Source organism: Triticum urartu, chromosome 2A (assembly GCF_056163025.1).
Source record: "Triticum urartu cultivar PI428250 chromosome 2A, HENAU_Tu73, whole genome shotgun sequence".
Classification (NCBI taxonomy): Eukaryota; Viridiplantae; Streptophyta; class Magnoliopsida; order Poales; family Poaceae; genus Triticum; species Triticum urartu.
The window spans coordinates 35,180,656-35,252,744 of record NC_141874.1 but is presented as its reverse complement, the minus strand read 5'-3'; the positions used below and the strand labels follow the sequence as shown (position 1 = coordinate 35,252,744).

The 72,089-nt window shown below is 45.4% G+C and overlaps 1 protein-coding gene and 2 pseudogenes across 1 annotated transcript; 1 reads left to right on the top strand and 2 right to left on the bottom strand.

The window, feature by feature from the left end:
* Positions 1-32,756: 32,756 nt before the first annotated feature.
* Positions 32,757-33,862, bottom strand: LOC147983305 (senescence-specific cysteine protease SAG39-like). The gene is made up of 2 exons (XM_087539480.1): positions 33,427-33,862; positions 32,757-33,343 (listed from the first exon to the last, which is right to left on the bottom strand). Exons 1-2 carry the CDS (start codon positions 33,860-33,862, stop codon positions 32,757-32,759), a joined length of 1,023 nt encoding a protein of 340 aa, XP_087395606.1.
* A 9,962-nt stretch (positions 33,863-43,824) lies between these two features.
* LOC147983304 (uncharacterized) lies at positions 43,825-44,423 on the bottom strand (annotated as a pseudogene).
* Positions 44,424-48,550: 4,127 nt separating this feature from the next.
* On the top strand, positions 48,551-51,371 carry LOC125534814 (uncharacterized; annotated as a pseudogene).
* Positions 51,372-72,089: the final 20,718 nt, after the last annotated feature.

Genomic DNA, 72,089 nt, shown 5'->3' with positions numbered 1-72,089 from the left:
GAGGAATGCACATAGCTTCACAATGGCTAATCGGACGTTTTCCGATAGAAGCCCCCTCAATGCAACCGGAAGCAGTTGCGTCATAATCACGTGGCAGTCATGAGACTTTAGGTTCTGAAACTTTTTCTCTGGCATATTTATTATTTCCTTTATATTCGACGAGAAGTCAGTCATGACCTTCATACTGAGCAGGCATTTTAAAGAAGATTTCTTTCTCTTCTTTCGTAAGAGCGTAGCTGGCAGGACCTTTATACTGCTTCGGAGGCATGCCGTCTTTTTCGTGCAAACATTGCGGGTCCTCCCGTGCCTCAGGTGTATCTTTTGTCTTCCCATACACGCCCAAGAAGCCTAGCAGGTTCACGCAAAGGTTCTTCGTCACGTGCATCACGTGGATTGAGGAGCGGACCTCTAGGTCTTTCCAGTAGGGTAGGTCCCAAAATATAGATTTCTTCTTCCGCATGGGTGCGTGTCCCTCAGCGTCATTCGGAACAGCTAGTCCACCGGGACCCATTCCAAATATTATGTAGTGTAAATCATTGACCATAGCAAGCACGTGATCACCGGTGCGCATGGCGGGCTTCTTCCGGTGATCTGCCTCGCCTTTGAAATGCTTGCCTTTCTTTCGACATTGATGGTTGGTCGGAAAAAATCGACGATGGCCCAGGTACACATTCTTCCTGCATTTGTCCAGGTATATACTTTCAATGTCATCTAAACAGTGCGTGCATGCGTGGTATCCTTTGTTTGTCTGTCCTGAAAGGTTACTGAGAGCGGGCCAATCGTTGATGGTCACGAACAGCAACGCCTTAAGGTTAAATTCCTCCTTTCTGTGCTCATCCCACGTACGTACACCGTTTCCATTCCACAGCTGTAAAAGTTCTTCAACTAATGGCCTTAGGTACACATCAATTTCGTTGCCGGGTTGCTTAGGGCCTTGGATGAGAACTGGCATCATAATGAACTTCCGCTTCATGCACATCCAAGGAGGAAGGTTATACATACATAGAGTCACGGGCCAGGTGCTGTGATTGCTGCTCTGCTCCCCGAAAGGATTAATTCCATCCGCGCTTAAAGCAAACCATACATTCCTTGGGTCCTTTGCAAACTCATCCCAGTACTTTCTCTCGATTTTTCTCCACTGCGACCCGTCAGCGGGTGCTCTCAACTTCCCATCTTTCTTTCGGTTCTCACTGTGCCATCGCATCAACTTGGCATGCTCTTCGTTTCTGAACAGACATTTCAACCATGGTATTATAGGAGCATATCACATCACCTTCGCAGGAACCCTCTTCCTGAGGGGCTCGCCGTCAACATCACCAGGGTCATCTCGTCTGATCTTATACCGCAACGCACCGCATACCGGGCATGCGTTCAGATCCTTGTATGCACCGCGGTCGAGGATGCAGTCATTAGGGCATGCATGTATCTTCTCCACCTCCAATCCTAGAGGGCATACGACCTTCTTTGCTGCATATGTACTGTCGGGCAATTCGTTATCCTTTGGAAGCTTCTTCTTCAATATTTTCAGTAGCTTCTCAAATCCTTTGTCAGCCACAGCATTCTCTGCCTTCCACTGCAGCAATTCCAATACGGTACCGAGCTTTGTGTTGCCATCTACGCAATTGGGGTATAACCCTTTTTTGTGATCCTCTAACATGCGATCGAACTTCAGCTTCTCCTTTTGACTAATGCATTGCGTCCTTGCATCGACAATGACCCGGCGGAGATCATCATCATTGGGCACATCGTCTGGTTCCTCTTGATCTTCAGCAGCTTCACCCGTGGCAGCATCATTGGGCACATTGTCTGGTTCCTCTTGATCTTCACCAGCTCCCCCCGTTGCAGCATCACCGTATTCAGGGGGCACATAGTTGTCATCGTACTCTTCTTCTTCGCCGTCTTCCATCATAACCCCTATTTCTCCGTGCCTCGTCCAAACATTATAGTGTGGCATGAAACCCTTGTAAAGCAGGTGGGAGTGAAGGATTTTCAGGTTAGAGTAAGACCTCGTATTCCCACATTCAGTGCATGGACAACACATAAAACCATTCTGCTTGTTTGCCTCAGCCGCATCGAGAAACTCATGCACGCCCTTAATGTACTCGCGGGTGTGTCTGTCACCGTACATCCATTGCCGGTTCATCTGCGTGCATTATATATAATTAAGTGTCCAAATTAATAGAAGTTCATCATCACATTAAAACCAAAGTGCATACATAGTTCTCATCTAACAACATATAGCTCTCCAGAGCATCTAATTAATTAAACCATACATTGAAACTATGTAAAACATTTCAATGCGAAAACAAATGCGATCATAATCGCAACCAAGGTAACAATTGATCCAACGGCATAATGATACCAAGCCTCGGTATGAATGGCATATTTTCTAATCTTTCTAATCTTCAAGCGCATTGCATCCATCTTGATCTTGTGATCATCGACGACATCCGCAACATGCAACTCCAATATCATCTTCTCCTCCTCAATTTTTTTTTATTTTTTCCTTCAACAAATTGTTTTCTTCTTCAACTAAATTTAACCTCTCGACAATAGGGTCGGTTGGCATTTCCGATTCACATACATCCTAGATAAATAAAATCTATGTCACGTTGGTCGGCATAATTTTCATAAACAATAAATGAACCAATAGTTATAAAGATAATATACATACCAAATCCGAATCATAGACAGGACGAGGGCCGACGGGGGCGGATACCAAAACCATCGCACTATATAAGATGCAATAATAAATATAAGAAAATGATACAAGTATCTATCTAAACATACAAGTAAGAATATTTTTCCTTTCAGAAAGAAGATAAGAACAAGAGGCTCACCACGGTGGTGTCGGTGATGAGATCGGCGCGGGTGATCGACGGTGGTGAAGACGGGGACGGGGCGTGACGGACCGCTAAATCTAGACAAATCTCGAGGAAAATGGAGCTTGGATGTTGAGCTTCGAGAGGAGAAACCTTAAGTAGTGTGGCTCGGGCATTCCATCGAACACCTCATGTGCATAGGAGGTGAGCTAGAGGACCACAAAGCCCTCTCCCCCTCGGCCAGAAAAAACAGAGCACTGTGCTCTGCTCTTGCGCGAGGGGGTATATATAGGCACCTCATTGGTCCCGGTTGGTGGCATGAACCGGGACTAAAGGGGAGCCTTTGGTCCCGGTTCAAGCCACCAACCGGGACCAATGGTGGTGGCCAGGAGCGAGGCCCATTGGTCCCGGTTCGTCCCACCAATCGGGACCAAAAGATCCAGACGAATCGGGACCAATGGCCCACGTGGCCCGGCCGGCCCCCTGGGCTCACGAACCGGGACCAATGCCCACATTGGTCCCGGTTCTACACTGAACCGGGACTTATGGGCTGAGCCGGCCTGGACCATAGCCCTGTTTTCTACTAGTGGCCGATGGCTGCAGATACAGACCCCGCATAACGGACCCATAAAAAAGAATATTCGCGTATATTCTTTCCCGTGTCTTCTTCTTCCTCTCGCCTGTATTCATAGTCAGCTCCCGTCGTCCATGGCAGTCCCCGAATCGATCCAAGAGGCAGCTCCTCTGTTGCCGGATGGATCCAGGAGCTAGCTAGCTATTCCATGGCTGGCTGGATCGAGGAGTTTGCTAGCTACTCCCTCAAACGTTCGTGGCCGGATGGATCGAGGACCTTGCTAGCTAGGTAGGTAGCTAGCTAGCTCGTTCGTGGCCGGATGGATCGAGGACGTTGCTAGCTAGCTTGCTAACTTGCTCGTTCGTGGCCGGATGGATCAGGAGCTTGCTAGCTAGCTCGTTCGTGGCTGGGTAGCTGCTCAAGTCTTCAGCCATTGCTCCTGCGATCTACTCCGCAAGCCGACACTGCGGCAGTGGTAAACGGCGAGTTTTCGGCGAGATTCCGGCGAGTTCCGTGACGGAAGGTCACCGGAGCACGTGTGCGTACCATGACCGGTTTGCAGTGCCCCTTATATTTTGCCTTCAAATCTACAAAATTAAGGGTCGTGGGGATGGATTTCCAGGAGCCTGCAAATTTTTTACGGGTTTGACCGCTTTTGCGAGTTCTATTCGAAACGTTTTTTGACACCACGAAACTGCAAACGCGGATTTTTGCGGGTTTAACCGCTTTTGCAGAGTCTGGAGATGCTCTAAGTTTAGGAAGGTTGGTTGCTCAGCCTTGAAATTCCCTATGTCACACCCCAGCTTGCATTTTTCTCGTAGTGTAGCAGGAAAGAAGGAAAAATAATTTTACATATAGAAGTATAAGGCACTGGAGAAATGGACTTTTATGCAGCTGGTAACAGATGAAATTTAAAGACAATCACGTTTTGTTCGGCAATGTTACTAACACAATTTTCTTAACCTGGAATACTTGTATACACCGTAAGGTCTGCTCGTCTCATCATAAAAGGAGTAACCCATATGATAAACACTGTGCTTGGTTAATTAATTGGCAATGCCAAACTTGAGCCGTTGTGAAATGAAACAAAGCATGTAGTTTTATTGACTCTCAACCCTCATCACCTTTGTATATTGCCTTGGATGTGTGTTGTGTCTGTCGGTGGCATGTTGTATCCGCATTTGTATCTCTGGTCGTTGCTTTATATATAAAACAATGCAAAAGCCTTTTTCGGTATCAACTCTCAACTGACATTGCATAACTACAGCGTGTGCAGGCATTGATTCAAGGGTGATGCTACAAATCAGCCGGATGATTTCTTAGAGATATCATTCGCCTGTTCAGCCATCGGATCAGCATGCTGGGACTCGTTGGATGACAATAGGCAGGAGCGAGAGCGACAGCTTCAACGCAACGCCATTGCAGCCCCGCACGAAGCTCCAATGTAGCACCGATGTCCTTCGGTGAGCTCCATTGCAACCCGACGGAGCTCCAGCACAGCAACGAGCCTCCGGCGAACTCCATTGCAACTCCGGCCGAGCTCCATCCCAGCCCCGATAAAGCTCCAATGGCTCCGACGAAGCTTCCTTGCAACTTCGGCCGAGCTCCAACGCAGCACTGACGCTCCGTCGAAGCTTGATTGCAGCTCCAACCGAGCACCATGGATGCTTCTTTGAAGCTTTCGTCACCAGCGAGCAGCACCATGGATGCTGCATTGAAGCACTATCACTGCTGCGTTGCAGCTCTGCCGTCGGCGAGCAGCGCTATGGATGCTGTGTTGAAGCACCATCGCTGCTGCGTTGCAGCTTTGTCGCCGGTGAGCAGCGCCATGGATGCTGCGTTGAGGCTTTGTCGCTGGCGAGCAGCACCACGGATGCTGCGTTGAAGCACTGCAGCTTCGGCAGCCGGCGCAAGCGCTGCAACGCAACACTAGGAGCCACCGGCGAGAGCTCCCTTGCAGCCAAGCAGTACGGCCGCCGGCGAGCTTCACGGGGTCAGGGCGCCGCTCTGTATTGTAGCTCCGCCGTCGTGGCGAGTTCCACGAGGATGAGACTTCCTCCGACGATGGATGGCACCCGCCTCTGGCCTTCCCGTTTTGCGCTGCAGCACCGGCGACCAGCGGCACCAGGATCCGGCATCCTCCTTCGTGCTGCAGCGCCATGCCTCTTTCTCCCGTGCGTGACAACAAGGGATGGGAAGGAGTGGGGCGAACGTGTGGTCACGGAGAAGATAAGGCTGGGGCGGTTGCGAGCAACGTGTGGGGCTGGACACGTGTCGTGCGCTCCAGGCGGTTTACGCGGCGTGAAAATCAATCAGCTTAATTTAAATATTTTCTTTGATTCAAACCACAGTCGCTGCTGCCACTTCCGCTTCGGTAGAAGCCTCCTAAACACATGAACGAAGAAGATCTCTCCATATCCCTTCATAATAAAGGGTAGGATCGTCTTTTCTGAAAATACGTCGCCCGCATTGAGCGTGGCTTCAGGCCCGGCCCATTTACCCTTTTTCTTTTCGGTTCTCATTTACTCTATTTCTTTTCTGTAAAAAAATAGAAAAAAAGTACAGAGGCTAGATTCGAACTCGTGACCACGAAGTTAACAGGAATCGTATCAACCAATTGGAATAACTACCTCAACGTGCCTCTATAGTTCTTTTTCCTTTTAACAACCAACGGTAAAAAAGGGGACCTCGCCCCGCTCCGCTCCCCACCGCGCCCTTTTGGGCTGGCCCATGTGTGGCGCGCTCGTTTTTTTTTTTCGGCTTTCCTTTTTAGTTTTTATTTTCATTTTTATAATCTTTTTTTCAGCCTAAAAATATGTTTTTTTATATTACAGAATACGGAATTTCAAACCGTTCCAAAATTTCAAGACATTGTACATTCTGAAAAAAATGTTCAAGAAATCAAAAATATTGTGATTAAAAAAAATGTTCACATTTCAGAATAGGTTGGTGTATTCGAAAGAAAAAAAAGGAAAGAATACAAGCAAGAAAAATGCGGAAAAACCAAAGGAAAAATGAAAAAAATCGATGGGGAAGGAGTCTGAAACAGTTCAGCCCAAAATAAAATCGATCGCTTTAGGATACGCGCTAGGTCACTAACGAGCGACATACATGCCTAATAGCAGACGCCCTAAAAACACATAGCGGCTTTCTTGTTTGTTTTTTCTTTTGTTTTAGGCGGTATTTTCTTTGGTTTTTTACTTCTCGTTCTCTTTCTTTTTTAACTTCTTTTCTGCTTCATTATAAAATCATGATTTTTTGTTACATTCATGAACCTTTCAAAGTCGTGAACATTTTCCTAAATTTGTGAGCTTCTTTAAAAATCCATGAATTTTTTTCCGAATGCGTGAACCTTTTTGCAAATGCATGAATTTTTTCAATCCTCGAACTCTTTTCAAATTTTACTGTTTTTTATCGAAACCCATGAACTTTTTTCAAATTCAGGATCTTATTTCAAATTCTGCAAAATTTTCAAAATTTGTGAACTTTATTTTTCAAAATCAATAAAATGTCCTAACCATGATTTATTTTTGGACATGCGTGAAATGGCCCCAACTATTGCCAACAGGTAGGCATGCCCATAGTAGGCATCCATGTCAGATTTGAACTAATTCTGACACCGTATGCAAGTTGCTTCACTCCAACAGTTCATTGGTCATTTTTCACCTAAAAAACTTTATAAAAGATGCAAGATTTGTCGAAAAACAAAAATAACTTGGCACCGTGCCTTTAATTGGTCATATAATCTCATGAGAAAATATTGGATTATCTAAAGGATGTCAAAAAAAAGCGCTCTCAAACGGACCCTTCATGCCTAACTGAACACCCCTCCATAGAACATGGTCTATTTTTAGACATGCAAGAAATAACCCCAACTCTTTCGAGTAAGCGGGCATGCCCATGGGAGGCATCCATGTCAGGTTTGAATAAATTTTGATACATTATGCAACTTGTGTCACGTCCGACCATTTATCAGGCTTTTTTTCACTGAGAAAACTCTAGAAAATGCAAAGCTAGTCAAACACCCAAACAACTTGGGATGATGCCTTGAATTTGTAACATAAGGCTATGAAAAAAAATGGAGCCAATTCAAGGATGTCGAGAAACAACGTGCTCTCAAACGAAGCCTTCTGGCCTACCCGAACACCCTCCGTTGAACATAGTCTCGTTTGGACACTCTTAAAATGACACACACTTTTGCAACGGGTGGGCGTGCCCATGGTGCATCCGTGCTAGGATTGAACGATTCCCGACAGTGTAGGCAAGTTGCGACATGTCCGACCATTTATTGACCCTTTTTGACCGAGAAAACTCTAGAAAATGCAAAATTTGTCGAAAACCAAAATAACCCGGCATGCTGCCTTGAATTGGTCATACAAGACAAGGAAAAGAATGGAGTCATTTGACAGCTGTCGAGAAACAATGTGCTGTCAATCAGGGCTTTCTGGCCTACCTGGACACCCTACGATGAACATGGTGTTTTCGGGACATTCTTGAAATTATTAGAATTTTTGCCAGAAGTTGGGCAAGCCCATGGTAGGCATCCCATGCCAAGTTTGAAGAAAAAGTATTTAAATTATAATTTAAACAGGAACTTAAAACTGTTATTTAAACTTTTTAACATAACTACTATATACAAAGGGATAAAATGGAAAAGGATAATAATTTAAAGCATTAAATAAATGTGTGAAAAAAAAGAATTTAAAATCATAATTTAAAACATTTCCTTAAAACTAACAATATTTCAAAATTTTGAACAGCTTTCAAAAAGAATAATAAAATAGAAAGGAGAAAAATGAAGTAACGATAAAAGGCAAGATAATGAAAAAAAAATAGAAAAACAAAACACTTAGGCCTTGACCCAGTTAGGCGACAGTAACGCTCCCGTCGGGCGCCTGGTTTCTAAACTTATTTGCATTTCAAAAAATTGTTCATGTTTTCCGAAAAATGCTTGGAAAGATAAAAAATCATGTTATATTCATAAATTATTTTCTATTTATTAAAAATATTCGGCATGTGCAAATTCTTCACGTTTTTTTTTAAGAAAAGTTTCGATTTTTTTCAGAAATTGTTTTACATATGAACGCTGTAGTGTGGTCCTTATATAATTCGTGCTGATCGAAATCACAAGCTTTGACTTGTTCGAGTGGCAAGCAGCCTGCGCCGATAGCCTGAGATCTCAAGTTCGATTTCTTGATGCACTCCTTTTTCCAAAAAAATTCTATCAAAAACTGACAGACGAGATTTAATGGGCCAGCCTAAGTGCGTGAGAATTGACGTACGGCCCAAGAGCGCGAGAACAGACACCAAAAAGCCTCATACAGGGAGTCTCCGTACAGCGTACACATACAAAAATAGGTATATTGTGTGAAAGGTCTGTATTACTCTTTATACATTTTGTGAGGAGGTTGTACCGAAGCGAGACTCCGCTGCTGCACCTTCCCTGTAAGCGCGAAACCAGCACAATGGCCGAATGGCGTTCCCTCTAGCCAGCGAGCTCAGCAGCTTGGGTACACGAGGTTCATCTTGCACAGTGGTGGCAGCCTAACAGCTTAATGGTGCTTCTCGACCTTGAGGTACTATGTACATGCAACCTGCGGTAAGACTGCCGATGGCTGCCAAAAGTACATTGCTTGTTTGATTATTGAACTGACACCGAATCTTTTTTCACTTCTGTATATCCTGGTGACTCCTTTCACCGTAAACTCAATGTATTATGCGCTCACACATTCTGAGATGCCGGTGAGCAACAATAAGAAAATTTGGAGGTCGAAGATACCACTATAAGTTAAAGTCTTCATGTGGTATCTTCATAGGGGGGTTGTGCTAACCAAAGACAACCTCGCATGGCGCAATTGGCAAGGGAGTAAAAAGTGTTGTTTTTGTACTCATGATGAGACAATCAGACACCTCTTTTTCCAATGCAAGTTTGCACATTCTACCTGGTCAGTCATCCAAATAGCGTCAAGTTTATATTCGCCCACAAGTGCTGCCAATATTTTTGGTCATTGGTTGGACGGTATTTCAAATAGATTCAAAACGCTATTGAGGGTGGGAGCGTATGCCTTATTATGGTCGCTTTGACTATGTAGAAATGATTTTGTTTTTAATGACAAAAATGTTTCTCCTTTGCAGGATATTTTTCGTTGTACGCACTCGCTTCGTATATGGTCTATGATACAACGAGCGGAGATCCAACCGCTATTCAAGGTGGTGTGTACGCGGTTGGAGCAGGTGGCTACGGAAGTTTTTACCGAAGATGGGTGGCAGCATAACCTCCGCATCAATCCATCTCACTTTTTGACATAGGCACAATGTCAGTCTATAGGACTCTACTATTGCCGATTTGTCGGTTGTTGTTTTCTTCTGGTTGTCAGACTTTTGGTGTTCGGCTGTGTGCATTCTACTTATGCAGAGGCCGGGTGTTGCTCATAATAATTTTGTATCCACTTGATGCTACATTTTAAGTTAATAAAATTGCCCTTTATCGAAAAATATCCTGGTGTCTCCTAATCCTACGTCAACGCAGCACATTTCTCATGCGTGATTATATAAATTGCTTCGATTTAACCTTGCAGTAAACGCAGGTAAGTACATATGTAGAGCTCGGCAGATATGTGATATCAAGAAGCACTCAAATTTATAAAGAGGGCAACAATGATTTGGTAGCCTGCACTAGCCATTCACCAACCAAAAATACTGTAACAGAACTACTCAGATCATGTACAAGGACAACTAATGCTCATATGCTTAGAGCATCTACAGCCGGGCGTCTCAAATCCACCTCGGCGTCTCAAATCCGCCTCAAACGCTCAGGCGAACAGCCTGATCACTGACCGGTCAAAAAAATGTGACCCTGACGGGCTCCTTAAACGGGCCCTAAACATCCTGACCCCTACTTGACTATGCAGACCCCGAACATGAATAACTAATCCTCACATCCTTACTCTTTCAATATTTTATGATCTTGCACTAGTAGAAAACAGGGCTTTGGACCAGGCCGGGTCAGCCCATTAGTCCCGGTTCAGTCCAGAACCGGAACCAATGTAGGCATTGGTCCCGGTTCGTGAGCCCAGGGGGCCGGCCGGGCCACGTGGGCCATTGGTCCCGGTTCATCTGGACCTTTTGGTCCCGGTTGGTGGGATGAACCGGGACCAATGGGCCTCGCTCCTGGCCCACCACCATTGGTCCCGGTTGGTGGCTTGAACCGGAACCAAAGGCTCCCCTTTAGTCCCGACTCATGTCACCAACCGGGACCAATGAGGAGCCTATATATACCCCTCGCTCGCGAGCAGAGCACCCCAGTGCTCTGTTTTTCTCTGGCCGAGGGGGAGAGGGCTTTGTGGTGCTCTACCTCACCTCCTATGCACATGAGGTGTTCGATGGAATGCCCGAGCCACACTACTTAAGCTTTCTCCTCTCGAAGCTCGACCTTCAAGCTCCATTTTCCTCGAGATTTGTCTAGATTTAGCGGTCCATCACGCCCCGTCCCTGTCTTCACCTCCGTCGATCACCCGCGCCGATCTCATCACCGACACCACCGTGGTGAGCCTCTTGTTCTTATCTTCTTTCTGAAAGGAAAAATATTCTTACTTGTATGTTTAGATAGATACTTGTATCATTTTATTACATTTATTATTGCATCTTATGTAGTGCAATGGTTTTGGTATCCGCCCCCGTCGGCCCTCGTCCTGTCTATGATTCGGATGTGGTATGTATATTATCTTTATAACTATTGGTTCATTTATTGTTTATGAAAATTATGCCGACCAACGTGACATAGATTTTATTTATCTAGGATGTATGTGAATCGGAAATGCCAACCGACCCTATTGTCGAGAGGTTAAATTTAGTTGAAGAAGAAAACAATTTGTTGAAGGAAAAAACAAAAAAAATTGAGGAGGAGAAGATGATATTGGAGTTGCATGTTGCGGATGTCGTCGATGATCACAAGATCAAGATGGATGCAATGCACTTGAAGATTAGAAAGATTAGAAAATATGCCATTCATACCGAGGCTTGGTATCATTATGACGTTCGATCAATTGTTACCTTGGTTGCGATTATGATCGCATTTGTTTTCGCATTGAAATGTTTTACATAGTTTCAATGTATGGTTTAATTAATTAGATGCTCTGGAGAGCTATATGTTGTTAGATGAGAACTATGTATGCACTTTGGTTTTAATGTGATGATGAACTTCTATTAATTTGGACACTTAATTATATATAATGCACGCAGATGAACCGGCAATAGATGTACGGTGACAGACACACCCGCGAGTACATTAAGGGCGTGCATGAGTTTCTCGATGCGGCTGAGGCAAACAAGCAGAATGGTTTTATGTGTTGTCCATGCACTGAATGTGGGAATACGAGGTCTTACTCTAACCTGAAAATCCTTCACTCCCACCTGCTTTACAGGGGTTTCATGCCACACTATAATGTTTGGACGAGGCACGGAGAAATAGGGTTTATGATGGAAGACGGCGAAGAAGAAGACTACAATGACAACTATGTGCCCCCTGAATACGGTGATGCTGCAACGGGGGGAGCTGGTGAAGATCAAGAGGAACCAGACGATGTGCCCAATGATGCTGCAGCGGGTGAAGCTGCTGAAGATCAAGAGGAACCAGACGATGTGCCCGATGATGATGATCTCCACCGGGTCATTGTCGATGCAAGGACGCAATGCATTAGTCAAAAGGAGAAGCTGAAGTTCGATCGCATGTTAGAGGATCACAAAAAAGGGTTATACCCCAATTGCGAAGATGGCAACACAAATCTCGGTACCGTACTGGAATTGCTGCAGTGGAAGGCAGAGAATGCTGTGGCTGACAAAGGATTTGAGAAGCTACTGAAAATATTGAAGAAGAAGCTTCCAAAGGATAACGAATTGCCCGACAGTACATACGCAGGAAAGAAGGTCGTATGCCCTCTAGGATTGGAGGTGGAGAAGATACATGCATGCCCTAAGGACTGCATCCTCTACCGCGGTGCATACAAGGATCTGAACGCATGCCCGGTATGCGGTGCATTGTGGTATAAGATCAGACGAGATGACCCTGGTGATGTTGACGGCGAGCCCCTCAAGAAGAGGGTTCCTGCGAAGGTGATGTGGTATGCTCCTATAATACCACGGTTGAAACGTCTGTTCAAAAATGAAGAGCATGCCAAGTTGATGCGATGGCACAGTGAGAACAGAAAAAAAGATGGGAAGTTGAGAGCACCCGCTGACGGGTCGCAGTGGAGAAAAATCGAGAGAAAGTACTGGGATGAGTTTGCAAAGGACCCAAGGAATGTATGGTTTGCTTTAAGCGCGGATGGCATTAATCCTTTCGGGGAGCAGAGCAGCAATCAAAGCACCTGGCCCGTGACTCTATGTATGTATAACCTTCCTCCTTGGATGTGCATGAAGCGGAAGTTCATTATGATGCCAGTTCTCATCCAAGGCCCTAAGCAACCCTGCAACGAAATTGATGTGTACCTAAGGCCATTAGTTGAAGAACTTTTACAGCTGTGGAATGAAAACGGTGTACGTACATGGGATGAGCACAGACAGGAGGAATTTAACCTTAAGGCGTTGCTGTTCGTGACCATCAACGATTGGCCCGCTCTCAGTAACCTTTCAGGACAGACAAACAAAGGATACCACGCATGCACGCAGTGTTTAGATGACACTGAAAGTATATACCTGGACAAATGCAGGAAGAATGTGTACCTGGGCCATCATCGATTTCTTCCGACCAACCATCAATGTTGAAAGAAAGGCAAGCATTTCAAAGGCGAGGCAGATCACCGGAAGAAGCCCGCCATGCGCACCGGTGATCACGTGCTTGCTATGGTCAATGATTTACACTACGTAATATTTGGAAAGGGTCCCGGTGGACTAGCTGTTCCGAATGACGCTGAGGGACACGCACCCATGTGGAAGAAGAAATCTATATTTTGGGACCTACCCTACTGGAAAGACCTAGAGGTCCGCTCCTCAATCAACGTGATGCACGTGACGAAGAACCTTTGCGTGAACCTGCTAGGCTTCTTTGGCGTGTATGGAAAGACAAAAGATACACCTGAGGCACGGGAGGACCTGCAACGTTTGCACGAAAAAGATGGCATGCATCCGAAGCAGTATAAAGGTCCTGCCAGCTACGCTCTTACGAAAGAAGAGAAACAAATCTTCTTTGAATGCCTGCTCAGTATGAAGGTCACGACTGGCTTCTCGTCGAATATAAAGGGAATAATAAATATGCCAGAGAAAAAGTTTCAGAACCTAAAGTCTCATGACTGCCACGTGATTATGACGCAACTGCTTCCGGTTGCATTGAGGGGGCTTCTACCGGAAAACGTCCGATTAGCCATTGTGAAGCTATGTGCATTCCTCAATGCAATCTCTCAGAAGGTGATCGATCCAGAAATCGTACCAAGGCTAAGGAGTGATGTGGCGCAATGTCTTGTCAGTTTCGAGCTGGGGTTCCCACCATCCTTCTTCAATATCATGACGCACGTCCTAGTTCATCTAGTCGACGAGATTGTCATCCTGGGCCCGTATTTCTACACAATATGTTCCCCTTTGAGAGGTTCATGGGAGTCCTAAAGAAATATGTCCGTAATCGCGCTAGGCCAGAAGGAAGCATCTCCATGGGCCATCAAACAAAGGATGTTATCGGGTTTTGTGTTGACTTCATTCCTGGCCTTAACAAGATAGGTCTCCCTAAATCGCGGTATGAGGGGAGACTGACTGGAAAAGGCACTCTTGGAAGAGACTCAATAATATGCAGGGACGGATATTCTTGGTCTCAAGAACACTACACAGTTCAACAGAACTCTACCTTGGTGACCCCGTATGTCGATGAACACAAGAATAGACTGCGCTCCAAACACCCGGAGCAGTGTGACGACTGGATTACATGTGAACACATCAGGACTTTCAGCAGTTGGTTGGAAACACGTCTCAGAGGTGACAACACTGTTTGTGATGAGTTGTACTTGTTGTCCAGGGGACCATCTTTGACTGTATTGACTTACAAAGGATACGAGATAAATGGGAATACATTTTACACGATCGCCCAAGATCAAAAGTGCACCAAGCAAAACAGCGGTGTCCGCTTTGATGCAGCAACCGAGAGCGGAAAGGATACATATTATAGTTACATAGTGGACATATGGGAACTTGACTACGGACCTTATTTTAAGGTCCCTTTGTTTAAGTGCAAATGGGTCAATCTGTTAGGCGGCGGGGTACAGGTAGACCCACAGTACGGAATGACAACAGTGGATCTGAAAAATCTTGGGTACACTGACGAACCGTTCGTCCTAGCCAATGATGTGGCACAGGTTATCTATGTGAAGGACATGTCTACCAAACCGAGAAAAAGAAAAGATAAGGAAGCGAATACATCATATGATGAGCCAAAGCGCCACATAGTTTTTCAGGAAAAAGGGACATCCTGGGAGTGGACGGCAAGACAGACATGTATGAAGATTATGAAAAGTTTCATGAAATTCCTCCCTTCAATGTCAAGGCTGACCCAAGCATCCTGATAAACAATGAAGATTATCCATGGTTACGGCGCAATAAGCAAATGACACAAGCGAAGAAAAAGTGAAGACTTTCTCCCGTAACTTTGTAACACACGAACATGCTACCATTGTCCATTTTGTACATGCACATGCTATGTGGGTGAAATTATGATACCATCCCCACTTTCAACTTTTTCAGAGTTCATTTGAAATGCTTTCATGTCTTATGGTTCGGCCCTCGTAATACTAATGGCACTAACAGAAAGTTTATATTTTTTCTAAAACTAATGGCACTAACAGAAAGTTTATATTTTGCTAACCTAAAAGAAAACAGAATTAAAAATTAAAGCAAAAAACAAAAGAAAATAAATAATGCAAAAAACAAATCAAAAAAACAGGAACAAACTATTTTTATAGTAAAGTTAATCACAAAATAAAATAAATAAAGCAACAAAGAAAACAAAAAAACTAAAAAAGTGTTTTCAAATTTGAAAACAAATGGCACTAACATAAAGTTTACAATTTTGCTAACCTAAAAGCAAACAGAATTAAAAATTAAAGCAAAAAACAAAATAAAATAAATAATGCAAAAAACAAATCAAAAAAAAGGAAATAACTATTTTTATAGTAAAGTTAATCACAAAATAAAATAAATAAAGCAACAAAGAAAACAAAAAAACTAAAAAAGTGTTTGCAAATTTGAAAACTAATGGCACTAACAGAAAGTTTATAATTTTTTCTAAAACTAATGGCACTAACAGAAAGTTTATAATTTTGCTAACCTAAAAGCAAACAGAATTAAAAATTAAAGAAAAAAACAAAAGAAAATAAATAATGCAAAAAACAAATCAAAAAACAGGAAAAAACTATTTTTATAGTAAACTTAATCACAAAATAAAATAAATAAAGCAACAAAGAAAACAAAAAAACTAAAAAAGTGTTTTCAAATTTGAAAACTAATGGCACTAACAGAAAGTTGATAATTTTTCTAAAACTAATGGCACTAACAGAAAGTTTATAATTTTGCTAACCTAAAAGCAAACAGAATTAAAAATTAAAGCAAAAAACAAAAGAAAATAAATAATTCAAAAAACAAATAAAAAAACAGGCAAAAACTATTTTTATAGTAAAGTTAATCACAAAATAAAATAAATAAAGCAACAAAGAAAACAAAAAAACTAAAAAAGTGTTTTCAAATTTGAAAACTAATGGCACTAACAGAAAGTTTATAATTTTTCTAAAACTAATGGCACTAACAGAAAGTTTATAATTTTGCTAACCTAAAAGCAAACAGAATTAAAAATTAAAGCAAAAAACAAAAGAAAATAAATAATGCAAAAAACTAATAAAAAAACAGGAAAAAACTATTTTTATAGTAAAGTTAATCACAAAATAAAATAAAGAAAGCAACAAAGAAAACAAAAAAATGCCACCTACTGGGCCACCACGGCCTGAATACGACTAGAAACCCTACCATGGGCCAGGATTCAGGCCCGCAGCAGGCCGAGTAGGCCCATAGACATTGCAGTGACAGATTAGGCCCGAAAGCCTGCAGTTGAGAGGAGCTCGGGAGGGTGGGCGCATCAGCGCTTATAAAGCACTCCTGAGCCCTCTCAACTAGCGAGGTGGGACTAAACTTTTGGGCGCGGGGCAGCACAACGCCATTGGTCCCGGTTGGTGGCACCAACCGGGACTAAAGGGGGCATTGGTCACGGTTCGTGTCACCAACCGTGACCAATGCCCCCCTTTAGTCCCGGTTGGTGCCACCAATCGGGACCATAGGCCTCTGCTTCCCGCCCTTTCGGCTGCTGAAAAGAGACCTATGGTCCCGGTTGGTGCCACCAACCGAGACCAATGCCCCCCTTAGTCCCGGTTTGTGCCACGAACCGAGACCAAAGGCCTGGGTATATAAGTAGCACTTGGGAAAATTTGACGAACTCATCGCCAGTTGCCCCCAGCCCGCACGACGACGCCGAGCTCATCGACGCCGCCAGGCTGCCCAGATCGACGCCGATCCGCTGCCCCGACACCGCCCACCGCCCAGACGCCGTCTGCGCGCCCCCGTCGTCGCCCCTGCCCCGTCGCCGCCAGGCTGCCCCGAAGCCGCCCGCCGCCCCCGCCGACACCGTCATCGTCGCCCGCACCGATTCCGGCCGGCGACCTCGACCCCTCCCCGCGCTGTGAGCCCCTGCCTCCTCTTTTCCTTCTCATTGCTGTCCCCGCACGTCATCCGTAAGCGCGCGCCACCGCCAACCATCATCGCCGTCGCCGTATAATGCTCATGTATATGCTCACTATATGTATGTATGTATGTATGTATGTGTTGGGTTTCGTAGTAATTTCAAAAATTTCCTACGCTCACGCAAGATCATGGTGATGCATAGCAACGAGAGGGGAGAGTGTGATCTACGTACCCTTGTAGATCGACAACGGAAGCGTTTGGTTGATGTAGTCGTATGTCTCCACGGCCGGACCGATCAAGCACCGAAACTACGGCACCTCCGAGTTCTAGCACACGTTCAGCTCGATGACGATCCCCGGACTCCGATCCAGCAAAGTGTCGGGGAAGAGTTCTGTCAGCACGATGGCGTGGTGACGATCTTGATGTACTACCGTCGCAGGGCTTCGCCGAAGCACCGCTACAATATTATCGAGGACTATGGTGGAAGGGGGCACCGCACACGTCTAAGAGTATGATCACGTGGATCAACTTGTGTTGTTCTGGGGTGCCCCTGTCTTCGTATATAAAGGCTCAAGGGGGGGTGCGGCCGGCCTAGGAGAGGCGCGCCAGGAGGAGTCCTACTCCCTTTGGGAGTAGGATTCCCCCCCAATCCTAGTTGGAATAGGATTCGCGGAGGGGGGAAAAGAGAGAGGGGGGCCGGCCCCCTCTCCTTGTCCTATTCGGACCAAGGGAGGGGAGGGGCGCGCGGCCCATCTTGGGCTGCTCCTTCTCTTTTCCACTAAGGCCCACTTAGGCCCATATAGCTCCCGGGGGGTTCCGGTAACCTCCCGGTACTCCGGTAAAATCCCGATTTCACCCGGAACACTTCCGTTATCCAAACATAGGCTTCCAATGTATCAATATTTATGTCTCGACCATTTCGAGACTCCTCGTCATGTCCGTGATCACATCCGGGACTCCGAACAACCTTCGGTACATCAAAATGCATAAACTCATAATATAACTGTCATCGTAACCTTAAGCGTGCGGACCCTACGGGTTCGAGAACAATGTAGACATGACGGAGACACGTCTCCGGTCAATAACCAATAGCCGAACCTGGATGCTCATATTGGCTCCTACATATTCTACGAAGATCTTTTATCGGTTAGACCGCATAACAACATACGTTGTTCCCTTTGTCATCGGTATGTTACTTGCTCGAGATTCGATCGTTGATATCCTATACCTAGTTCAATCTCGTTACCGGCAAGTCTCTTTACTCGTTCTGTAATACATCATCCCGCAACTAACTCATTAGTTGCAATGCTTGCAAGGCTTAAGTGATGTGCATTACCGAGAGGGCCCAGAGATACCTCTTCGACAATCGGAGTGACAAATCCTAATCTCAAAATACGCCAACCCAACATGTACCTTTGGAGACACCTGTAGAGCTCCTTTATAATCACCCAGTTATGTTGTGACGTTTGGTAGCACACAAAGTGTTCCTCTGGCAAACGGGAGTTGCATAATCTCATAGTCATAGGAACATGTATAAGTCATGAAGAAAGCAATAGCAACATACTAAACGATCGGGTGCTAAGCTAATGGAATGGGTCATGTCAATCAGATCATTCAACTAATGATGTGATCCTGTTAATCAAATAACAACTCTTTGTCCATGGTTAGGAAACATAACCATCTTTGATTAACGAGCTAGTCAAGTAGAGGCATACTAGTGACACTCTGTTTGTCTATGTATTCACACATGTATTATGTTTCCGGTTAATACAATTCTAGCATGAATAATAAACATTTATCATGATATAAGGAAATAAATAATATCTTTATTATTGCCTCTAGGGCATATTTCCTTCAGTCTCCCACTTGCACTAGAGTCAATAATCTAGATCACATCGCCATGTGATTTAACATCAATAGTTCACATCTTTATGTGATTGGTTCACATCTCCATGTGACTAACACCCAAAGGGTTTACTAGATTCAATAATCTAGTTCACATCGCTATGTGATTAAGACCCAAAAAGTGATCATGTTTTGCTTGTGAGAGAAGTTTAGTCAACGGGTCTGCCACATTCAGATCCGCATGTATTTTGCAAATTTCTATGTCAACAATGCTCTGCATGGAGCTACTCTAGCTAATTGCTCCCACTTTCAATATGCATCCAGATTGAGACTTAGAGTCATCTGGATCAGTGTCAAAACTTGCATCGACGTAACCCTTTACGATGAACCTTTTGTCACCTCTGTAATCGAGAAACATATCCTTATTCCAGTAAAGATAATTTTGACCGCTGTCCATTGATCTACTCCTAGATCACTATTGTACTCCCTCTCTTAACACAGTGTATGGTATACAATAGATCTGGTACACAGCATGGCATACTTTATAGAACCTATGACTGAGGCATAGGGAATGACTTTCATTCTCTTTCTATCTTCTGCCGTGGTCGGGCTTTGAGTCCTACTCAACTTCACACCTTGTAACACAGGCAAGAACTCTTTCTTTGACTGTTCCATTTTGAACTACTTCAAAATCTTGTCAAGGTATGTACTCATTGAAAAAAAACTTATCAAGCGTCTTGATCTATATCTATAGATCTTGATGCTCAATATGTAAGCAGCTTCACCGAGGTCTTTCTTTGAATAATTCCTTTCAAACACTCCTTTATGCTTTGCAGAATAATTCTACATTATTTCCGATCAACAATATGTCATTCACATATACTTATCAGAAATGCTGTAGTGCTCCCACTCACTTTCTTGTAAATACAGGCTTCATCGTAAGTCTGTATAAAACTATATGCTTTGATCATCTTATCAAAGCATATATTCCAACTCCGAGATGCTTGCACCAGTCCATAGATGGATCGCTGGAGCTTGCTTATTTTGTTAGCTCCCTTTGGATCGACAAAACCTTCCGGTTGTATCATATACAACTCTTCTTCCAGAAATCCATTCAGGAATGCAGTTTTGACATCCATCTGCCAAATTTCATAATCATAAAATGCGGCAATTGCTAACATGATTCGGACAGACTTAAGCATCGCTACGGGTGAGAAGGTCTCATCGTAGTCAATCCCTTGAACTTGCCGAAACCCTTTTGTGACAAGTCGAGCTTTGTAGACAGTAATATTACCGTCGGCGTCAGTCTTCTTCTTGAAGATCCATTTATTCTCAATTGCTTGCCGATCATTGCGCAAGTCAACCAAAGTCCATACTTTGTTCTCATACATGGATCCCATCTCAGATTTCATGGCTTCAAGCCATTTTGCGGAATCTGGGCTCACCATCGCTTCTTCATAGTTCGTAGGTTCATCATGATCTAGTAGCATGTCTTCCAGAACAGGATTACCGTACCACTCTGGTGCGGATCTCACTCTGGTTGATCTACGAGGTTCAGTAGTATCTTGTTCTGAAGTTTCATGATCATTATCATTAGCTTCCTCACTAATTGGTGTAGGTGTCACAGAAACAGTTTTCTGTGATGCACTACTTTCCAATAAGGGAGCAGGTACAGTTACCTCGTCAAGTTCTACTTTCCTCCCACTCACTTCTTTCGAGAGAAACTCCTTCTCTGGAAAGGATCCATTCTTAGCAACGAATGTCTTGCCTTCGGATCTGTGATAGAAGGTGTACCCAATAGTCTCCTTTGGGTATCCTATGAAGACATATTTCTCCGATTTGGGTTTGAGCTTATCAGGATGAAACTTTTTCATATAAGCATCACAATCCCAAACTTTAAGAAACGACAACTTTGGTTTCTTGCCAAACCACAGTTCAGATTGTGTCGTCTCAACGGACTTAGATGGTGCCCTTTTAAACGTGAATGCAGCTGTCTTTAATGCATAACCCCAAAACGATAGTGGTAGATCGGTAAGAGACATCATAGATCACACCATATCTAATAAAGTACGGTTATGATGTTCGGACACACCATTATGCTGTGGTGTTCCAGGTGGCGTGAGTAGTGAAACTATTTCACATTGTTTTAACTGAAGACCAAACTCGTAACTCAAATATTTGTCTCCGCGATCAGATCGTAGAAACTTTATTTTCTTGTCATGATGATTTTCCACTTCACTCTGAAATTCTTTTCAAATGTTTCAGACTTATGTTTCATCAAGTAGATATACCCATATCTGCTCAAATCATCTGTGAAGTTCAAAAAATAACGATACTTGCCGTGAGCCTTAACACTCATCGGACCGCATACATCAGTATGTATTATTTCCAATAAGTCAGTTGCTCGCTCCGGAGAACGGAGTCTTAGTCATCTTGCCCATGAGGCATGGTTCGCAAGCATCAAGTGATTCATAATCAAGTGATTCCAAAATCCCATCAGCATGGAGTTTCTTCATGCGCTTTACACCAATATGACCTAAACGGCAGTGCTACAAATAAGTTGCACTATCATTATTAACTTTGCATCTTTTGGTTTCAATATTATGATTATGTGTATCACTACGATCGAGATCCAACGAATTATTTTCATTGGGTGTGTAACTATATAAGGTTTTATTCATGTAAACAGAACAACAATTTATTCTCTTACTTAAATGAATAACCGTATTATAATAAACATGATCAAATCATATTCATGCTTAACGCAAATACCAAATAACACTTATTCAGGTTCAACACTAATCCCGAAAGTATAGGGAGTGTGCGATGATGATCATATCAATCTTGGAATCACTTCCAACACACATCGTCACTTCACCCTTAACTAGTCTCTGTTTATTCTGCAACTCCCGTTTCGAGTTACTAATCTTAGTAACTGAACTAGTATCAAATACTGAGGGGTTGCTATAAACACTAGTAAAGTACACATCAATAACATGTATATCAAATATACTTATGTTCACTTTGCCATCCTTCTTATCTGCCAATCACTTGGGGTAGTTCTGCTTCCAGTGACCAGTCCCTTTGCAGTAGAAACACTTAGTCTCAGGCTTAGGAACAGACTTGGACTTCTTCACTTGAGCAGCAACTTGCTTGCTGTTTTTCTTGAAGTTCCCCTTCTTCCCTCTGCCCTTTTCTTGAAACCAGTGGTCTTGTCTACCATCAACACTTGATGTTTTTCTCGATTTCTACCTTCGTCAATTTCCGCATTACGAAGAGCTTGGGAATCGTTTCCGTTATCCCTTGCATATCATAGTTCATCACGAAGTTCTACTAACTTGGTGATGGTGACTAGAGAATTCTGTCAATCACTATCTTATCTGGAAGATTAACTCCCACTTGATTCAAGCGATTGTAGTACTCAGACAATCTGGGCACATGCTCACTAGTTGAGCAATTCTCCTCCATCTTTTAGCTATAGAACTTGTTGGAGACTTCATATCTCTCAACTCGGGTATTTGCTTGAAATATCAACTTCAACTCCTGGAACATCTCATATGCTCCATGACGTTCAAAACGTCTTTGAAGTCCCGATTCTAAGCCATTAAGCATGGTGCACTAAACTATCAAGTAATCATCATATTGAGCTAGCCAAACGTTCATAACGTCTGCATCTGCTCCTGCAATAGGTCAGTCACCTAGCGGTGCATCAAGGACATAATTCTTCTGTGCAGCAATGAGGATAAACCTCAGATCACGGATCCAATCCGCATCATTGCTACTAACATCTTTCAACACAATTTTCTATAGGAACATATCAAAATAAACACAGGGAAGCAACAACGCGAGCTATTGATCTACAACATAATTTGCAAAATACTACCAGGACTAAGTTCATGATAAATTTAAGTTCAATTAATCATATTACTTAAGAACTCCCACTTAGATAGACATCCCTCTAATCCTCTAAGTGATTACGTGATCCAAATCAACTAAACCATGTCCGATCATCACGTGAGATGGAGTAGTTTCATTGGTGAACATCACTATGTTGATCATATCTACTATATGATTCACGCTCGACCTTTCGGTCTCCGTGTTCCGAGGCCATATCTGTATATGCTTGGCTCGTCAAGTATAACCTAAGTATTCCGCGTGTGCAACTGTTTTGCACCCGTTGTATTTGAACGTAGAGCCTATCACACCCGATCATCACGTGGTGTCTCAGCACGAAGAACTTTCGCAACGGTGCATACTTAGGGAGAACACTTCTTGATAATTTAGTGAGAGATCATCTTATAATGCTACCGTCAATCAAAGCAAGATAAGATGCATAAAAGATAAACATCACATGCAATCAATATAAGTGATATGATATGGCCATCATCATCTTGTGCTTGTGATCTCCATCTCCGAAGCACCGTCATGATCACCATCGTCACCGGCGCGACACCTTGATCTCCATCGTAGCATCGTTGTCGTCTCGCCAATCTTATGCTTCCACGACTATCGCTACCGCTTAGTGATAAAGTAAAGCATTACAGCGCGATTGCATTGCATACAATAAAGCGACAACCATATGGCTCCTGCCAGTTGCCGATAACTCGGTTACAAAACATGATCATCTCATACAATAAAATTTAGCATCATGTCTTGACCATATCACATCACAACATGCCCTGCAAAAACAAGTTAGACGTCCTCTACTTTGTTGTTGCATGTTTTACGTGGCTGCTACGGGCTTAAGCAAGAACCAATCTTACCTACGCATCAAAACCACAACGATAGTTTGTCAAGTTGGTGCTGTTTTAACCTTCGCAAGGACCGGGCGTAGCCACACTTGGTTCAACTAAAGTTGGAGAAACTGTCACCCGCAAGCCACCTATGTGCAGAGCACGTCGGGAGAACCGGTCTCGCGTAAGCGTACGCGTAATGTCGGACCGGGCCACTTCGTCCAACAATACCGCCGAACCAAAGTATGACATGCTGGTAAGCAGTATGACTTATATCACCCACAACTCACTTGTGTTCTACTTGTGCATATAACATCAACATATAAAACCTAGGCTCGGATGCCACTGTTGGGTTTCGTAGTAATTTCAAAAATTTCCTACGCTCACGCAAGATCATGGTGATGCATAGCAACGAGAGGGGAGAGTGTGATCTACGTACCCTTGTAGATCGACAACGGAAGCGTTTGGTTGATGTAGTCGTACGTCTCCACGGCCCGACCGATCAAGCACCGAAACTACGACACCTCCGAGTTCTAGCACACGTTCAGCTCGATGACAATCCCCGGACTCCGATCCAGCAAAGTGTCGGGGAAGAGTTCCGTCAGCACGACGGCGTGGTGACGATCTTGATGTACTACCGTCGCAGGGCTTCGCCTAAGCACCGCTACAATATTATCGAGGACTATGGTGGAAGGGGGCACCGCACACGGCTAAGAGTATGATCACGTGGATCAACTTGTGTTGTACTGGGGTGCCCCTGTCTCCGTATATAAAGGCTCAAGGGGGGGGGGTGCGGCCGGCCTAGGAGAGGCGCGCCAGGAGGAGTCCTACTCCCTCTGGGAGTAGGATTCCCCCCCCCCCCCAATCCTAGTTGGAATAGGATTCGCGGAGGGGGGAAAAGAGAGAGGGGGGCCGGCCCCCTCTCCTTGTCCTATTCGGACCAAGGGAGGGGAGGGGCGCGCAGCCCATCTTGGGCTGCTCCTTCTCTTTTCCACTAAGGCCCACTTAGGCCCATATAGCTCCCGGGGGGTTCCGGTAACCTCCCGGTACTCCGGTAAAATCCCGATTTCACCCGGAACACTTCCGTTATCCAAACATAGGCTTCCAATATATCAATCTTTATGTCTCGACCATTTCGAGACTCCTCGTCATGTCCGTGATCACATCCGGGACTCCGAACAACCTTCAGTACATCAAAATGCATAAACTCATAATATAACTGTCATCGTAACCTTAAGCGTGCGGACCCTACGGGTTCGAGAACAATGTAGACATGATCGAGACACGTCTCCGGTCAATAACCAATAGCGGAACCTGGATGCTCATATTGGCTCCTACATATTCTACGAAGATCTTTTATCGGTTAGGCCGCATAACAACATACGTTGTTCCCTTTGTCATCGGTATGTTACTTGCCCGAGATTCGATCGTTGGTATCCTATACCTAGTTCAATCTCGTTACCGGCAAGTCTCTTTACTCGTTCTGTAATACATCATCCCGCAACTAACTCATTAGTTGCAATGCTTGCAAGGCTTAAGTGATGTGCATTACCGAGAGGGCCCAGAGATACCTCTCCGACAATCGGAGTGACAAATCCTAATCTCGAAATACGCCAACCCAACATGTACCTTTGGAGACACCTGTAGAGCTCCTTTATAATCACCCAGTTACGTTGTGACGTTTGGTAGCACACAAAGTGTTCCTGTGGCAAACGGGAGTTGCATAATCTCATAGTCATAGGAACATGTATAAGTCATGAAGAAAGCAATAGCAACATACTAAACGATCGGGTGCTAAGCTAATGGAATGGGTCATGTCAATCAGATCATTCAACTAATGATGTGATCCCGTTAATAAAATAACAACTCTTTGTCCATGGTTAGGAAACATAACCATCTTTGATTAACGAGCTAGTCATGTAGAGGCATACTAGTGACACTCTGTTTGTCTATGTATTCACTCATGTATTATGTTTCCGGTTAATACAATTCTAGCATGAATAATAAACATTTATCATGATATAAGGAAATAAATAATATATTTATTATTGCCTCTAGGGCATATTTCCTTCAGTATGTTCACTGTATAATGCTCTGTATATGCTGTATATATAATGCTCGTTTTTGCATTTTTTTTGTTACCAAGAAAAAGGTCTATTTTTTGTTGATATGTATGTTCATATGCTCATTAATATTTAAAAAAAATGTTCATATGCTCATTTAAGAAAATGTTCATATGTAACATTTAAGAAAAAAAGTAAATGTATGTATGTTCATATGCAAAGAATTATTTTTGGATGAAATGAGATGAGATGAGATGTGTTTTGTGTTGGAGAAGAAAATAGGAAGAAGGAAGAAGGAAGAAGAAGTAAAAGAGGGTCGAGGGGGGGGGGTCGATATACTCCCTCCCCGATAACAATTTTTTCCATGTATATATGCAAAAGTTACATTTTTAGAAAAGTTTTATATATCTAGCTAGAAAGAAGGAAGAAGAAGAAAAAGAAGGAGAGGAAAAAGGAAAATAAGAAGAGGAAGAAAGGAGAAGAAGAGGGGAGGAAGAAGGGGAAAAATAAATAAGAAAAAGACAAAAAAGAAGAGGAGAGAAGAAAGGAATAGAGGAGAAGAAGAGAAAATAGAATATATTCCCTCCCCGATAACAATTTTTTTCCATGTATATATGCAAAAGTTACATTTTTAGAAAAGTTTTATATATCTAGCTAGAAAGAAGGAAGAAGAAGAAAAAGAAGGAGAGGAAAAAGGAAAATAAGAAGAGAAAGAAAGGAGAAGAAGAGGAGAGGAAGAAGGGGGAAAATAAATAAGAAAAAGAAAAAAAAAGAAGAGGAGAAGAAGAAAGGAATAGAGGAGAAGAAGAGAAAATAGAATATATTCTATTTTCTCTTCTTCTCCTCTTTTTTTTTTCTTCTTTTTCTTCGATCTTCTGCTCTAGATATTCATTTCTTATTCTCCTCTTTTTATTTCAGGGTCGTCTAGGGGTTGAGGGTTCCAGGGTCGTTGAGGGTTCGAGGGGTCGAGGATCGCCGAGGGGTCGAGAGAGGTTTCCTAGTGTCAAAGTATTGAAGAAATCCATGGCTTCATCATTAGCCGGAAGTAACCAGGGCATGACGAAGTCCTCCAAAGTTATTTTGGAATGGTGTCCCGGATAGGATAATTTGCCTTTTCTATGAATTTCAGCAAAGGCCTTCCAAATAACGATATTTGGAAGGTTCTTGCTGAACATTGTACCAAAAGCGAATTATCCTATCTAGGACTCCGTTCCAAAATAACTTTGGAGAGCTTCGTACCATCATGCACCTATTACTTTCGCCTAATGATGAAGACATGGTTTTGTTGAATCCTTTGACACTAGGCAACCTTCCGACCCCTCGGCGATCCTCTCGAACATGAGAGGAAGAAGAGGATAAAAAAAGAAGAGGAAGAAGAAAAAAAAAGAGGAGAAGAAAGAATAGAGGAGTTCTTCTCCTCTATTCTTTCTTCTCCTCTTTTTTTTCTTCTTCTTCCTCTTTTTTTATCGGGAACGAGGGTCGTCGAGGGACATATAGATGTAGTGTCGTCGTTGTCGATATATACCCCCTCCCGATAGCTTCAACACGTGGGGGGGGGGGGTCGAGGCCAATAATTAATATATATGATTCCTTACTATGATTAGGTAGCTAGTTCTATGTTTGGCACTAATATATCCATCTATCATGTTTGAATAATAATTGCCATGTTGTAAATATTTGTAGAAACTATGGACACCGCCCTAGACGAAGCAAAAGAAGCGTTGTTGAGGGACATAATCGCAGAAGGAAGTGATGCCGTCTCGTTGTTTCTCAATGACACCAATGGTCTGGAAGGAGAGGATGAAGAAGCTGGCTACGGTGACCTAATGCCGGTGCAAGAAGAAGAACATGAGGACGGCTCCGGTGACCCAATGCCGGTGCAAGAAGGAGACCGTGATGACGGCTCCGGTGATCGAACCGAGTCCGGCCAGGTATATATATTAGTTAAGCCTGTGCTGACTAGCTGATTGATGCATTCATTGTTTTGGTATGTACACATATTAATTAAGTCTTTGTTCTTTTTTCTAGCCCTCCAGATCGAGCACAACTTTGGTAAAGAGACGAGGCCCGAAGAAAAAGTTGAGCTCGGATGAAAAGTTTGAGATCATAGCAATCGCGCCCGACGGCCAACCGATTAAACCCCTCTGGACAAAGAGCGCATTTGTTGCTCAGTGCGGGGTTCTGGTTAGGGACAAGATCCCGATAAGCATCCAGCAATGGTTTAAGCCGGCTACAGAAGACCCTGAGGTGTCTTATATCAATGATATGCAGAAAAATGATCTTTGGACTGAGCTGAAGTCAAATTTCACCCTACCGCCAGAGGATAATCCAGAGAACCCAGTTAAAGAGCAATTAATCAAGTCTTTTGCTCTTAAGAGGATGGCAGAACTATTCAGGAGGTGGAAGAAAGAGCTGAATAAGTTTGTCGAAAATAATGAGACACCAGAATTCAAGGGCAGATATGAGAAGATCAGAGATCACTGGCCCGCATTTGTGGCCCACAAGACATCGGAAAAGAGTAAGAAGATGTCGACGACAAACAAGCAAAATGCTGCGAAGAAGATGCTTCACCATCGCACGGGGTCAGGTGGCTACCTCGTAGCCCGGCCTAAGTGGGCCAAGACTAACAATGATCTAGTTGATAAAGGGATCGAACCAGAGACAATTAGCTGGCCAGACCGTTGCCGGACTTGGTTCTTCGGGGCTGGCGGAACCTTGGACTCTATAACAGGGAAGTGCATTTGGACGAACGATCAAATGGACATACCAGTCAGGAAGCTTAAGCAGTATATCGAAGCAGCGCAGCAAGGGAAGTTCTTTTCAGACAGAGAAAACGATGAGCTCACAATGGCCCTCGGGAATCCTGAGCACCCTGGACGGACACGAGGCACGCCAGGCTTCATTCCGTGGAAGGTTGGGTTTCCGAACGCAGGCGGTTACAAATCCCATGAGAGGAGGAAAAAAGTGCAGCAGACCCAAATGCAGCCGCTGCAAGCAAGGGTAGACGCGATAGAGGAACGAGCAGCAAATCGCATCAAACGTACTACCGAAGCTTCTCCCGAAGCAACCCCGCCATCTCAGCGCAGAAGCAGCGTGGCTTCCACCGAGCTGCTTCAGCCGGAGCATGCCTTGATGGCTCCTGCCAGCTATCCCGTGGATGCTATCACGGAGTCTCAAAATTGCCACCTTATGACGCAATGGATGAATTTGAAGGTCAAGGCGGCTGTTGGCTCTGTTTATCCTACTGAACCCGGCGTAACTTTTCACTGCCGGCTGATTCCAGAAGGATATGCTAGGGTGATGGTGGATGAAATAACGGAGGGATTTGAGGACCTCCAGCTTGACCACCCTACCGGTGAAGGGGAGACTCGGCTGGGGTCTGCTCTGAAGACTCCATGCCTATGGCGGAAGGAGCTCATCAACCTTCCGAACTGGACGCCTCCGCCTCCTCCTCCTCCTCCGGCGAGTCAGGGCACTCCGCCTCCTCCACCGCCTCCTCCTCCGACGAGTGACGATCAGGGCCCTCGGCCGGCTCCTTCTCCGGCGCGTGGCGGCACTCCGCCTGCGCCAGCGCGCCCGAGCAGCCAGCATCCTCCTTCTCCGCCTCGTCAGCAAGGGCGGAAGAGACCCGCCGCCGCTCCAGTCCTTCTCCTCCGCCTCGTAAGCAAGTGAAGAAGACAACCGCTTCGTCTGCTCGGCCGGCGTCTAGCAGTACAACCAGAGGCGAGAGGATATACAGATTCGGTCCTTCTCTGAAGAGTCCACAGAAGTTACCATACGAGAGGACCCCGGAGGAGAACGCGAAGATCGCGCGAACCGAAGTGGATGACTGGTTTCAAGGGTTGAGAGCAAAGAGACATCCACCTCCGGAGGAGAAGGTAGATCCGGTGAAAGTGAAGCGCACTCTGGCTGCCCTGGCAAAACCACCCAAGTCTCCGCCGAAAGGCAACTATGAGCGCATTATTGCAAAGACATGGGCCGAAGCGGAGCGGTCGGGAGGTACAGTCAGTGATCAAAGGCTGAAAGAACGATGAGCAGCTGGGAAAAAAATTGCCCAGCTCGGCGAACAAGCGAAGCAATCGTGCCCCCCCCTCAAGGTGCCTAGCGACATCGTCGATCCGAGGATGGTGCCTGGTTATGGCAATGTTGATGATTACCTGCCCGACGATGTACATTATGATCCCATGGAGGTGCAGATACACAGATACGAGTACGGGAAGCCTCTCGTCAAAGATGAAAAATCTTTAACAACAATGATGCAAAGATTACATGATTGGTACTTGAAAATCTGCAGAGAGTCTGGGGGGAGGAGTACTTTGTATGCGAGAGTTAAACTGGAGCATGACCTCGTTGGAATTGAACTGTTGCCTATTCCATTTGAGGAGTTCTGTCAGTTTTTCAATCAATTGGCCCTCGATAAAACAACGATCACCTGCTACTGTCCGTAAGTACTACTACTTCTGTCATTAAGTCTCTCTATATAGCTCATCTCTTTCATTGCATGTATTTATAATTATCCTCACTATATTATGCAGAATGAAGATCGCCGAATTGAAGAAAAGACAAATCGGTGATATTGGGTTCGTTAACACATATCTCATAGATGCAACTGAGGTTGAACATCGTCCCGGAGATACCGAGGCCAACTTGCTACGATCATTCAAAAAAATGAAAACAAAGATATAATACTCTTTTCTTACAACTTCAAGTGAGTGTTACTGTCTTGTGCATATTCGGTTTCCCTTATATATTAGTCCAGGTTATAGTAATGTAATTGATGAGTTATGCATGCGTGTGCAGTTTCCACTATATTCTCCTAGAGTTAGGCTTGAGCAGGGAGTAGTAACCGTCTTGGACTCTAAACGAAAAGATCCCCAGGAGTATGCGGACATGACTGAAATCCTCAAGAAGTAAGTTAAATCGATCATTATCCACCATATCAGCAACTTTGTTCATTTCCTGATATCAAGTAATTGTTTTCTTTGTCCGGCAGGGTTTGGAGAAAATTCACCAGAAAAGTTCCGGGACTGCCGAAGGAGCTGGAATTTAGACACCCGAAAGTAAGTACTATAGTAGCATGTTCCGCGCATCTCCTAGTGATTCAAGCGCTAGTTTCATCAATACCATTTAGCATTCTTGCTTATCAGTTTGATTGACCTCTATTTCTTGTAAAGTGGTTGTGGCAGGAACAAGGGAATGATTTCTGTGGATACTACGTCTGCGAGTCCATCCGCCACACGACCTGTGAGCGGGGCGGGTACTCTGACGAACAATATGAAGTACGTAAATAACAACATTCACAATTTTATTTTATTACCATCATTTGTATTGAGTTTCATTCATTCATATATATATGTATTGACCCCCTTCTTCACATTAGATGTTTCGGAAGCGGGATGAACTCCTAGCACCAGCTCGCATGCGAGCAATTCAAGAGGAATTGGCGGCATTATTTCTTGACCACGTGATCGCTGAAGACGGAGAATACTATGTGGACCATGAGTCCGTATGATTATATTTGTAAGAGATAATTATTGTATATATGTAGCCGGTAGTGTCGGATAGATATACGAGAACTTGTTGTTCGACCAATCTCTCGGAGAAGGAGAGGTGGTCGATATCACTTCTCTCTGTATGCATATATGTTCATGACGATCTTCTGTTTCCTTCGTTTGCTTACTAGCTAGCTAGCGTGTCTAGTCCTCTCTATACGTATGTATAGTACGTAGCGTCGACCAAGCACGGACATAAGAGAGGACACTTCTCTCTATTAATTATAACTAGCTAACACAATATATGAAACACCTAAATTAACCCCCCAAAACCCCCAAACCCCGCCCCTTTCAAAAAAAACAAAAACCCCAGCCACAGAAATGCTGACGCGTGGATGCCTATTGGTCCCGGTTGGTACCACCAACCGGGACCAAAGGGTCTTCTGCCTGGGCTCTGCGCACAGGCCACGTGGAGGCCCATCAGTCCTGGTTCTGGATTGAACCGGGACTAAATGGACAGGGCATTAGTACCGACACTTTAGTCCCGGTTCAGGAACCGAGACTAAAGGCCCTTACGAACCGGGACAACAGGCCCTTTTTCTACCAGTGTTGTGAACATGCTAAGATGCTCAACATTTATTTATATTTGTTTGCGGATATCATATACGCACCAATTCTCCTAAGGGTTCTAATTTCCTAATTCAAAATTCATCCAAACATTCTGTTTCCACTTTTTTGCTGATATCTTTGGCAGTCAACTGATGAATCCAGCCTGGCCTAGTCGTGCACATGCACACAGAGGGTGTACTAGATATTTTCACAAGCAGAAAAGAGAGGGTGTACTAGATATCCTTTCCTTAGATCAGATACATGGAAAATTGAAACTTAATGCCTAAATGTATATAAAACAAGAACTCATAGATGTCTCGGTTCATCATATACATGGAAAGACACATAAAAGATTAACCTACGATCTCAATAAACATCATAGTATGCAAATTTATGATAACATAATCATGTCTCCTTTGTCCTCGCCTATCACCTTATCATAAGGTGTTGTGCGTTAGGCCATTTTGTGAAGTTGGATTTTTTTTCCATAATCATGCTGCAATGGATTGATTCCTTTGAATAGTGCTTGTAGTATTCTCTAGTGATATAAATCACCAGTAGGATGCCTCCAATTTTCAGTTAAGACATTACATCTCTATAAATATCCAAAGACGCGGTATAAAAAATCATATATATGAAAGTACCCTTTAGAGTTTACTCTTAAGATATTCAAATGTTTTAGACATTTGAAAGCTTCATGAATATATATCAACATAATTCTTAATCAAATTTACACATACTGTACAATATATCACACACAGTATTAATTTACAAAGTATATATAACAATGTATGGACATAAGATACATTATCTTACACAACTTACGGACACATATGAACTATACATAGGACATGGGGACCTTAGTTATTTGAGAATTGTGCATATGTATGATTATGTGGCATTTGGTGATATTCCTATTTGGTGGGGTATGAAGGCTCCATGGCCAGACCACACATGCCCTTCTTGTCTGCAATGTCCTTCTCCATTCTCAAGTACCCATTCTCGCCCCAAGTTGTGCCCCATGAATTCTTCATCAACCAATAACTTGTGCCATCACTAGTCTTTCCATATCCAATGGCCGCAATACCATGGTCCAAGTCAGTACCGCAGGAGCCGGTCATCACCCCACCAGAGTAGAACTGGAATGTCATGTCGCCTCCGTCCACAGCCACGGACACTGGTTGGTTTGCCACTGCCTTCATAAGGGCACCCTCGTTATTGGCAGGGACATCCTCAAAGCCGCTGATGGTTGCGGCATTGTTGGATCCTGCCTTGCACTTGCCGTCGGCTGCAGTATATGGGTAGCTGGACTCCATGGTCAGACCTCCGTTCTTGATAATGAATTTGAAGGCATCATCCATGAGTCCTCCCTCGCAGCCTTGATCTTCACCATGAACATCACAGTCAACCAACTCTTGCTCCGATAGTGAGATTAACTTGCCAGTTTTCAGTTTTACAATGCCCTCTGTCGCGGCAACGGCAGAAAATGCCCAACAGCAGCCTAGAAATAATTGTGTTGTTATAGTGTTATCCAATAAAATATTAACACATATATGCAGTGCAACACATTTTTTGTGTACTTACCACACTGGCCTTGATCCTTGATAGGGGTGACAGCCCCCTTAGCCCTCCAGTCCATCGTTGTTGGAAGAGCATCAAAACTCAAATTCTCATACCTGAATCCTGTAGAAAGAACTCGCATGGAGTTTGATTTCAACCCCTTGTTTGTGTTGGTTGTCCTGAACTCATCATTGGTGATATCAGCGAACTGGTTGACGCCGAGCCAGAACTTGTGATTCTGGGTATTGAATGTTTCAATGAATTCGACGTTGGCTTTGAAAACCTCGAACCGGCGCGCCTTCTCGGTGACGTCCTTGTACACACGGCCATACTGAACCATCCAATTCTCATGCTTCGCCACCATCGACAAGTCATCGTTCAGCTCACGAGCTGAAATGACAGTACCACCGAGGCAGATGCAACCAAGGATTGCAAGAAGCAAAGCCTTGTGGATGGCCATCTTCGGTTAGGCACCGAACTGCAATGACAGTACTGAAGAGATAGATGAAACCTAGGATGGCAAGTCTCTGTACTTTGGTCTGGTTTGTTGGATGGTACTTGGTGGCATATATAGTGTCATGTATGTGTTAGAAATAGGAGACTGAGAGATACGGTGCTTGAGCGAAGGTGGTTATGGAAAAGGGCTTGTGCGTTGCCGTGGATTATGGTGGCCGGCTACATGGTACAAAAATGATGCGCACATCTGATTGACCGGCCAGATTGTATAAAAGTGATAGGACCCAACAAGGAAGTACCCTTGGTGCACGTCTAATAGTGACCCCTGCTTGATTATTTCTGGAGTGTACGTCTGATAGTGATCCATGCTTGAGAAATTTCTTAATCAAAGAAAGAACAACCGTGTTCTTGCAAATAAATTTTCTGAAGAGGACCGTGAACGCAACGCCCAGTGTGTACAAAAGAATCAGGTAACCGCTTGCTAGTATCGACATGAATTTCCTGCCTGCCAAAAAATAGCATGATGATGTGACATACTATTCAACAAGAGTTGTCTAAGTTCCGGAAGGTTGGTTCCTCAGCCTTGAAATTCCCTATCTCACACCCCAGCTTGTATTTTGCTCGTAGTGTAACAGGAAAGAAGGAAAAATAATTTCACAGAAGTATAAGACACCGGAGAAATGGAGTTTTATGCAGCTGGTAGCAGGCGAAATTTAAAGACAATCACGTTTAGTTCGGCAATGTTACTAACACAGTTTTCTTAACCTGGAATACTTGTATACACCGTAAGGTCTGCTCGTCTCATCATAAAAGGAGTAACCCATATGATAAACACTGTGCTTGGTTAATTGCCATACTTGGATGGGCCGCGGCCCTCAAGACAGATCAAGGTCTGCATTTCAAAAGTATCACGGGGTAGTTGATCTTGTTGGGCTGCATCTTTGATGGCCAGTTTGCCAACAAAATTTAGGCGTTCTATGTACACGATACTTGTATTCCTTCTGTGCATCACAACTATACATCTTGTACCCGCAGGACATGCACTGTCAGGAACATCTGGTACTCCGATCAGCAGCGCCACTTGTCCGTTTATCGATCAACCATTATACGCCAGACAGGTATGCTCTAACAGAATGTCGCACGCATATTTCTCTCTCTCTCTCTCTCTCTCTCACACACACACACACAGACACACACACATATTTATTTATTTATTTATTTTTGGCAGTGGACTGATGCCTTATTGTAACAATTCTTCAACAGCTGGACGGCTGGTCAACTTATATCGCTGGCTCGAATGGTGGACGGATTTTTGAAGGATCCCAGTCTGATCAATGCACTAGTCGACTGTTGGGCCCCTGAAACCGCTACCTTCGTCTTTCATTGGAGCAATATGGAAGTGGTTCTCGAGGATGCAAGAATTATTTTGGGGCTACCTTAGAGTCAGCAAGTATGCTCATAAATTGTTTAGTATCCAACAAAACGCTTTCATTAAGGGGAGGCAGAGAGGAGTATCACCTGTCTTTATTCCTTCTGTTTGGAAAATAATAGTTCCTCCAAGGATCCACATTTTATCTCTGGCTTCTTTCTTATATTAAAATTATGACTAGGGATAACCTGCTGAAGAGAAATTTGAACAAGTCCATTGATTTGTTTTTCTTTTCTGAACCTGAGAGTGTACAGCACCTGTTGTGTGACTGTTTGGTAGCTAGACTTGCATGGAAGCAAATCAGTTGCTTATTCTCTATGCAAATTGGAGTTTCAGTAGAGTCAGTTACTTCCCTTTGGGTTGCTGGTAAAATACTTGACGCTCTGAATACTGCTGTAGCTGCTGTGCTCCAGGCTTTGTGGAAACACAGGAATGCCATGATCTTTAATTGAGTTGTTTGGTTTTCCTTGACCAAGATCTGGTTGCTGACCTTAGGAATGCTCAGGAGATGGCGATCGCTCTTCAAACATCATATTTTTAAAAGAACATCATATGCAGGAGCGGACAGATTGGTTCTGGCAACATCTGCAGATGCTGCTGGGAAGTACAGCGCTCCTGGAGTGGGGGTGAAAGAACATGTTGCTGACAGCGAGCACTCATCGCAAATCGAGCTCGACGGCGGAAGCTTAGCAAGCCCTACATCTATTCTGAATAGCTGCTGTTCGCTGGCTCGACCCAACTCCACAGTTGGTTTCCTTATAAGAAAGCCTAGGCAGAAAGATGCTGCACTCTCCTATTTGCTCTTTGCTGCGAGATGCACTACGTATTTTGTGCTTTCTGAAAAAATGTTTGCCTGTCTTTTAGTTATTCCTAGGTCCTAGCATGTAGTCCAGGTTTCAGTCTGTTAGCCCTGTGTTTAGTTGTGGCTGGTCCTCTTATAACAACCGCCAGGAGCCTGTTCCTTTCTGTATTTTGGTTTGTTTTGTGTGGAATTATGTAACGGACCCCGTTTTGTGTTTCGGGCTTCTATGCAATGGATGGAGCCGGGGAACCCTCCCTGTTGGTGTCTAGAGAAAATACGCTGACAATATTCGGACGGCCGGGGGGGAATCGTCGGAATCCGATCAGATATTCTTCACCAAGCGCTCTCGATATGAAGCAGTTGCAACCGCCCGCATCAAATACCAACTTTTACATGCTAATTTAGGTCTTCTGCCAGATGCAGCAAACTTTTGCTACAGTTTTCGTTCTAAAAAGGATTTCACTATATCACATCTACTTCCTCCGTTCCAAAATATGAGATATGTCGTTTTCTTGTTTTCGCGTTGTTTTCTTATTTGTATTTTTTCCTTCCGGCCCACCGATTGGAGCGACAAAAAAATGCACGAGACACAGTGCAATGCCTACGAATCCAAACTCTGAACCATGTGTACTGGTCATCGCAGGCTCGTACCACTCCAGCCCATAGTTGCTACCATTTTTTAGGAAGAGGAGATTATGTCAGAACATAGTCCAGCGTCAAGATTTGAACACTATTCCACTTTTTTCAAACCTTTCTTACAAATTTTGAACTTTTTTTTTGAAATGTCGAATCTTTTTGAGAGAGGGGTGGGGGGGGGGGGGTGCGGGCGGTGGTTGATGTGCGAAAGTAGGAAAACAAAAAAGGAAAAAGGAGAACATTAAGGTTGAGGATGAGAGCAATCCGACTAGTTAGTCGAAAGCATGCACTAATTTCAAAGACCGTCAGAAGGTGGTTATACGAGCATGGTTAATAATAGAGCCAGCTGTTGGCTATAACATGTTGCCATGCCATTCACGGCCAATGTAATAGCTAACAATATAATAATTGGCTATAAGAAAGTACTACTTTGTCAACATATGGCCCATCTTCCACTCTCACAAATGTTCTTGGAGCTCAGCCCGCTTTGCTTTCCTTCTCTCTCCTATTCTCTCTCTTCCAACTAAGTAATAATACAGTATTTAAATTCTTACTGCCAGCTTACGTCCCCTTATTATACATGCTATAGACACTTCAGAAGCAAAGGTATTAAATTGATACTGTACCACCCAGCATCTACAGACCTGTCATTTCACGCTTTAACTCCGCGAGCTCTCTGCTAGTAGTAGTACACACAAAAAAAAGCACTCAGTCCTTGGTAGACCGTCTCCTCGGCCCTCCCTCACGGCGGGTGGTGCGCAATGTCAAGACCAACCAAATCCGAGCTCGACCGCTTCTTCTCGCGTAAACCTGACCTCCCCGGGAGATATGGGACCGCATCCGAGCTCTCAAGAATGTTCCCCTCTGGATTTGAATCCGAAGTGGAAGATGAAGTTGAAGTTCAAGGCCCGACCTCGTCCAGGGAGAGGGAACTATTGGAGGGCGGACCCAGTGGTGAGCCGGTGCTTCCACCGTCGCCCATGGCTGAAGCTGAACCTTGGCCCATCGCCGAAGCTGTGGAAACCGGCCTTCACTCGCAAGGTCTGTCCTGACAAGAAGTAGGCTTACTTGCTGTTGGTTCTCAGTTGTTCATAGCTCCAACTGATTATAGCAGCCGCAACGACTTTAGAAATGCGTCAGTTACATTTTCTGCGTAGTAGCTGTTGTATGTTAGAAAGAATCACATGATGATTAATCAGATTGCTTGCTTAAAGTGCTATTCCTTGCTTTGCATCACGCAACATGTTTGGCTTCAGCAAGCTACTGTCACCAACTTACCGTTACTTGTCTTGCTACACCTGCAGAGTCCTCTGCTGCAGAATCCTCAAACCAAGAGTGGGGGAAGAATTTTCGGGGAAAGAGTATTCAAGGAGTGGGTGTTGCGGCTGGTCATGATCTGCTGTCCTCAGGACACGCTGGTAGCAGCGTCGGAGACAATATCCCAGGTGTTGCGGCTTATCTTGACCCTCCGGGCTCAGGAGATCCTGGTGGTAGAATCTCAGAGCATGCTTGTCCAGGTGACCTACACTACTCGGTAAAAGATTATGGGTGGAGTGCAGAAGCGAGCCAATGGCAACGGCCTAGGAGCATCCGCCGCCGCCGATGAAACCCAGACGGGCTTCTTAAACGGGCCTCAAATATCCTGACCCCTGCTTGACTATGTAGACCCCAAACACGAAAAACTAATGCTCACATCCCTACTCTTTCAATATTTGATGATCTTGGTGAACATACTAAGATGCTCAACATTTATTTATATTTTTTTGCGGGGATCATATACACACCGATTCTCCTAAGGGTTCCAATTTCCTAATTCAAAATTCATCCAACTATTTTGTTTCCATATTTCCACTGATATCTTTGGCAGTCAACTGATGAATCCAGCCTGGCTTAGTTGTGCATATGCGCAGAAAGGATGTACTAGATATTTTCACAAACAGAAAAGAGAGGGTGTACTAGATATGCTTTCCTTATAGCATCTCCAACAGCCGCGGAACGCGCCGCGCGCTAAAAACTCATTTGCCGCGCGCCCTTTGCCTGGTTTGGCACGGCCGGCAGTGCTGGCTTCAGCAGCCGCGCTAAAATTGAGTGCGCACGCGTAGCTCCAGCGGCCGCGCTAAAAATTGCGTACATCTTTTTATATAAAAACTATAAATAAAAATCATAGATAAGAATGATACATAGATATTTTACATAGTTCCATAGCATAGATAGATTAAAAAACTACGGTGCAACGACATAATAAAAAAACTACTAGATAGTGCAACTACATAGTGCATCTACAGCCTACTCCCAGTCGTTATCATCATCATCATCATCGTCATCCTCGCTGGTCTGGTCCGAGGTATCGAGCCACATGTCCTCCCAATGGTCGTCATCAGACGAAAAGATCGTCTGCCCACCATTTCAGCGATTTCGCACTGCGATAACACCAGGGCCTTCTGCTGACATCTGTCCAACCGCTCGCGGGGCGCTTTGCCGTCTGCTCCTCGCGGCGCCTTGCCTAGAAGGCTTCCTCATTGGCGACGTCCGCTGGGTGGCGTCGGCGCCACTCCGCCATGGCCCGCTCGTCCTCCTCTGCGACGAAGAGGCGGCGCTGCCGCCGAGCATGCTCCGCACGTTTCTGGTCCGTGATAAGACGAGGCGGAGGGGCGATGTCCTGCGCCTGCTGGCGCGTGTGGACATCCTGGAAGTTCATCTGCTGGCGTGGCCTGTCCAGGCGCCATGCCGCCGCGTCGTAGGCGCGTGCGGCCTCGTACGATGTCTAGAACGTACCGAGGCCGAGCCGGATGTCGCTGGACCGAATCTCGGCAGAGTACCAGCCGTTGGGGCGCTGGTGGACGCCACGGTAGCCCGACGCTCCTCGGCGGCGCGGCGGCATGGTGGCGCGGCGGTGGCGGGGCGCTGGAGCGGCGAGGAGAGGAAGCGGTGGAGGCGCTGGAGTGGCGAAGAGGCTACGAGGCGCACGTGGCACTGTGGATAGGCGCTTGACGAGCGCAGCAATTTATAGGCGTGCCGAAAGTGGCGCGCCAAAAGTAGCACGTGAGCTGCCGCCCTTTCCCGCGCGTGCTTGTTTCCAGCCACCGCTGGAGCGTGCGAAACCATCCCCCGCGCGCTAAAAACCAAGTTTACCACCCGCGTGCCTTTTGGCGCGGCTATTGGAGATGCTCTTAGAGCATCTACAGCCAGGCTCCCAACCCTCCCTATACGTCCAGGGCGATGACTCGGTAAAAAAAGGGATCTAGATAGACCCCTCATACTGGCCCTAAATGCTCAGCCTGACTGGCGCCCTCATATCCAGCCCAAATCTTGAAGTTGATATTTTATCATCACTGAAGTAACAGAAAGGACGTCAATTAAAAAAAAGTATCAAAGGACATACATGGACAAAAAAATTCATGCAGAAAACAAACAAACTAAAAGCCTATGATAGGCAAAGTCAATTGTGCTTTTGAGATTTCAGAAATTTACCTGGCTGAGGCCTTAGATTAAACCAGAATAACAGAGAGATTACCAAGCCATTCACTCACATGGTTTCTTGTTTGGACGACATGAAATCCTTACAAAACTAAGCAAACTAGGAATAGAGGCATAGAAAAAGCTCGAGAGTTTTTCCTTGAAGTGGAACCCATCTATAAGGGTCTGGACAGGTCATGTGTTCCACATAGCAGTACCAAAACCAACATTCTATTAAAGCAATTTAAGAATAAATTAAGCATTCAAGATTTATATTTTTTATCTGAATTAAAAAAATATTCATAAAATTTTAGAACATTCATGAATTTAAGAAAAGTTCATAATTTTTGAAATTCTTCATGAGTACAAAACTACTCATTGATTTTAAAAAATGTTCATGAGTTTTTGGCGACTCATAGGCAGTGGCTTGGTTAAGGGAACGGAACCTACCGGAGCCGTAGCGATCAGGCACTTGCCATCTATTTTCATTGTGGCCAGGAAACAAAGCACTACTTTCGGCCCATGAAGCGAAGGGAATGAGCTTGGCTGTTTCTCCCCCCACACTTCTTTATTTCTCCGTGCCCCTTCCGCATGCGCTTCACACGCCATTGGCGCTTTGCTCTCCTCATATTTCTGCATTGGAGGGTTCGGATGGACTTCAACTCTTTGATGAAAAGATGAAAAAACCAAAGAAAAGCTCTACCCTTCCATCTTTTGGATAGACAGAGAGGGAGGGTAGAGGCCTTTGGTGTCTCTTTCAATCAAGAATTGGGGACAATTATCAAAGATTTTTTTAAAAATGTCAAAAAAATTCAAAAATATTCACGGACTTCAATTGTGTTGATGTAATTTGATAATTTTTCACAAATATAAGAAAATAATCTCCGTGCATTTTTGAAAAATGCACATAATTTTGAATAAAACAATTTTTTTTAAAAATAGTACTTTGTTTATTTTCCATAAATTCAAAAGTATTAATAAATTTGATTTTAAAAAAAATATGTATATAAGTGAACAAGAAACTAAAACATCAAAAAATATAGAAGAAAATAAAAGAAAAAAACCGAATGCCACCTTCCAAAGAAAGAAGGACCAGTCTACATGGCTTACCCGATAGCGCAACAGGGGTCTGTGGTCGCTCAACCAACTTCGCGGTATATACGAAATGTGAATTGCTATAAAAACCCGTAACAGAAAAATATAATTTATTTAAAACCAAAGAATGTCGTGGCAAATCGTGCATTACCCTCTAATGCATTTATAATGGTGTCACTAGGTAGTGGGACATACCTAGCCAATCAACTGGTACCAACTCACGGGTTAATCTTCTCATATATAACCTAGTATTCCTGTCTATTCACATAAATTCCCTAATATCTGATTTTTAAATTTTAATAGGCTAGTGAAATCAAGAAATAACACTTCAGTAAATCTAATTTTTTTTTTCATTTCCACAATAAAAATAATTGAAGGACTCCAAAAGTTGAAATACTTAAAAATCAAACAGTAAGAAACAAGCAAAATAAAAAATAATCAAACGCATAAAAATATTGGAGACATCAAACAATTAGGAGAGTACAATACTAATCTGGATTAGAGCACTTAGACCCATAAAAACCATTTAATTCCCAAAAATTACCCCTTCATCTCAACAAAATGAAAATTTATATTTCTCCCAACCCCCTTTTAATACCTTTTTTTCTTGTCTGGAGACACTTTTCTATACTAACCAACACCACCTCCTACAACACTTCTTCGTCGCCTTTCAACAATAAAAACCCTTCTTCCCAACCAGTGCCTCCAGCAAGCCGTGTAGCCACCACCTTGTCTACCCCTACCCACTTTGTTAGAGACGCCACACACTATCACCACCGAGCAAAAGTTGACACTTTTGCAATGTCCCATGGCTCTTCCATGTCTCCAGTGCAGTCGTTGGAACCATCTAGAGAGCCGGCGCTACCATCCTCGCAAGCTTCAAGCAGGGCCGGTCCAGAGATTTTTGGGGCCTAGGGCCAACCTAGAAGCTGAGGCTCCTTAATATATACCTATTGGGACATTTACATATACCACTATTATTTTTACCTCAATATGCAGCTATCTAAAAGATGCGCATGCTTCTTATAATAGGGGGAAAATCGCATAAGGCAGCTATGCTTACCTCGGCCAACATCAACACATTTGGTGCCTCCATATGCATGTCCTTTTCTATAACATTTTTTTGTCTTCTGATGAGGGATTAGAACCATGTTTCAAGCCCACTAGATAATGAGGATAGTGGTTGAAATTTTATTAATTATAAAAGATTTGTTGAACAGAGAAATCAACATATTACTTGATATCATCTGCAAACCCGAAACCTTGTTTTGTGGCCACTTTGATCCTCAAGATCTAAGTTGAAATATTTTGGAGGGAAGGAACCGTCTGAATGCCCTTGATAATGATTACATTTTTATTCTAGAAAGGTTGTAAATCTCAATCGCAAAATCCATGGAGCCCTACAAAGAGAAGATCAAAAAGAAGCGAAAGACTAGGTGGATAAATACATAGCTATTAAAGACAAGATCAATTCATGCTCGTGGTTTCACGGATTATGCAGAAGCGAAAACAATTTGCCAATGAGGCAATGACCTGCAGATGGCTGATGGTTGCACCTCGCAGCCTAGCGGATGCCGGATGGTTGATGGCCGGGTCGCCGGCATGGGCACACGGCTGCGGCGCAACACCAAGGAGTGGGTGTTGCGGCTGGTCATGATCTGCTGTCCTCAGGACACGCTGGTAGCAGCGTCGGAGACAATATCCCAGGTGTTGCGGCTTATCTTGACCCTCCAGGCTCAGGAGATCCTGGTGGTAGAATGTCAGAGCATGCTTGTCCAGGTGACCTACACTACTCGGTAAAAGATTATGGGTGGAGTGCAGAAGCGAGCCAATGGCAACAGCCTAGGAGGATCCGCCGCCGCCGATGAAACCCAGACGGGCTCCTTAAACGGGCCTCAAATATACTGACCCCTGCTTGACTATGTAGACCCCAAACACGAAAAACTAATGCTCACATCCCTACTCTTTCAATATTTGATGATCTTGGTGAACATACTAAGATGCTCAACATTTATTTATATTTTTTTGCGGGGATCATATACACACCGATTCTCCTAAGGGTTCCAATTTCCTAATTCAAAATTCATCCAACTATTTTGTTTCCATATTTCCACTGATATCTTTGGCAGTCAACTGATGAATCCAGCCTGGCTTAGTTGTGCATATGCGCAGAAAGGATGTACTAGATATTTTCACAAACAGAAAAGAGAGGGTGTACTAGATATGCTTTCCTTATAGCATCTCCAACAGCCGCGCAACGCGCCGCGCGCTAAAAACTCATTTGCCGCGCGCCCTTTGCCTGGTTTGGCACGGCCGGCAGTGCTGGCTTCAGCAGCCGCGCTAAAATTGAGTGCGCACGTGTAGCTCCAGCGGCCGCGCTAAACATTGCGTACATCTTTTTATATAAAAACTATAAATAAAAATCATAGATAAGAACGATACATAGATATTTTACATAGTTCCATAGCATAGATAGATTAAAAAACTACGGTGCAACGACATAATAAAAAAACTACTAGATAGTGCAACTACATAGTGCATCTACAGCCTACTCCCAGTCGTTATCATCATCATCATCATCATCGTCATCCTCGCTGGTCTGGTCCGAGGTATCGAGCCACATGTCCTCCCAATGGTCGTCATCAGACGAAAAGATCGTCTGCCCACCATTTTCAGCGATTTCGCACTGCGATAACACCAGGGCCTTCTGCTGACATCTGTCCAACCGCTCGCGGGGCGCTTTGCCGTCTGCTCCTCGCGGCGCCTTGCCCAGAAGGCTTCCTCATTGGCGATGTCCGCTGGGTGGTGCCGGCGCCACTCCGCCATGGCCCGCTCGTCCTCCTCTGCGACGAAGAGGCGGCGCTGCCGCCGAGAATGCTCCGCACGTTCCTGGTCCGTGATAAGACGAGGCGGAGGGGCGATGTCCTGCGCCTGCTGGCGCGTGTGGACATCCTGGAAGTTCATCTGCTGGCGTGGCCTGTCCAGGCGCCATGCCGCCGCGTCGTAGGCGCGTGCGGCCTCGTACGATGTCTAGAACGTACCGAGGCCGAGCCGGATGTCGCCGGACCGAATCTCGGCGGAGTACCAGCCGTTGGGGCGCTGGTGAACGCCACGGTAGCCCGACGCTCCTCGGCGGCGCGGCGGCATGGTGGCGCGGCGGTGGCGGGGCGCTGGAGCGGCGAGGAGAGGAAGCGGTGGAGGCGCTGGAGTGGCGAAGAGGCTACGAGGCGCGCGTGGCACTGTGGATAGGCACTTGACGAGCACAGCAATTTATAGGCGCGCCGAAAGTGGCGCGCCAAAAGTAGCACGTGAGCTGCCGCCCTTTCCCGCGCGTGCTTGTTTCCAGCCACCGCTGGAGCGTGCGAAACCATCCCCCGCGCGCTAAAAACCAAGTTTACCACCCGCGTGCCTTTTGGCACGGCTATTGGAGATGCTCTTAGAGCATCTACAGCCAGGCTCCCAACCCTCCCTATACGTCCAGGGCGATGACCCGGTAAAAAAAGGGATCTAGATAGACCCCTCATACTGGCCCTAAATGCTCAGCCTGACCGGCGCCCTCATATCCAGCCCAAATCTTGAAGTTGATATTTTATCATCACTGAAGTAACAGAAAGGACGTCAATTAAAAAAAAGTATCAAAGGACATACATGGACAAAAAAATTCATGCAGAAAACAAACAAACTAAAAGCCTATGATAGGCAAAGTCAATTGTGCTTTTGAGATTTCAGAAATTTACCTGGCTGAGGCCTTAGATTAAAGAATAACCGAGAGATTACCAAGCCATTCACTCACATGGTTTCTTGTTTGGACGACATGAAATCCTTACAAAACTAAGCAAACTAGGAATAGAGGCATAGAAAAAGCTCGAGAGTTTTTCCTTGAAGTGGAACCCATCTATAAGGGTCTGGACAGGTCATGTGTTCCACATAGCAGTACCAAAACCAACATTCTATTAAAGCAATTTAAGAATAAATTAAGCATTCAAGATTTATATTTTTTATCTGAATTAAAAAAATATTCATAAAATTTTAGAACATTCATGAATTTAAGAAAAGTTCATAATTTTTGAAATTCTTCATGAGTACAAAACTACTCATTGATTTTAAAAAATGTTCATGAGTTTTTGGCGACTCATAGGCAGTGGCTTGGTTAAGGGAACGGAACCTACCGGAGCCGTAGCGATCAGGCACTTGCCATCTATTTTCATTGTGGCCAGGAAACAAAGCACTACTTTCGGCCCATGAAGCGAAGGGAATGAGCTTGGCTGTTTCTCCCCCCACACTTCTTTATTTCTCCGTGCCCCTTCCGCATGCGCTTCACACGCCATTGGCGCTTTGCTCTCCTCATATTTCTGCATTGGAGGGTTCGGATGGACTTCAACTCTTTGATGAAAAGATGAAAAAACCAAAGAAAAGCTCTACCCTTCCATCTTTTGGATAGACAGAGAGGGAGGGTAGAGGCCTTTGGTGTCTCTTTCAATCAAGAATTGGGGACAATTATCAAAGATTTTTTTAAAAATGTCAAAAAAATTCAAAAATATTCACGGACTTCAATTGTGTTGATGTAATTTGATAATTTTTCACAAATATAAGAAAATAATCTCCGTGCATTTTTGAAAAATGCACATAATTTTGAATAAAACAATTTTTTTTAAAAATAGTACTTTGTTTATTTTCCATAAATTCAAAAGTATTAATAAATTTGATTTTAAAAAAAATATGTATATAAGTGAACAAGAAACTAAAACATCAAAAAATATAGAAGAAAATAAAAGAAAAAAACCGAATGCCACCTTCCAAAGAAAGAAGGACCAGTCTACATGGCTTACCCGATAGCGCAACAGGGGTCTGTGGTCGCTCAACCAACTTCGCGGTATATACGAAATGTGAATTGCTATAAAAACCCGTAACAGAAAAATATAATTTATTTAAAACCAAAGAATGTCGTGGCAAATCGTGCATTACCCTCTAATGCATTTATAATGGTGTCACTAGGTAGTGGGACATACCTAGCCAATCAACTGGTACCAACTCACGGGTTAATCTTCTCATATATAACCTAGTATTCCTGTCTATTCACATAAATTCCCTAATATCTGATTTTTAAATTTTAATAGGCTAGTGAAATCAAGAAATAACACTTCAGTAAATCTAATTTTTTTTTTTCATTTCCACAATAAAAATAATTGAAGGACTCCAAAAGTTGAAATACTTAAAAATCAAACAGTAAGAAACAAGCAAAATAAAAAATAATCAAACGCATAAAAATATTGGAGACATCAAACAATTAGGAGAGTACAATACTAATCTGGATTAGAGCACTTAGACCCATAAAAACCATTTAATTCCCAAAAATTACCCCTTCATCTCAACAAAATGAAAATTTATATTTCTCCCAACCCCCTTTTAATACCTTTTTTTCTTGTCTGGAGACACTTTTCTATACTAACCAACACCACCTCCTACAACACTTCTTCGTCGCCTTTCAACAATAAAAACCCTTCTTCCCAACCAGTGCCTCCAGCAAGCCATGTAGCCACCACCTTGTCTACCCCTACCCACTTTGTTAGAGACGCCACACACTATCACCACCGAGCAAAAGTTGACACTTTTGCAATGTCCCATGGCTCTTCCATGTCTCCAGTGCAGTCGTTGGAACCATCTAGAGAGCCGGCGCTACCATCCTCGCAAGCTTCAAGCAGGGCCGGTCCAGAGATTTTTGGGGCCTAGGGCCAACCTAGAAGCTGAGGCTCCTTAATATATACCTATTGGGACATTTACATATACCACTATTATTTTTACCTCAATATGCAGCTATCTAAAAGATGCGCATGCTTCTTATAATAGGGGGAAAATCGCATAAGGCAGCTATGCTTACCTCGGCCAACATCAACACATTTGGTGCCTCCATATGCATGTTCTTTTCTATAACATTTTTTTGTCTTCTGATGAGGGATTAGAACCATGTTTCAAGCCCACTAGATAATGAGGATAGTGGTTGAAATTTTATTAATTATAAAAGATTTGTTGAACAGAGAAATCAACATATTACTTGATATCATCTGCAAACCCGAAACCTTGTTTTGTGGCCACTTTGATCCTCAAGATCTAAGTTGAAATATTTTGGAGGGAAGGAACCGTCTGAATGCCCTTGATAATGATTACATTTTTATTCTAGAAAGGTTGTAAATCTCAATCGCAAAATCCATAGAGCCCTACAAAGAGAAGATCAAAAAGAAGCGAAAGACTAGGTGGATAAATACGTAGCTATTAAAGACAAGATCAATTCATGCTCGTGGTTTCACGGATTATGCAGAAGCGAAAACAATTTGCCAATGAGGCAATGACCTGCAGATGGCTGATGGTTGCACCTCGCGGCCTAGCGGATGCCGGATGGTTGATGGCCGGGTCGCCGGCATGGGCACACGGCTGCGGCGCAACACCAGGGTGCCGTGCGCAACAGCGACAATTAGCCAACGAACAAGAATCCCGCTGGTTCCCAGTGGCCGAGCGATTGGCAGAGAGTCCAAGATGAAACAAACCAGTGAACGTTCAGATATTCGGAGTGATTAACGCGTGCGGCCGTGCGAGTGTCGACGCTTCTCCTATCGCTAGCAGCAATTGGGCCTAGCCCATCTCCAGCCCCTTGTGCTTGCTTTCCTCCTTTTATTTTTTTCGCTACCTAATATTTTTGCTAGGCTATACTAACATAAATAACAGATCATGGCCCCACCTCCTGGCATGGGCCCCGAGCCGTCGCCCCTTCGACCATACACCAGGGTCGGCCTGGCTTCGAGCCATCTCCTTGGCCCATACTAGCTGGCAAGCCGCCTCACTAGCCATGCCACTGCAGGCTCGAGCTCCTTCAAAACAAAGAATGGAATCCTCACATTCCGGCTTTTCGTTCCGTTGGGCACCACTCGTCCGAATGAGCAAGCGACATGAGAATAAAGACGACGACTACGGTTGCAACAATGGTTGATGGCAAGATCAAATCTCAGGCTTGACGCTTCCCCGTCGATGGGCGAGGTGCCGGTGATGACTTCGTCAACCTTGATGCTTTAACTTCGGTCGTATTTTAAATAGACCTTGTATACGAATTCATGTATGTTTTTTTAGTATAGGCCCACAGACATCCTGTGCCGGAGTTCGGCCCAACTAAACATGAAGCCCTAAATAGGGCCCACCCCCATCATCCGCCCCCTCTGTCACAGACCCACTCCACTCTCCGCTTCACTCGCCACCCCCAAATACCCAAACCCTCGCCGCCGACCATGGCTGGTCCCCGGCAGCCGCCGTTCACCAACGTGAACCCCGCGACGGAGGCCGATCTGCGGAGCAGGGGCCGCGACCCGCGTGAGGTGGACCGATCCACGGAGGAGCTACTCAGCAACATCAGCACCGAGGTCATCCCCGACCTGCCCGCCACCGACGGCGTGGACTACATCATCTTGAACGACGCCCACCTCCGCCCCAAGGCGTCAGCTTTTCCCCCACGCCCGCCGACTCGCCGGCCATCGTCACCGCCATCTCCACCATCCTCGAAGCGCACACGGGACCCATCCCCTACGCCCGTCTCACCAGCAGCCACATGAGCGCCTACCAGGCCCAGCTCGCGCGCTGGCTCCAGCTCCTCGCCACCAAGGGCGTCCAGGAGCTCGCCCTCGTCAACCGCCCGTGGCCGCTCGACGTGCCCCTCCCGGCCATGCTCTTCAGCATCGCCAGCATCGGCTGCCTCTACATCGGCCTCTGGAAGTTCCAGGACGTGGCAAGGTTACTACCCCGCACCTCCTTCCACCACCTCCGTGAGCTCGGCATCTGCAGCGTAGTCATGGAGGACGGGGACATCGACTTTGTCGTCGCCGAGAGCCCCATCCTGGAGACCCTCAGGCCTCAACATCCATGGATGCAACAAGGGGCTGCGCCTTCGCCTCGTCAGCCAGAGCCTCCGGTGCGTCCAAATTTGCAGCTCTGTTCCGGAGGACATCGCCGTGGTGAAGGCTCCTCGCCTCGAGCGGCTCATCCTGGAGGGCTCCCGAGGCAACGCCGGCGGCTTGTGCACCAGGGTCAGGATTGGCGATGCTCCCAAGCTGCACGAGGAATCTTGCAGCCAGGGAACACCATCCTGGTTCCTGGAGATGCGAGACAACATCGTCATGGTGTGTACATCTCCTGTCCGCGGTCTAACAGTTTCTTCAGTTAGCAAAACATCCTCCAACAGTTGGAGGTACAATACTAAATGTGTGATTTTTTTTGTTCAATTGGGTTCATTTCATGCCGGGATAAATGCGAGCCAAGCGCCATGGCCACCAGCGTCAAGTTCCTGAGTCTGAATGTGCGTTTCAGAAGCCACACCGATTCCAAGATGGTTCTCTCCTTCCTCGGCTGCTTTCCCAATTTGGAGGCACTGCACATTATGGTAGTTTTTTTTTCATTTCATGTTTTGCTTACATTCGTACCGGTTTCCACTATGTCTTATGTGTAGAATGTTTGCGGCAGCAGATCATGTGTTTTCAGCTTCTGATTGATTAATTGCAGATAATGTACTATTATGCAGTTCTCCCAATGTCGATTGCTTTGCTTATTTACCTCTTGTTATAGCGTCTCTCACCGTGGTCATATATCATACAACTTGGCAATATTTGTGCTTTTGATGTTGTAAGTGGCATGTGGGGCCCATTTCTGACTTCAAAATTTACACATGATAAACCAAACACATTGCCACCTACAGTTTTTTGGAGGTCCATGTGGTTTATCATATTACTCTAAACCACGTCACATACTACATAGTGATTTCAGCTGTGAATTTTGCAACTGACATGCAGTGCCAGACTACAGTTTGCAGGTGATCTGTGTGATATTACCACAATGCCATGTTAGTTCTTTGCTACTTGAACGTATCATGTCATGAGTTATGTCTGATTAACTAATTACAAGGTTTTTGTCAAGCTTCTATTTATTCTTAGCCATCAGGTCTTCTCTACACATACTACATAGAGACTAAAGTACAAAATCATAATTCTGGGGGTTGCATTGCATGTTAATTTCAGTTAGTTATGACATTTGTTATGAATTCTGGGATTGCAAATTGCTGTCTACAATTTGCTGGAGGGGCCTATGTAGCATGCCATATATATTGATGCTTTACTTCTATGTTGCACCGTATCAGGCATTTATGTCTGATTAACTAATTACAAAGAAGGTGTAATGACTTATATCTGAAAATTCTTCTTGAAGAATATATTTGGAAAAGTGTGCATGTGTTAGGAGAGCTACACTGCAGCTCGAATCTGTAGCTTCAGTTCTTAATTTGTTATGCATGAACTGTAATAATGAGGCAACCTTAGTTGATGTTGTTCTGTACTAATAGGCTACTTGGTACTTTGTTTAGCTCTACACATGGAAATATTGGCATGTCATATCTCCGACATATCAGTGAAATCAAGCTACTGTTTGTTACGCCATAGGGGGTAGCATCTAGGTATGCCTCGTAGTATAATGTACAATATGTGTTTCACGAGTCACGACATAGGCTGGGGCTTCCTTGAGCAAAATATCTGCCACCTTCCTCAAATGCTTTCCCAGTTAATATGAGGCACTGCAAACTATTAATTTTCATTATATACTCAGCATGATTCCTAATAGCTGAACTGTTGAGTGATTTAATTGCTTTTTTCTCCTGTAGTCTGAAAATGTGATTATGAAGCTGGTAGTGCCAGGATGAATCTCAACTTTTGGAAGCTGGTCAAGCCCACTAAAAATGTCAAGTCGTGCATCAAGGTGTTCTCTTACAAAGAATTCCGAGGGGAGCTCGGGGAGGTTGTCTTCCTCAAGTTCTTCTTCCGGAGCACGAGGGTGCTGAGGACCGTGTCCGTCTCCATGGCTAATCCAAGCTTCACGTCATTCTCAATGGATGAGGCGACTCATAAAGCGCAGCAAGCTTCTAACAAGATGGCCAGTAGTTCCTACAAAATGGTGCTTCTCGGGGGCACAGGTCCTGAAGGAGGCATGCCCTGGAGCTTCAAGACATGTACCGATTACTCTGTTGAGGACCCTTTCTCAGTGGTGCAAATTCACCACAAAGCTTAATATCTGTGAAGCAATAGAAGTTTTTCTGATGTCAACTGTGAAGCATGTCCGGTATTTGCTTCTTCTACTACCTTTATCCTGACTTTGGTGGTATTGTAAATTATTGTGGGAAGCGTAGAACCCTTTGCTTGGGCCGCATTACATTATATAGAATACATGCCGTGGCTTACAAGGTTTAGATCGATACTAGATCGATCGGTTACAGAAGAAAGATCGGGAGAGGGTGAAACGGAAGAAGAGATATAATAGGTTTACAATTTAAACAGAGTTCTATCTCTATACAACAACTAATTCTAACACCCCCTCAATCTAAACCTCATGAAGCTTTGCCAAGGTTGAGATTGTATTTGAACTCATCTAACCTTCTCATGGTGAGTGGTTTTGTGAAGCCATCAGCAAGTTGGTCTCTCGTAGGTATGAACCGAATGTCAAGTAGCTTTCAAGCTACCCTTTCTCTGACAAAGTGAAAATCAACTTCAATGTGTTTGGTACATGCATGAAAAACAGGATTAGCTGAGAAGTAGGTGGCACCAATGTTATCACACCATACCTAGCAGCTTGTGGAGCCTTAATCCCAAGCTCATAAAGTAAAGTTTGTATCCACATTACTTCAGCTGTTGCATTTGCCAATGCTTTGTACTCCACCTCGGTACTTGACCTTGAAATTGTAGCCTGTTTTCTTGCACTCCATGATACAAGGTTTGTTCCCAGAAACACAGCAAAACCACCTGTGGACCTTCTGTCATCAGCACAACCTGCCCAGTCTGCATCAGAATATGCAGTAACAAGCATGGATGAAGACCTGGTAATATGAAGCCCAAGTCCCTCTGAAAACTTAAGATACCTCAAAATTCTCTTGACTGCAGTCCAATGAGTAGTTCTAGGTGCATGTAAATATTGACATACTTTGTTCACATAATAAGAGATATCAGGACGTGTAAGAGTCAAATATTGTAAAGCACCTACAACACTCCTGTAATTTGTTGCATCCTCTTGTCCAAGTACTTCTCCACTTTCAACTGTAAGTTTTTCTGAGGTTGAGATTGGTGTACTCACAGGTTTACAATGTTCCAATCCCACTCTCTTGAGAATATCAGTTGTATATTTGTCCTGTGTGAGAAGTATGCCATCCTTTACCTGTTTAACCTCTATACCAAGGAAGTAGTGAAGATCACCTAGATCCTTAAGAGCAAACTCCAGTTTCAGATCCTTAAGCAGACAAGTAGTGGCATCTGAGCTTGAACTAGCAACAATTATATCATCAACATAAACAAGCACAAATATGGTGATATTGCCTTTATTGTAAAAGAACAAAGAGGTATCTGCTTTAGATGGTATAAACCCAAGTTGTTGTAATTGCATGCTCAATCTTGAGTACCAAGTTCTAGGAGCCTGTTTCAAGCCATATAAAGCTTTATCCAACTTACAGACATAATGTGGTGTGCTTTGGTTCTCATATCCCGGTAGTTGTCGCATGAACACTTCTTCCACAAGAACACCATGAAGAAACGCGTTCTCAACGTCTAGCTGTCTTAGACTCCAACCTCTGTAAATAGCAATAGACAACACAAGCCGAATAGTAGCTGCCTTAACAATAGGGCTAAAGGTATCTTGATAATCAATACCAAATCTTTGTTTAAACCATTTAGCAACTAATCTAGCCTTGTACCTGTCTATACTTCCATCATATTTTCTCTTGATCTTGTATACCCATTTACAATCTATAACATTATTTCCCTTCCTTGGTGGTACTAAATGCCAAGTTTTGTTTTTCATGAGTGCATTGTATTCGCTATCCATAGCCTCCTTCCACTCTTTATGATTAAGAGCATCATGCAAATGAGTTGGTTCACCAAAACTACTAATAAAAGCTCGTTTGACCCTGTCGTACCTTACAGTGCCATCGGTATATTCCTTTGCCTTGATAATACCTGACTGAGATCGAGTATGATGATGAGGAGCTGCTGGCGAGGTTTGCACAGAAGATCCCGATGTAGCAGTAGCTGTTGGTTGCGCCACAGAAGATCCTGCAGGATCAGTTGCAGCTGAGACAGCAGCAGGTTCCCGATCCAGCTCCCGATACAAGGAGGATCGTGACCCAGATGCGCCAGGCGTCCCGCTGTCGGCTCCTGGGTCAGCCCATGGGCTGGTGGCGCGCGGTGATTCGCCCCCGTCCGTGCCTGGAGAGATGGGCTCAGCGGCGGGCCCCGCTGCGCGAGGGTTGTCGGCCACCAGTGCCTCTGAACCGGTGGGCTCCACGCGGTCGGGCCGGTCGGCCACCCGAGCCCGATTGGCTGCATGCGGGCGACCGTGATCGTCCTCAGGTCGCGTGTCGATGGAGACAGCCAGGCTGGCACGGGGATCTGCCTCGGATCGAACACCGCTGCCACCTGAATCTGTATGGGATCCGGCGCCTCTTCTGCCTTTTTCTGCACACATAAAATCATGAACTGAATATGCGCAAATATCTATAGAATCCGAATTTTCTATGGAATTCTTCACAGGATCAGCTTGATATAATTCACCCCCGTGTTCTGGAGGAAGTGCTATTTCAGCACGGAGGAGAGCTCCCGCATTTGGGTGAAGTTTGGCAAATGGAAAAAGAGTTTCATCAAAGACAACGTCTCGAGAGATATAGATACGGCCAGTTGCAATCTCTAAGCATTTGTACCCTTTGTGAAGATTACTATAGTCATGAAAAACACATTCGGTAGATCGAAACTCAAGCTTGTGGCGATTATATGGACGTAAATTTGGGTAGCAAGCACACCCAAATTTTTTAAGAGAATTGTAATCAGGCATTTGATTATATAATCGCTCTAATGGAGTATAATTTCCAATGACCTTACTAGGAAGGCGATTGATAAGATAAGTTGCTGCAATGAATGCTTCATCCCAATATTTGAGAGGCATGGAGGCATGTGCAAGTAGGGAAAGGCCCACTTCAACAATGTGGCGATGTTTTCTCTCGGTAGAGCCGTTTTGCTGGTGAGCATGAGGACAAGAGACATGATGTTCAATGCCTATGCTACAGTAGAAAGAGTTGAGCTTCTCATACTCCCCTCCCCAGTCACTCTGGACTGCTAGAATTTTCCTATTAAAATGTCTTTCAACAAGTTTTTGGAATTCTTGAAACACAGAAAAACTTCAGATTTGTGTTTTAACAAGTAAATCCAAGTAAACTTGCTATAATCATCAATGAAACTGACATAATATTTTTTTTCTTCCAAAGGAATCTCTAGCATGACCCCATACATCACCAAAAATAAGCTCTAAAGGAGCATGAGACACACTGTTTGACCTAGGATAAGGGAGTTGATGACTCTTAGCACACTGACATGCTTCACAAATAGACTCACTGGATTGACTATGTGACAATGGCAAATTTCCTTTATTAACTACTTGCTTGACTATGATTGATGATGGGTGTCCTAATCTTTGATGCCACCGTGCCAAAGAGGGCTTGATGACAGAATAAGCACGGCGACGCTTGTGGTTAAAAACTTCGAATGAGATGGGGTAGAGCCCTCCAATGCATCTACCGTGATGAAGAAGTTCCCTCGTTGCCCGGTCCTTTATAAAAAAGTAACGAGGGTGAGTTTCAAAGAAAACATTATTATCGGTGGCTAGACGAGACATAGATGCAAGGTTTTTATCTGCTTGTGGAACATGGACGGCATCGTTTAAGACAAGATCACATTTAAGGGTAGGGGAATTAATAAAAGCTTGACCGATGTGTCGAATATCCATACCTCCACCACTTGCAGTATGAATCTGATCATTGCCAAGGTATTTCTCCCGGAGAGCGAGTTGCTCTAGTTCACCAGTAACGTGGTCGGTTGCACCAGAGTCAACGTACCACATGCCATCGCTCCCTTGCTCGCGCATAGCTGCAGCAACAAGATGGCAGTCGGGGACAATATCTTCATCATACCGGTGCTAGCAATCCATGACTTCATGGCCTGCCTTTTTGCAGAGTCGACACCAAGGACGCCCCCGGGAGGAGGAGGGGCGACGGCCAGAGTTGTTGTTGAAGCCGCCGCTTGAGGGTTTGTTGGTGTAGTTGCTGGAAGTGTTGTAGCCGTCGCCGCCAGAGCTGTTGTAGCCGCCATCTCCCTGGAAGTTGCCACCAGTACTAGGGAAAACCTTATACACAGAATGTTACCAGTAGCGCTGTACAAAATCAAACGCTACTGCTAATTAGTAGCAGCGCGCGTAAATAAACCGCACTGCTGCTACGACTTTTGCAGTAGCACGTACTGGCGAAAAGCGCTGCTGCTATGTTTGAACTGGGAGCACATGGCTAGCCCAACCTAGCAGTAGCGCGTATACTGGCCCAGCGCTACTGCTACGCTCCTTAGCTGTAGCGCTCTTATGTGTAAGGTGCTGCTGCTAACGAAAATAAAATAAAGTGAAAAACAAGTAGAAAAGTAAATGAAAATGAAAGAAATAGAAAAAGGAGAAAGGAAAAAAATAAAATGTAAAGAAAAATAAAGGAAAAAAAGGAAAAAAGGAGAAAGGAATAGTAGTAGCGGGTTTCAGTAACGCGCTATAGCTAACATAGCTATAGCGCGTTTCCGGAAACTCGCTACCGTTACGTTTCACTTAAACAGCGGTCCCCCCCCCCCCCCCGCCCCCGGCCACCACTTCTTCCCCAAATCCCTCGCCCTCGCTGCCGTCTCCCCAATTCGCCGTCGCCCACTTCGCCGCCGTCTCCTGCCGGCTAGGACGCCCGCAACCTCACCGTCTCCCCCCGAGGCCGCCGTCATCCTCACCGCCGCCGCCCGAGGCCTCCCTCGACGTCACCATCGGCGCCCTCCACCTCACCGCCGCCCGAGCCCGCCCAGGACCGCCGTTGCCCGTGCCCGAGCCCGCCCTCTCTCCCCTCTCTGTAAGTCCCCCACCCCTCCCCCCCACTCATCTCTCTCTGCATTTTAGAGAAAAAATTAGTAGAGCAAAAGTTAGTTAGGCCAGTAGGGTTTAATTAGTGTAGATGCTGCTTGTATAGTATATAGTGATACTAGAAGATGTTAATTAGGTTAGGGCAATAGTGGTACTAGTAGATGTTAATTAGATGTTTTTCAGTTAGGGCACTAGAGTTTTGCTAGGTTAATTAGGTTAGTAGTGCTGCTAGTAGTAGTGGTACAGTAGGTTAATTAGGTGATGTTAAATGAATAACCTAAATGAATGAAATTAGTAGTTAACTGAAATTTTTTTCCTTTCATCATTATAGAGCACTAAAGTTAACTGAATTTTGTTCTATTAGTAGTTAAATGAATTTTCTTCTACACTTTGTTTTTGAATTAGCTTGCGAAATTTGGACATGTGGTTGCTCGTGTATATTTGGACACTGTTTCCAGGGAATGATACTTAGTGGCCTATGTTTTGCCGGAATGTTGATTCATTTATTTTCCGGCAAATTTTAGGTTCTCGATTTGTCCACTTTTTAGCAAATGTCATGCTAAAATTTTCCGTGAATTTCGGCATGACTTGTGCTACAAACTAGGACATATCGAGTGCCCATGATTTGCCGCACCAGGAAGGAGTCAACATTCCTGCAAAACAATAGGCCTTTTTTATGTCATTATTCATTTTATTAGGTCTAGAATTAATTGACTAGATTTAATCATAGGAAACATGGCTAGCAATGATGAAGGACAGGGTTCTGGTGATTGCGACGACGCCTACCGGGCAGCAGACGAATTTTTTAGCCTTACCGACGATCAACCGATGTTATTGCTGGGCCCACCGGTGGAATCGGGGACTGAGACCGACATGCAGACCGGTGCTTAGACTAAGATTGGCGCTCAGACTCAGACCGGCATCGAGACCGGCGCTGAGACTGAGACCGGCGCTGCCTCGGGGAGCGGAGCCGGTGTAGAACCGAAAGCAAAGAGGCAACGGGTTCCTAACAAACTCAGGACTACTAGAATGGTGGTCACGAAGGTGGACGATGACAATTTTGAGCCAACGGCGCCCGAGGAAGCGCGTCGATGCTACGGCAATCAAATAGGCTGCATCGTACGGACAACCGCCACCATCAACGATGAGAAACTACAGAATATAGAAAATATGAGGAGCTCCCTCCTAAAGAAGTTTCACCAGATATTCTTGTTCCCGGGCCGGAATGAGAATGATTATAAAGATCCAGATGAGGACCCGACAATGAAGAACATAAACAAACACTCCATGACCAAGTTTAGCGATGCGTTGGCCGCCTGGAAAAATCGAGTGAAAGCAAGGATCATCGACAAGAAGGAACCCTACTCCGAGATTGTAAAGGATAATCCCACAATCACGGAAGAGCAGTTTCAAATATTCAAGGAGGCTTGCGAGGCCGAAGATGCCAAAAAGAGTCTAAGTACATGAAGGGGCTTCAAGAGAGGAACTTTGGGAGCCACCACCTCGGAAGCCGTGGTTACGGCGGAAAGAGGTCCAAATGGGCCAAGGAGGACGTGGAAGCCACGAGTCTGGGCATCGCAGACCCCTTGGCGGAGTTCATCGTCCAGCAGGAGCGTGACGTCCTCAGGGCCCGGCACCGTTGGCACCCAGTGTACGAGACAACACCGATCATTACGGAGTTCATAAGACTGCTGGTAATTTTAGTTTCTGATCAATTCGACTGCACACGTTAGTCATATTTGTAAACGATCATTGTGCCTTTTGCAGAGAGAGCAGCACAAGATTGCGGCCGAAAGCGACTCGCCGTCTAAGGCATTGGCGAGGCCCAAGTGGGACACTCCATTCAACCGGGCGTTGAACATATTGAAACGACAACCGGTGGATACTCGACCGTCGTATGGACGCGTGCACGGTGTCGGAGACGGTGCCACGTGGAAGAAGTACTACCGTGAGACCACGGAGGAGAGAAAGGAAAGACGGAGGTTAAATGAAGAAAACATCGACAAGAGGGTTGAGATTGCGGTTGAGAAGAAATCAACTCAGACAGTCGCAACAGCGGTAGCTGCCGCAAAACAGGTGGCTGTAGATATTTCTACTACCTTGGTTCCGGCCGTTTTCAATTGGACGAGGCAAAATCCAGAAAAAAATGCAGCGAACTTTCTTGCTGACTTCTTGGCGGGGAGCAGCTCGACTAGCGTTGCACCAGCACCTGCAGCTGCACCGGCTCCCGCACCGGACGTGCTAGGCGGTGCTTTGTCTTTGGCTGAGCTCGACGCCCTCACGGTATCTGTCACACCGGCCCCCTTCAATATAAATGTATAATCTCTCGTTTTCGTTGCCTTTCGGATGTCTCACATCGCAGACTTTTCTTTGCAGGCCGACGAAACCCCGTGCACCATATTGTACACCATCGGCGACCAGAAGGTGGACGTGGGGAAGGCGACGATAATGGAGCCGAAGGAACCATTGTTCCACAGCCGGCCGATCCCCCCGAACGTCTTCAAGGTTTCTGTGGCCAGTGTCAAACCGGGCCACGAGAATTTTCCTCCTCCAGTACTGCTGGGGGATGAGGACGAGACACCGCGGCGGCTTGGTGATTGTTGCAATGGTAGGTGGGTCCTGTTGTGGCCAAAGAGTCTGCTTCATCTGGAGGCGGCCGGGAGCACACCCACGAGCATGCAGCCTCAGCAAGGTATGAACATCAACACCCCACCTACCCAATTAGCGTCGGGTGTCGGGTTGGGTGATAGCGGACGGGGTAAGGAGGAGGCTCCATTAGTCGCTGATGACGTCGCCATGGATGAGGATGAGGACGACGATGGCGCTGCTGAACAGTATGTCTATACTAGCGCCTCCTCAGGGTTTGAGCATCTTGAGTCGGTGCCTGAATTGCCCTCTCAACATATTATGGACGACCTTCCGGTAGTAAAGAAGTTTAGGAAGAGAGCAAGGAAAGGCAAAAAAGCTGTTTCTATGATCCAGCCGCCTCAGCAGCCTCGGCTTCAGGACCGTATAGATATCCCCAATGCGGATAAATGGCATATCCCCGGTCAACCAATCCTACCTACAACAGCGCTACGGGCCAGATTCGGCGATCTAAAGAGACTTCATGATGATGTGCTGCGGGTAGAGAAAGACGTCATCGCCTCGAAAGATCCAGGATACCCACTCTATGTGGTTAACATTCCGTGGCAAATGTCGTATGTCGACAGCTTCCCCGCGGATAAGTTCTTCCTCTGATTCGATTACATATTCGACATGTTTCACGCGAAGAAGCTGGATTTTACGTTTGTCCGCCTTTATGACTTGCACATGAACTACATCTGTGTCGCTGACCCATACTACATGCACGAGGGCTTCTTGGGAGTCTACGCAAATCACCGTGAATACGCGAGGGATTACATCGTCAGTTTCATGCTCGCCAATAAGGACAAGGGGGCGATTCTCGTGCCTTATCATCCCGTGTAAGTCATCCGCGCTGCTATCCTTCGTCCTTCGATTTCAATCATTCATTTGCACGGTGGAGGCTAATTAATTTGAGGACTTATTTTGCGCAGTGGCGGGCGCGCTGTCCTCATCATCCTCTACCCTCGATTCTCCCACGCTCTTTACTTGGACTCGTCGAAGAACATTCACAAAAAGGATTACACCCACATCAAGGATGTTCTCGACAGTGCTATGTATTACTACCAATCAATGGGTGGAGAGGTCAGGGACAAGAAGATAAAGGGCGGCAGGGTCGCCTTCGGCCATAAGACCGACTTTTGCTGCATCCAGCAACCGAACGATTCTCTTAATGATGGATTCTATGTCCTACACCACATGCTGGAGTACAGACGGGATCACCAGAACCTTCGCATGGCACCTTCTTCCGGCGATGCCCATATTCTGCAATGGGCAAAGGACATAGGAGATATCGAGGATCATCGACTTCGAGCTGAGTTCTATAACATCCAGCGCGAACTTGCCCAAATCATCATGAAGGAGGTCGTCGAAAAAACAGGGATGTTCTACGAAGAAGGACAAATGTTGCGGGAAGACGTCCGAACATGGTTAGCCTCTCAGCGTCTCGACCTGAAGCCTTTCACTAGGCTCGGGGACTATCTCCCTGACTTGGATGGATGGAACGACATGTTGGAGTGATTGTCGATATATGACAATGTGTCCGTTTAGTCCATACTTTCTGTATGACAAAACTTTGAGTTATGCAGGGTGAAACTTTATTTGTGATGTAATTAAACCGTCCTCCTCCTCGACTAGAGAAAATCACTCTAGTTAGGGCATTTTGGGGTACGATGAACTTTGTTATTTATGCTTATGATATGTTGTTTCTATTTTTGCCAAGTCTGTCTCTTTCTGTTGCTCAACTATATATGTTGCATATCATGAACTCATGTGATGATGCAGGTGCATAGATCATAGATGGCGAAGAAGTGCTACGCCAGGAGTATATATACGACAAGTGGCCAGAGTGTCAGGCCGCCCAGGTGTACCGGTTTCCGGTTTCCGAGCGACAGGTAGTAGTTAGTTTAGGTTCACGCTAATGCGAGAGAGGGATACGAACTCATGTTCTCAAAGTGATAGCTCTTCTCATGTATATCATTGTTTAGATGGATGACGATGTATTTGCATGTAATCGAGACTTGTGTCGCTATTTTCGAGATGATGACGAGAGACCACTTTGTGTTGGATGATGATTATGATGATGACATGATTTGATGAGACTAATTGTATGTATATGCTATGATTACATTTGTATGTGTATGATATGCTAAAGATTATTGTATAAAGCCTATTCAAATACAAAACAAATACAAAACAAATATGCAGGAAAAAAACTAATAAATAAACTAGTAGTAGCGAGGGGGAAAATTTAGCAGTAGCGCCTACTTACCAGTAGCGCGTCCCAGCAAACAGCGCTGCAGATAATATCAGTAGCGCCCTTTCCCAAAGAGCGCTACAGCTATTCATGTATATCAGTAGCGTGGGACAACAGGCGCTACTGCTATACATTAGCTGTAGCGCCTTATTAGTAGCGCCGGCACCCGCGCTACTGAGAGGCCCAAAACCCTCGCTGCTGCTAAGCTTTTCCCTAGTAGTGCACGCCTGCGCCCAGCGGTGCGAGACTGCCCCTGGTGACCGTGCCCACGGCCGCGACCAAGAGAGAAAACGTTGGCAGAAGATTGGCGGAGGTTGGTGCCGTGAAGAAGGCTGAGGCGGGCATCAAAACTCAGGAGCTGGCTGTAGAGCTCCTAAACCATGATTGGTTCCACCCGAGCAGTGAGCACCGAGACGACAGGGTTGTACTCCATATATAGCCAGGCTTGAATTTTGGAGACGATCTCCGGATCGGAGAGCGCGGCGGCAGTACAGGCAACTTCATCTGTGAGACTTCTAATTTTGCCAAGGTACTCGGTCATGGTCATATTACCTTTCTGAAGATCGGTCAGCTCGATGCGGGTGTTGATAGCTTGAGCTTGACTCTAAGCAGCAAACATGTCGTGAATTGCACGCCAAACTTTGGTCAGCGTCTGTAACGTGGCGACATGTGCAAGGATATCGCGGGAAAGAGAGCCCATCAAAAATCCCTGAAGTTGTTGCTGTTGTGCATACCAGAGGGTCCTCGCAAAGTTGGTGACTTGCTCTTCTTTGCCATCCTTGGTGATGGTGAGGGTGGGCGGCGGTGCCAGGATCTTCTCGTCGAGGTGATGCTCCATCTGTGCTCCTTTTATCTGTGGTAGCACGACGGCCTTCCAGGGAAGAAAGTTCCCCCTCGTCAGCTTCTCCTGCGGTGGTGGTCCAAGGGATGCGGTGGTGGTGGTGGAAGAGGAGGCGAAGGTGGAGGAGGAGGTGGTGGAAAGTGCACCCATGGTGCTGGGCATCATGGTGGCGGAGGTGGTAGACATACTCTCGATGGAGGAAGGTAGCTAGATGTGTTCTTGTTGAGGAAGAGGCTCTGTTACCATGTAAATTATGGTGGGAAGCGTAGAACACTTTGCTCGGGCCGCATTACATTATATAGGATACATGCCGTGGCTTACAAGGTTTAGATTGATACTAGATCGATCGGTTACAGAAGAAAGATCGGGAGAGGTTGAAACAGAAGAAGAGATAGAATAGGTTTACAATTTAAACAGAGTTCTATCTCTATACACCAACTAATTCTAACAGGTATTACTACTATATTTCATACTTTTGTGTTAAATTTGTGGTCCGTTGTTTGGTTGGAAAATCAGAAATACTACGCACTGACGATAGTTTGCTTGCTGTGTAACCTGTATCATCAGTTTCCCACGGTATATGCTGCTTGCAACATTTTGAGTGCAGCAGCAACATGTTTCAGCTGCCTTTTGTGCATCCTGGTGTCCTGATTGTCATGTAGATCAATTATCAACAAAACATTCCAATTGTCTTTAGGCATGCATTGTTATGATCAGATATATGCCTTTGAACTTCATCGCAAAATATCTTTGATCAATATGGCTTAAAACACCAGGAGGTACCATGTCATTTCAGACATTTTGCCTGCATATCTCATTGAGCTTGTCAATCTAATTAGATTATAGCAGTTCTTACATCTTTTATCATTCGATTAGAAAATTTCTTTGATCTATGATTTTACATTGCATTGTTTCTTATAAATATATTGTTACCTATGGCAAAGAAGAAGCGGACCAATGTGATGTGTAATTTTATTTTGGCCTTAAGGATCCATTACTTTGCATATGAATCCTTTACTTTTGTGCATATATGCTCTGCTAGCAGGACTAGACTGAATCAGATGATCTTACTTTGCTCCTTCCTATCTCCAACAACTAGATTAATGCTCGATTTTACAACAAAAGTAACCCGATTTTACAGCAAGTAGTCAGCTGCCGCTTGATTTTATTATAAAGATTGATTTAACAAGGCACTGAAAACATTCAGTTTAGGCTAAGAAACTTGTGAAGATCTCTCTAATTGATTATTTTTTCTTGGTTCGATAAATACTTGGCTGCAAAATTTGCAATATTCTTGCCTGGCTCCCTCCTTCAGACATAGCCTCTTTGGCCTTCTGCCTTATGCATCCATATAGAACATTCCTCTTGTGCTCCTCCCGCCCATCACCTCTCCGCATCTTTCCTTCTCATCTCGACACGCATGCATGCCGATCCCCATGCTCTCCCAAACCGCTTCCACCTAACCCTAGCCTCTAGCCGCGGCCGCCCCGGGCCGCGGCCGCTGCCATCTGCCGCCTCCGCTGCTGCCGCCGCTACCCCCTCCCGCCGCGCCGCCGCACCCTCTCCCCGCAGCCGCGCCGTCCCTCTCCCAGCCACCGCGCCACCTCTTCTGCCGCGCCGCCGCAACCCCTTCCCAACCCTAGCCGCCGCTACTCCTCTAGCCACCGCCGCTCATCCTCCTTACCGCGCCGCCATGTCTTCTAACGCCTCCACCTACTCCAACCCTTTCGCCGAGCCGAACCCTGCCGACATCCGCGACATCAACATCCATGAACGCGCCCCGTTTGTCCTCGATGCCACCGACTCCATGTACTTCGCGTGGAAGACGTACTTTTCGCTCCTCTTCCGCGAGAACAATCTCGTGGATCATGTTGACGGCACCGCCGACTCCCACGCTATGGTGGGCGACTCCGAGTGGACCGCAATCGACGCTACGCTCATCAGGTGGTTCTTCACCACCATCTCCAAGGACCTGTTTCACACGGTCGTGAGCGATGGTGATGACGCCCACGCCGTGTGGGTCAAGCTCAGCGGACTCTTCAACGACAACAAGCTTCAGTGCCGCGTTTTTTTGCAGCAGGAATTTTTTGACTGTCATCAGGATGAATAGTCCATCGATGACTATTGCCACCGCCTGAAGACGTTGGCGGATGAACTCCGCGACATCGGCGCCAAGGTTGATGATGACCTCCTCCTCAGCATGCTCACCACCGGTCTCAACGAGGACTTCGGCAACGCCGTCTCCAACCTCACCTTGATGCTGGAGTCCTCCTTCCCCAAGTTTGTGGCATACTTGGTTGGAGGAGCGCCGGATGAAGGGGGTCAAGAAGCGTGTGCAGCACCACGCCCTCGCAGCCGGCACCCCCCTGCGGCGCCCCGCTGCAAGCTGTCCCGTCCGCTCCGCGGCAACAGCCGCCGCCCCGGGATTTTTCCCCCTCCTACCCGCGCCCCCGTTCCTCCCGCTGCCCCCAGTAGCAGCCGCAGGGTGGCGGGCGGCGCGGCAAACGCCACGGGGGCGGCCAAAAGCAGCAACAACTTGCACACATGGGGGCCCCTCGTCAGTAGCAGCTGGCCACCCCACCGTGGACTTGTGACACCAATCTGCAGACGGTGTCGTTCACGCATACTCGATGCCGGTCCCTCGGGCTCCTGCCCCAGGCATCCTTGGGCCCCGTCCGGTGAGTCACCAGGTGTACTTCGTCGCTCCCAGCACCGCCCCCTACCCGGCATCGCCGGCCGCGGGAGGCTATGGCGCCGCCCCCGCGCCAGCTTACTGCGCTGCCCCCGCGTCTGCCTATGGTGGGTTCTACCTGCCCTAGGTCCCGCCGCCGTGGGATCCAGCCCTCCTCGCCGCCCTACATTCGGCTCCGTCACCGAGTAACTATGGTGGCAGTGGTGACTGATACATGGACTCGGGCGCCACTGCTCACATGACTGCTCATCCCGGTAACCTCACGTCTTCCACTCTCGTTCATACTCCCACTCGCATCACCGTTGGTAACGATTCCTCTCTACCCATTACACATGTCGGTCATATGTCGTTTCCTTCCACCTCTACTCCTATTAACATGTCTAATGTTCTCGTCTCTCCTGACTTAGTAAACAACCTTGTCTCTGTTCGTCGCCTTGCTCGTGAGAACCCTATTACTGTTGAATTTGACGATGTTGGATTTTCTGTGAAGGACGCCCGTACACGGATGGTACTCCACCGACGTGACAGCCCGAACGAGCTCTACCCGGTGCATCCTTCCGCCGCCAGGACCACCCGTCCAGCCGCCCTCGCCACTAGTGTCGATCTTTGGCACGTCTGCCTCGGTCATCCCAACTCCACAAGTTTGCGTCAAATTCTGCAGAGTTTTTCATTCTCATGTAATAAGGTTGACGACCACACCTGTGAGGCATGCTATGTCGGCAAGCACGTTAGTCTTCCCTTTAATGAGTCTACAAACATTTCCACTTTTCTGTTTCAGTTATTGCATAGTGATGTTTGGACGTCCCGGTTGCAAGCAACATGGGTTATCTATACTATTTGGTGATATTGGATGTTTTTCCCCATTATGTGTGGACATTTCCTCTCCGTCGCAAGTCTGACGCTCTTGCTACACTCACTGCTTTTTACTCATATATCACCACACAGTTTGGTCGTCCTATTCTTGCCTTGCAATTTGACAACGGAGAAGAGTTTGACAATATTGCCATCTACAATCTCCTTGCGACTCACGACGCCATTTTTCAGCTCACTTGCCCCTACACGTCACAGCAGAATGGTCGCGCCGAGCATGTCATCCGCACTATTAATGACCATGTCCGCACATTGCTCTTCCACTCCAACGTGCCTCCTTGGTTCTGGCCGGATGGTCTTGCAACTGCCAACCTTCTCACAAACATCCGCCCGTGTCGTCCTCACTGGAACTATACTCCTCACCAGCTCCTCTTCGGTGCCGTTCCATCTAATGACAACATGGGTTATCTATACTATTTGGTGATATTGGATGTTTTTCCCCATTATGTGTGGACATTTCCTCTCCGTCGCAAGTCTGACGCTCTTGCTACACTCACTGCTTTTTACTCATATATCACCACACAGTTTGGTCGTCCTATTCTTGCCTTGCAATCTGACAACGGAGAAGAGTTTGACAATATTGCCATCTACAATCTCCTTGCGACTCACGACGCCATTTTTCAGCTCACTTGCCCCTACACGTCACAGCAGAATGGTCGCGCCGAGCATGTCATCCGCACTATTAATGACCATGTCCGCACATTGCTCTTCCACTCCAACGTGCCTCCTTGGTTCTGGCCGGATGGTCTTGCAACTGCCAACCTTCTCACAAACATCCGCCCGTGTCGTCCTCACTGGAACTATACTCCTCACCAGCTCCTCTTCGGTGCCGTTCCACCACACCCAGTACCCCTCACAAACTCAATCCCCGGTCAGTTCCTTGCATCTTTCTCAGTTATCCTCCCAACACCAAAGGTTATCGGTGCTATGATCTAGTGTCCCACTACGTCTTTACTTCGCGGCACATGTACTTTGATGAGCCGGTGTTCCCATTTCAGCAGGTACAGTCCTCCTCGGCGTTTCCCACGGTGCGGCTCGCCCTGCCACCACCTACGGGGAGCCGCCACCACGCCGCGCCGAGCACTGGGCCCGGCCCTGCCCACGCTTCCGGCGCCGGCCGCCCCCTCCCGCGGCGCTTCGGGTGTGGCTGCCCCTCGGGCGCCCCCGCAGCCACGGCCTTTGGCGCCCCCTCGGGCGTCCCCACTGCCGCAGCCTCCTCGAGCGTCCCCGCCCCCGAGGCCAACTAGGGTGCCCCCGCCGCCATGGGCCCTTCGGCCGCCCCCGTCGCCGCGGCCTCTGGCGCCGCTGCGGGTGGCCCCTCCAGGTCCTCGGAGACCGGCTTGAACTCCTACTCGAAGGTCCCCCTCTCGTCTCCACCGACTGCAGTCCACTAGTAGAAAAAGGGTCCAACGTGAAGCACAATAGTGCCGGTTTGAATTTCAGCCGGCACTAATGTGTACAATAGCGCCGGTTCGTGGCGGCCATCAATAGCACCGGTTCGTGGCGAACCTTTAGTACCGGTTCATGCCACGAACCGGTACAAAAGAGGCTGTGTCAGCCTGCGGTCAGGCTATGGCCCCACCATCACCATTTAGTGCCGGTTCGTACCACGAACCGGTACTAATCAGGTTATGGCAAGCTATTTTTAGTCCCACCTCGCCAAGAGAGAGGGACTAGGAGCGGTTTATAAGCCCTGAGTGCAGAGACGATGAAGAAGAGGCTCAATGCTCACGTTGCTTAGCTTCAAGCCTTCAGGAATATGATAGATTGCATGGAGCTACGCGCAGTGCAGTTTACACTATTCCGAAAGGCTTGAAGCAAATTAACGAGCATTGCACCTCTTTTTTATTTTTAATAACTTATTACAACTCCGGACTTCTTCTGTTATGGCAAAAACTAATTGCACGTCGGCATTTCTTTTTTTAAAACTTTGGTTATAACTCCAGACCTTGACCATCAGGTTTTGCAGAAAAGAAAAAATAACAGAAAAGAAAAAAAACTATAGCTGAAAAGAAAAAAACTATATAAAAAAACTACTCAAAAATAAATAGAAGAAAATAAATATAGCAGAAAAGAAAAAACTACTTAGAAATAAATAGAAGCAAATTAACGAGCATTGCACCTCTTTTTTATTTTTAATAACTTATTACAACTCCGGACTTCTTCTGTTATGGCAAAAACTAATTGCACGTCGGCATTTCTTTTTTTTAAACTTTGGTTATAACTCCAGACTTTGACCATCAAGTTTTGCAGAAAAGAACAAATAGCAGAAAAGAAAAAATAGCAAAAGAAAAAATAGCAGAAAAGAAAAAAACTATAGCTGAAAAGAAAAAAACTATATAAAAAAACTACTCAGAAATAAATAGAAGAAAATAAATATAGCAGAAAAGAAAAAACTACTCGGAAATATATAGAAGAAAATAAATATAACAGAAAAGTAAAAACTATACAAAAAACTACGCAGAAATAAATAGAAGAAAATAAAGCAGAAAAGAAAAAAACTATAAAAAAAATTGGGGCGCTGGCCTGTGGGCCTGCTAGGCCACAGGCGTGCAATTACAGGCCTTAAAGGCCCAGCAGACTCACAGGGCAGCGCGCAGAGTTTAGGCCCACAAGCCTGCTATATAGAGGAGTTCGAAGAGGTAGCCGCGGCTGGGTTTATAAACCAGTGCGGCTGCCCTTCGCCCGGTGAGGTGGGACTAAACTTTGGGGTGGCAGCGCGAGGCCTTTAGTACCGGTTGGTGGCTCCAACCGGTACTAAAGACCACCCTTTAGTACCGGTTGGAGCCACCAAACGTTACTAAAGGCCTGCTCTTCCCGCCTCTTGGCCTGGCCAAAGTTGGCCTTTAGTACCGGTTGGTGGCTCCAACCGGTACTAAAGGCCTCTCCTATATATACAACACATACGAAAATTCAGTTAGATCTCCCCACTTCTTTCGTCTTCAACTTCTCGCGCGCCGCTCGAACCCGTCCTCGCCACCCGTCGCCCGTCGTCCGTCGTCGTCGTCGCTGTCCCCGCCGCCGCCCGTCGTCGTCGCCGTCTCGCGCCGCCGCCCCGAATGCCGCGCGCCGCCGTCCGTCGTCGTCCCGCCGCGGTCCCGTACGTCTCTCGCTCTCGCGTATACCCGCCGCGCCGCCGTCCATCGTCATCTCACCCGGCCCGTACGGCGGCGCCCCCGCCCGTACGTACGCCGCCGCCCCCGCCCCGTACGCCGGCGGTCCCGCTGGTACGTACGGGGCGGCGGCATACGGGGCCGCACACATACACACATACACACACATATATACGTACACACTACACACACACACATACACACACACACACATTTTTTTACTCATTTTCTATTTTTTAGAAAAGTTAATTAGATGATTGAATGTTTGATTAATGTCGAATGTTAGATAGATAGAAAATTGTCGAACTAGAGATTTGAACTAGTTGAATAATTAATATAACTAGTTTATTTTTAGTAAGAAAATTATCGAACTAGTTTATTTAGGTATATGAGATTTGAACTAATTGAATAATTAATATAACTAGTTTATTTTTAGTAAGAAAATTGTCGAACTAGTTTATTTAGGTATATGAGATTTGAACTAGTTCAATAATTAATATAACTAGTTTATTTTTAGTAAGAAAATTTAGGTATCTGAGATTTGATGATCTAATTAAAATATTATTTGTTAATGAGTTTTTCTGTTTATTTAATTTTTTATATATTTTGAGTTTATATAAATGTTAGATTAACGTCGAATGTTAGATGAATTAGATAGAAAAGTTAAATATATAGTAATGTCAATTGTTAGAGATGAATATAGTTAGATATATTAATGTCAAATGCTAGATGAATATATATTTGGCTAGATATTAATTAATGTTAGATAGTAATAGGTGTTTAATGTTTCACCTATATGAACATAGGAAATGTCATCTGACGACGAAAAAGATTTCATTATGTGCGAACACTGTGAAGACCAGCGCGGCCTGTGTGATAGAAATTTCCTTGTTGATGGTAGGCGCTTCAGCATCAAGCTGGATGAGACATTCGAAGTTGATACAGTAAGTCACTTTGTCAATTATTATTTGAATGCAAAACTTATGCTTCATTTGCTTCAACTTATAATTTTAAATTTTCACTATTCTACTAGCGCATCCCCTGCCATGCAAGAATTTTTGTCTTGGATAAGATAGGTTTTAGTGCTATAGATGATATGGAGGTAAAGACAGTTTACTTCATGGGTATACTTTCAACGTCAAATTATATAATGGAGACACATACACCCATTTTGAATGCAAAACTTGGCAAGCACTATGCAAGGCTTATGCATTTGAGCCTGGTATGGTTGTCACCTTTGATATTCGTCCGGAAGATGATATTGAAGGTAATATAGACATCTGGGTCGATGTGCAAATGCCTCCAGTTCTACCATTATGTGAGTTTTTCTCAACCATGCATGCATATGTTTATGTCTTTGATACAGTTTATTCAAAAATAGTTGACAACTAATTTATATTGTCAGCTTATTTCGGTTCAAGCAAACATGTCCGGCGCTTGGTAGACAGGACCTACTACTGCCCCGGGGCTCAACCAAACTGCGAGGAGATAAGTATTATGTTTCATGGCTTGAGGATCTTAATACTGTCAAGACAATTTTTTTCCTGAACTTAGAAATGTTAGTACTCAAAACGTGCGACTAATGGTGATCGTATTGAACTACGGTCACATCTATAATCGAAAGATGGTAAGATTTTAACTATTTGTCCTTAATTCGTGCATCTTTTGCATACATTATTTTTGAAGCTAAACTTTCATTGCTTAGTATATTAATTACTATACGATGTTCTTCAACAGGGACTTCCGATGACAGTTTTGCCTCAGTGGATCGAGACTAAAGGTGACATGTCAATGGTTAGCTTACGGCCAAGATATCCTACATTGCACATGAGTGCATTCAGGATTTCTGAAAGCGAAGAATGCTTAATAGTGAAAGATTGGAGCAAAATTGTTAACGATCGCAGAGAAGTACTAGGGGGCAGCAAGGAGAAGCGCAACCCAAGATTAGGAGACAGATTCATCTGCATGCTCCAGTATGATGAATCAGGAGAGCTATACATGTTCTATGCTATTCTACCTGAGAGGGAGCAGCACTAGTTCATGCTCTTAATTAGTGTCTCATGTCCGTGTCCTGAACTTCGATGTTGGTGATGATTATGTTGAACTCGATGATATCTTTGCTTCTGTTATAAAGTGAATGTTTCCTCTTTAAGCTAGCCAGTGTTGGTGATGATTAGATAGCTAGCGGTAATGACTATGATGATTAAATAGTGGTAATTAGACGACTACGATGATTTTTAGCTAGCTAGAGTTTATTTATTTATTAATATATGATGATGATGATGATGATGACTACAACTCATTATAACGTAAAACAATCCTAAATTTAATTGATAACACAAATTTAATTGAAAAATACAAAATAAAACAAAAACCCACAAACATTTAGTACCGGTTGGTGTTAGCAACCGGTACTAAAGGGCTCCCGGCCCCCGGAGCTGGCTCATGCCACGTGGTTTCCCTTTAGCACCGGTTCGTGCTGAACCAGCACTAAAGGGGGGGGGGGCTTTAGTGCCCACACTTTAGTGCCGGTTATGGAACCGGCACTAAAGGGCCTTACGAACCGGTGCTATTGCCCGGTTCTGTACTAGTGGTCCCACCTATCACTGGTGTGGTTACTCGAGCTCGGACTGGGCCGTTTCATCCAAGCATGCCTAATACCTCAGACGAGTATGCGTGTGCCGCGTCTACCTCGGCCCCGTCTCCGCTCCCCACCTCTGCCCGCGCAACCCTTTGGGATCTGAACTGGCTTGCTGCGATGCGTGAAGAGTTCGACGCCCTGTAGCACAAAAGTACGTGGGAGCTTGTCCCGCGGCCTCCCTGTGCCAATGTTATCATTGGCAAGTGGATTTTCCACCACAAGACTCATCCCGACGGTTATCTTGAGCGCTACAAGGCGCGATGGGTGGTGCGCGGTTTCCGCCAGCGCGCTGGCGTGGACTTCACGGTCACCTTCGCCCCGGTTGTCAAACCGGGCACAATTCGCGCTGTTCTCCAGCTTGCTGTCTCTCGCGCCTGGCCAGTTCACCAACTCAACGTGTCCAATGCTTTCTTGCATGGCCATCTCGACGAGCAGGTGTTTTGTAAGTAGCCCACTAGTTTCGTCGAACCGACTATCCGGACCACGTGTGCTTGCTCTCTCGTTCTATTTACGGGTTGAAGTAGGCGCCTCAGGCCTGGTACCAGCGGATCGTGGCCTTCCTTCGGTAGTAGGGGTTTCGGTCCACACAATCCGATGCCTCCCTGTTTGTTTGTCACCAGGGCGCCGCCACCGCTTACCTTTTCTTGTACGTCGACGACATCATCCTGACTGCATCCTCGCCAGCGCTACTTCAGCAGATGACAGCTCGCCTCGGCACCAAGTTCTCCCTCAAGGAGTTGGGGGCTCCCCACTACTTCCTCGGCATCGAGGTTATCCGCCATACCA

Bases quoted from the DNA above. Each gene is read 5' to 3' on its own strand.
- LOC147983305 (XM_087539480.1), bottom strand. From the start codon at position 33,862: ATGGCCATCCACAAGGCTTTGCTTCTTGCAATCCTTGGTTGCATCTGC. The intron at 33,344-33,426 runs GTAAGTACACAA...AATTATTTCTAG, and splicing joins CAAGGATCAAGGCCAGTGTG to GCTGCTGTTGGGCATTTTCT.